The sequence below is a fragment of the Notamacropus eugenii genome, chromosome 4, assembly GCF_028372415.1.
Source record: "Notamacropus eugenii isolate mMacEug1 chromosome 4, mMacEug1.pri_v2, whole genome shotgun sequence".
Lineage (NCBI taxonomy): Eukaryota > Metazoa > Chordata > Mammalia > Diprotodontia > Macropodidae > Notamacropus > Notamacropus eugenii.
This window is the reverse complement of record NC_092875.1, coordinates 385,354,872-385,426,960: the sequence shown is the minus strand read 5'-3', so window position 1 is coordinate 385,426,960 and position 72,089 is coordinate 385,354,872.

Below are 72,089 nucleotides of genomic sequence, written 5' to 3'. Positions count from 1 at the left end.
TTTATATAGAAAAGAAAAAAAAAATAAGTAAATAAATCACGCTGGGAGGGGCCGGTAATGTCTCCTTCTATATAATTTCTTTTCAGTTCTTTTGGAAGCTAAATATAGAGGATTACAGACAAAACTGGACATGTACTCTTTCTCATGTTAGATCTTCAAATCTGTACGATGTGAACAGATAGCAAATCAATTTGTACTCTCTGTAGCAATGTAAGTAGCAATAATGGAATGTTTGTTACTCTCTGGAGTAACACATTGTTAACCTAAAAGCAAAATTGGTAATTTAAAAATCTCTGTCTGCCAAGCCTAGAGGCCTGTATTGGGCTACCCGAGTCTTTCTTACCTGTCCAGGTCTTCGGCTGGCCACGCCGGATGCACGTATGAGAGAAAGGACGTTCCAGAGTCAAACAGGGGTTGAGCTTTATTACAGGGTTTCGGTTACAAGTGCAGGGGGTCTTCTTTCTTAGGACGAAGAGGGGGAGATTTCCTAAGAAGGCTAAGCTTAAGGGATTGGAAGTAGAAGTACAAGCGGGGAGAGAGGGGGAGGGGAGAGAGGAAAGAAAAGAAGCGGAGCCCTACTTTTCTCTTTGGCTCCACACGTGCTAAGAGAGCTTTTAGGCTTCCTCAATCCTACTTAATCTTCAGCCACACAGTTTGCATCTCAATACCGTGCTGTTAGGTAACTAGGTGTGCTCCAATTCGGGACGACCTCGAGGGCAGGGAGACTCCACCCATCAGGTATCTCCGGGGGAGAGGCGGAAATACCCGAGCTAGCCGAGCTAGCTCGGTCTGACCTTCTCGAACCCCCGCTGTTCATGGAGGGCCTCGTAAGACTCTAAGATTTAGAAGTCCCACTTTTACCTGCCCGAGACTGTCCACACGGAATTGAGCTTCCAGTCCCAACATCTGTCCATTCGTTTCCTACTTATACAGAGAAATATTAATATTTTAGTTATTGACAAAGACTGACAATTTGAAATGAAAAGGCTGGGCCCATTCTTTCTATAAAACTTCTTGGACATTCCTTTGAAAATGTGGTAAAAATGCTACTGAACAAAACAGCATTTGTTTTTGTTTTTTGTGAGCTCAGCATCTTTGTAAGGCATTCATACTCAGCTTCGAGAGTGATATTTGAAAACTTATTTTTCTTCTTCCTTTCTTTGAGTTAACTGCTGTAATGCCAAATGTGTGTGTGTGGGGGGGAAAGAATAAACACTTATATAATGATTTTATTATAGATTGTTAAGAATAGACTTGTTATCCACTCATCATTCTCTCTTCATTTTTCCCCTGAGCTGTGCTCTTTTAGAAATACTGTTGAAGGGGGTGATCTGATCTTATGTAAACATGCATTGAACAGCTGAGCAGAAATGTTTATAGACCCAAACAGGAGATTACTCATTGGCACTTCTACAATGCAAAGATATTTTCATGCATAGCCTGTAATTGCAATATTGTATTTTAGTGAAATTGTGTTCAATAAAAAATGAAAACAATTTTGTAGATCTGTAGGAAGACACCATTTGCTAAGTTAAAAAAATCATATCTTATTGGATAATATTCCATTGTATACGATTTCTGCATTCATAGCACAACGTTAGAAAACTGGGGAAATTAGAACTTAAATTCAAATTAATGTAGGAAAAATATAGTTTTAATAATTATTGAGCTCAATATATCATTTTAATTGTTTCTCATTAATTTTTCAACTTTTAAAGAGATAAAATCTCTTTCCTTTTTTGACTCTTTTCTTATATAAATGAAAACAAGATTATTTATGCTGTAATAATGTTTCTAAATTAGTATATAAACAAAATGGGTGATCAATTAACATTTCATAACGATTATTGTGATGACATTGTGATGAGTGTGGTAATAGTAATGGTATTAAAACAAGTAATAAATTGTCTATTGATTCAGTTAAAAAAACATTTATTAAGTGCCCATTATACAATGTCCTGTTAGAGATACTGGTATTACAATGTCAAAAAAAAACAAAACAAAAACCTATCCCTTCCCTCAGGAATCTGACATTCTGCTTGGTTCAAAATTTGTTTATACATAAATCAATATTAGGTATTTACAGGAGAGTGAGAGCATTGATAACTAGAAACTGAGGAAGGATGATGAAATAATTTAAGGAGGAGTTAACAAAAAAATTCGAAATTTGATCAAAATAGAATACTCATAGAGTAAGCTGTGAAAGGAAGGAATTATAGGAAGTTATGAGCCCTTGCAAAACCTGAAAACAAAATAAAAAGAACTTGTTTGGGAAATTGCTAAAAGGACAATTTGGCTCAAATGTAAACTATGAAATAAGACTACAAGGATAGGTAGTTTCCTGGCCACAGTGATCTTACATGAGCTAAGGATTTATTTTTTGAGACAGATAGATCCAGTAGGTTGGTAAGCAAGGTAGTGGAAAGGTCAGAACTGAACTTTAGAGAGATTACTCAGGCAGATGTTTACACAATTAAAGAGAAGATACTGGAAGTGTGCAAGTAATTGTTAGGTCATTGCAATAATTTAAGTCATGGTGTCTAATTTAGGATATGAGAATGTGTTTTTTTTTTTCTTTTAAAGATATAGTTGGATAATATTAATTCAATAAAATGTATTTATTTTGGAATACTATGTATTGCACTATGCACATTTAAAAATAACCATAATTCAGAGGAAAAGTTGATATGTTTCATCAGATTATTAATGTGGTACATGGCACATATGCACATGCTATTTGGAAAGTCTCCAGTGCTCGAAATAAAAGTTCTGCCCATATAAACTTACATAAGGGAGCAAAGAAGATTTGGGACGGGAAGATTTTATTATGTGGAGGTGGAGGAACACAAAGCACAGTGCAGCATGTTCCTGCCTCAGCAGCACTGAGCAGGAAGCCCTGAGGTCATCTGAGGCAGCAGCATCATTGTGCAATCCTGGGCATAACAGCCCGACAGGAGTCCAGTGGAACCAAGTGAGTGAGAGCCTCAGAGACCCAGTTATCTGCAGCAGCTGCTCCTGAGACTATCAGCCAGAAGATTAAATGTCTGTAAGTCACCTACTTCAAATTCCAGGAGCAAAAATGATCGAGTGATCAGGAAATGCTCTCTTGCCCTCCCCTTATTGACACTGAAAGAACCATAAAATATTTCCCTGGAAAAATCCTGGAACAGTAGAATCAGTGTAAGGTGCAAACAGTCTCTTAGCATATGAAACTAGGAAAAATGCTAAGGAGGATTTCTCTTGCTGCAGCAGAGGACTAGGGCTGCCCCATACATCCCCACCTCAGTGAACCAGGAGGAGATCAAGAGGTCCAGAGGGGTGGAGTCTTGCAACCACCAACACCACGACCCCAGACATGTTGCAGCAGCCCAGGAGAAACAGGATGACACTAGGACAGCCAGGAACACCAACTGCTGAGTTTGCCTTTGCTGTACTTCATCTGAGCAGGCTTCCTATGGACAGAACATCCCTCTCCCACACTTAAGAAGCTACCACCAAGACAAATCCGAGGAAACACCAAAAGACTTCACCTGGTCTCTGCTTTGTCAAACCAGCCAAATCAGCACGAGGTTCTTTAGCTTCTAGCTCAGAGAACCAAAGGACACAACACCCAGGGTCTCATCATTACAAGTAATAAGCAAAGTAGGAAAGAAAAGATGATAGAATCTCTCTATGGGGACAAGGACCAAAAGACAAATATCAAAGCTGTAAACATTGAGATTATGCTTCCATCTGGAACATCAGAAAGGACTATGAACTGGTCTCTCAAGCACAAAGAACATGCTTGAGAGAGCTGAAGAAGAATTTTGAAAGTCTAAGTAGAGAAATAGGAGAAAAACTGGTCAATGATTTTAAAAGTATGGAAAAAAAAATTAACTGAAGAGAACAGTTCCTTGAAAAGAAAAATCTGACAAATTGAAAGGGAAGCAGAAAGCCTAACTGGCAAAATTGGACAAATAGAAAAGGAAACACAAAAACTAACTGGAGAAAATAGTTTTTTAAAAAGAATAATTAGACAGATGGAAAAGGGCATGCAAAAGTTAAGTGAAGAAAACTATTTGATAGAAATTAGAATTCAGCAACTAGAAGCCAACTACTCCATGAGACATCAAGAATCAATCAACCAAAATCTAAAGAATGAAAAGATAGAAGAAAATGGAAAATATCTAATAGGAAAAGCAACTGAATTGGAAAAAAGATCCAGGAGAGAAAATCTAAGAAAAACTGATCTACCAGAAAGACATCATGAAAAAAGATCCTAGAAAATATCTTCCAAGAAATCATCAAAGAAAACTGCCCAGAAGGCCTAAATCCAGAGGGTGAAGTAATCATCGAAAGAATGCACCATTCACCTACCGAAAGGGATCACAAACTAAAAACACCTAGGAATATCATTGCCAAATTCCAGTACTATCAAGTGAAGGAGAAAACACTACAGGCAGTCAGAAAGAAAACATTCAAATAATGAGGAGCTACAGTCAGGATCACACAGGACCTTGCAGTTTCTACATTAAAAGATCAAGGAATAGGAATATTCCTTAAGCCAAAGAGCTGGTACTACAGGCAAGGATCAATTACCCAGTAAAGTTAAGCATAATATTTCAGGCAAAGAGTTGGAAATTCAATGAAATAAGGGAATTCCAGATCTTCCTGTTGAAAAGCCCAGAACTCAATAGAAAATTCGATCTTCAAACACAGGTCTCAAGAGAGTCAGAGGAAAAGATAATCTGTTACTGAATATGGGCAAACAGTTTACATCCCTATAAGGGAAGATTATACTTGTTATTCTTGAGAATTGTATATTTATTATGAAATATAAAGGAAATACACATAGATAGAGGGAACAGTAATAAATTGAATGATGTGATGACAAAAATGTGATTTAAGGGTGTGAAGGGATTTTAACAGGAGATGTGAAAAGAAGGAGGCAGAAAATGACAAATTAGATCACAGGAAGATATACAAAATTATATTACCACAGAGGGAAAGAGGGGAGGGACATGAGTATTGTTTGAGAGGTATCCCAAACAAATCTGATTTGTTTCCAGGGGAGAAAAACAAACTTAATTAAGTATATAAATCTAACTAGTTCTATAGGCAGTAGTAGGGGAAGAGGGAAAGAAAGGGGAGGAGAAGTTAAAAGGGAGGGAACAAATAGTAAGGGTAATGGGGATTAAAAAGGAGAGGAGCTGAAAGAAAGAAGGGAAGACTGTGGGAGGTGGTGGTCAAAAATTAAAATTCTCTTGTGGATGGGAAGGGAGAAGGCAGAACTAAAAGTAAAAAAGTGGGAAAGAAGACGGAGGGAAAGACACAGATTGTAATCATAACTGCATGTTAATGGAATGAACTCTCCAATAAAACAGAGATGGATAGCAGAATGGATTAAAAATCATAATACAACGCTCTGTTGTTTACAAGAAACACATTTGAAATGAGGGGATACCTGCAGGTTAAAAGTAAAAAGTTGGAGCAGAATATTCTGTGCTTCATTTGATGTAAAAAAGCCAGGGTAGCAATCTTAATCTCAGAAAAAGTAAGATCCAAAATAGATCTAATCAAAAAAGATAAGGAAGAAAACTAAATCCTGCTAAAAGGCACCATAGACATGAAACAATATCATTGCTACACATATGCTTTAAGTGATATAGCATCAAATCCTTAGAGGTGAAGCTAAGGGAGTTACAGGAAGAAATAGACAGAAAAACTACACTGGTGGGGGACCTCAACTTCCCTCTCTCTGAACTTGATAAATCTATACCCAAAATAAAGAAGAAATAATTTAAGGGGGTGAATAGAACTCTGGATAAGGTAGATGTGACAGACGTTCAGAGAAAATTGAACGCGGATAGAATAGAATATACGTTTTTCTCAGCAGTACATGGCACACATACAAAAACTGAACATGTACTAGGGCATAAAACCTCACAATCCAGTGCAGAAAAGCAGATATTGTCAATGCATCCTTCTGAGACTATAATGCAGTAAAAAATTAGATGTCATAAAAGTCCATAGAAAGATAGACCAAAAATTAATTGGAAGCTAAATAATCTAATCCTAAAGAATGAGTAGGTTAAACAACAAAGCATAGAAACAATCAACAATTTCTTACAAGAGAATGACAATAATGAGACAACCTCCAAATCTTATGGGATACTGTAAAAGCAGTTCTGAGGGGAAGCACTAGTATATCTTTGAGTGCCTACACGAATAAAATAGACAAGGAGGATATCAATGAATTGGGCATGCAGCTGAAAAAGCTAGAAAAAGAACAAATTGAAAATCCTCAGATAAATACCAAATTAGAAATACTGAAAACCAAAGGAGAGATTAATAAAATTGAATATGAGAAAACTATTTAACTAATAAATAAAACTGAGTTGGTTTTATGTAAAAAAACAATAAAATTGATAAAACTTTCATTAATTTGATTAAAATAAAAGAAAGAAGAAAATCAAATTACCAATATGAAAAATGAGAAGGGTGACCTCACCTCCAATGAGGAGGAACATAAAGCAGTAATTAGCAACTTCTTTTCTCTATTTTATGCCCATAAACTCAACAATCTAAAAAAGATGAATAGTTCTTTTAAAAGATGTAAGTGGCTCAGATTAACAGAAGAGGAAGTTGCATACTTAAATAACCTAATTTCAGGAAAAGAAATTAAACAAATCATCAATGAACTCCCTAGGAAAAATCTCCAGGGTCAGATGGGATTCAGAAGTGAATTCTATCAAACCTTTAAGAAACAGTCAATTCCAATATTTTATTGACGATTTTGGAAAATTGGCCAAGAAGGAGTCCTCCCAAACTATTTTTATGACAAAAATACAGTTTTGATGCCTCAACTAAGAATAGCCAAAGCAGAGAAAGAAAATTATATTCTAATTTCTCTAATGAAAATATATGCAAAAATTGTAAAGAAGATTATGGAGCTATGAGATAAGCTATATTCATTTCCAATAAGATCAGTGGTGAAACAAGGATGTCCATTATCACCATTACTATACAATATGATACTAGAAATGTTAGCTGTAGCAATAAGAAAAGAAGAAATTGAAGAAATTTGAAGAGGCAAAGAAGAATCTTAATTATCACTCATTTCAGATGATATGATGATATACTTAGAGAATGCCAGAGATTCTAGTAAGAAAATACTTGAAATAATACACAACTTTAGCAAAGCTGAAGGTTACAAAACAAACCCTCACAAATCTTCTGCATTTCTATATATTACTAACAAAGTCCAACAGCAAGAGAAAGAAAGAGAAACCCCATTTAAAGCTAGCTTAGACACTTAAAATATTTGGGAGTCTACCTGCCAAAACAAATCCATGGAATATATGAGCACAATAACAACATATTTTTTTCCACAAGTAAAATCAGATCTAAGTAAGTGGAAAAACATCAGTTACTCATAGGTAGGCTGAGCTAATACAATAAAAATGAAAATTCTACCTAAATTAATGTACCCGTTCAGTGTCATGCCATTTAAACTATCAGATATTTGTTTTCTAGAACTAGAAAAAAAAATACCAAAATTTATCTAGAAGAACAAAAGGTCCAGAATATCGAAGAAACCAATGAAAACAAATGCTAGGGAAGCTGGCCTAGCTCTACCATATTTCACATTGACTTTTAAAGCAGCAATTGTCAAAATCGCTTGGTACTGACTAAGAAGCACAAGAGTAGACCAGTGGAATTGATTAGCTACTCAAGACACTGTAGTTAATAAATATAGCAATCCACTGTTTGAGACCCCAGCTTCTGGGATAAGTACTCATTGTTCAACAAATATTGTTTGAGAAACTGGATGACAGTGTGGGAGAAAGTAGGCATAGACCAATGCCTGACACTGTACACAAGAATAAAGTCCAAATTGGTACATGATCTAGGTATAAAGACTAATATTATAAATGAAGTATTTGAACAAGGAATAGTGTATTTATCAGATTTGTGAAGGGAAGAATTTTTGACATAAAAAGAGATATTAAGCACTATGAAGTACAAAATGGAAAATTTTGATTACATTAAACTAAAAAGTTTTTGCACAATCAATCCCAATGCAACTAAGATTAAGAGGGAAGCAGAAAACTGGCAAAGAATTTTTGCAACTACTGTTAAAGGCCTCATTTCTAAAATATATAGAGAACTCAGTCAAATGTACAAGAATACAAGTCATTTCCCAACTGAAAAATGGTCAAAGATATGAACAGGCAGATTTCAGGGGAAGAAATTAAATCTATCTCTAGTCATATGAAAAAATGCTCTAAATCACTAATGATTACAGAGATGCAAATCAAAGCAACTCTGAGATACCACATCACATTTATCAGATTGGATAACATGACAAAACAGGAAGATGATAAATGTTGGAAAAGTTTTGGGAGAGTTGATAAACTAATTCATTGTTAGTGGAGCTGTGAGTTGATCCAACCATTCTGGAGAGCAATTTGGAGCTAGAACCAAATGGCTCCAAAATTGTGCATACCCTTTGACCCAGCAATATTCCTTCTAGGACTGTACACCCAAGAAATCATAAAAATGGAAAAGGATCCCACATGTGCAAAAAATTATTTTTTATTTTTTATTTTTATTTTGTAATGTTTAACAATCATTGCCATACAATTGCGATTTTATCCCCCTCCACCTACCCCCCACTACCCCCTTCCCTCCCCACGACTGCATACAATTCTGTATAGATTCTACATATACTTTCCTATTGAGTATATTTTCACTATAGTCATGCTATGTAGTCAGACTAAGATAAATGAAAGAAATCGTATAACAAATCAGAACATGATACACAAACACGTACACATACACAAACATGATCTGCTACATTATGTGAGTGACTTCCATATTTCTCTCTCTGAGTGTGGAAGGCATTTTGCCTTGAGATCCACCATTGGGATTTTTTTTTTTTTGTAAGAAGTTCTTGTGTTATTACAAAAATCTAAGTCTACCAGAAAAAACTCTCACACACTGTGGTCGTTGCTGTGCATAAAGTTCTCCTGGTTCTGCTCCTTTCACTCAGCATCAGGTCATATAAGTCCTTCCAGGCCTCTCTGAAGTCTTCTTCTTCATCATTTCTTATGGCACAATAGTACTCCATTACATTCATATACCATAATTTATTCAGCCATTCCCCAATTGATGGACATCCCCTTGACTTCCAGTTTTTGGCAACTACATAGAGTGTTGCTATAAATATTTTTGTACATGTGGGACCCTTTCCCATTTTTATGATCTCTGGGGGATATAGGCCTAGTAGAGATATTGCTGGGTCAAATGGTATGCACATTTTTGTAGCCCTTTGGGCATAGTTCCAAATTGCTCTCCAGAATGGTTGGATGCGCTCGCAGCTCCACCAACAATGAATTAGTGTTCCAACTCTCCCACATCCTCTCCAGCATTTATCATTTTCTTGTTCTGTCATGTTTGCCAATCTTTTAGGTGTGATTTGATACCTCAGAGTTGTTTTGATTTGCATCTCTCTAACCAATAGTGATTTAGAGCATTTTTTCTTATGATTATAGATATCTTTAATTTCTTCCTCTGAAAATTGCCTGTTCATATCCTTTGACCATTTATCAATTGGGGAATGACTTGGATGATTATACATTTGGGTCAGTTCTCTATATATTCTAGAAATGAGGCCTTTATCCCCGAGCTTAGCTGTAAAAATTCTTTCCCAATTTACTACATCCCTCCGGATTTTGGTTGCATTGGGTTTGGTTGTGCAAAAACTTCTCAGTTTAATGTAATCAAAGTTATCCATTTTGCATTTCATAATGCTTTCTATCTCTCCTTTAGTAAAGAATTCTTCCCTTCTCCATAGATCTGATAAATACACTATTCCTTGCTTCTCCAGTTTATTCATGGTATCAATCTTTATACCTAAATCATGTACACATTTGGACTTTATTCTTGTGTACGGTGTCAGGTATGGGTCTATGCCTAATTTCAGCCACCCTGTTATCCAGTTTTCCCAGCAATTTTAGTCAAACAATGAGTTCTTATCCCAGAAGCTGGGGTCCTTGGGTTTATCAAACAGAAGGTTGCTATATTCCTTGCCTACTGCATCTTGAGTGCCAAGTCTATTCCACTTGTCTACCTCTCTGTTTCTTAGCCAATACCAAGTGGTTTTGATAATTGCTGCTTTATAGTACAGTTTGAGGTCGGGTAGCACTAGGCCACCTTCCCAAGCATTTCTTTTCATTAGTCCCTTTGATATTCTGGACCTTTTGTTTTTACAAATGAATTTTGATATTATTTTATCCAGCTCTAGAAAGTAATTGTCTGATAGTTTAGTTGGTATGGCACTAAATAAGTATATTAATTTGGGTAGAATTGTCATTTTTATTATATTGGCACGGCCTACCCATGAGCAACTAATGTTTTTCCACTTACTTAAATCTGACTTTATTTGTGCAAAAAGTGTCTTGTAATTGTGATCATATAATTCCTGGGTTTTTTTTGGCAGGTAGACTCCTAAGTATTTTATACTGTCTACCCTAGCTTTAAATGGGATTTCTCTTTCTATCTCTTGCTGTTGGACTTTGTTGCTAATATATAGGAATGCAGAAGATTTGTGTGGGTTTATTTTGCAAACCTGCAACTTTGCCAAAGTTGTTTACTAATTCAAGTAATTTTTTACTTGAATCTCTGGGATTCTCTAGGTAAATCATCATATCATCTGCAAAGAGTGATAACTTAGTTTCTTCTTTGGCTATTCTTATTCCTTGAATATCTTTCTCTTGTCTAATTGCTACAGCTAACATTTCTAGTACCATATTGAATAATAGTGGTGATAATGGACAACCTTGTTTCACCCCTGATCTTGTTGGGAATGCATCTAGCTGATCCCCATTGCGTATAATGCTTGCTGAAGGTTTTAGATAGATACTGCTTATTATTTTATGGAAAGTTCCCTTTATTCCTACGTTCTCCAATGTTTTTAGTAGGAATGGATGTTGTATTTTGTCAAAAGCTTTTTCTGCATCTATTGAGATAATCATGTGGTTTTTGTTAGCTTTGTTGTTGATGTGATCGATAATGCTAATAGTTTTCCTAATATTGAACCAGCCCTGTAGTCCTGGTATGAATCCTACCTGATCATAATGTATTAATCTCGTGATAAGATGCTGTATTCGTTTTGCTAAAATCTTATTTAAATTTTTTGCATCTATATTCATTAGGGAAATTGGTCTATGATTTTCTTTCTCTGTTTTGTCTCTTCCTGGTTTGGGTATCAAAACCATATTTGTATCATAGAAAGAATTTGGGAGGACTCCTTCTTCCCCAATTTTCAAAAATAGTGTATGTAGTATTGGAATTAACTGTTCTTTAAATGTTTGATAGAACTCACTTGTGAATCCATCTGGCCCTGGAGATTTTTTCCTAGGGAGTTCATTGATGGCTTGTTCAATTTCTTTTTCTGAGATGGGGTTGTTTAAGTATTCAACTTCCTCTTCTGTTAATCTGGGAAATTTGTATTTTTTAAAATATTCATCCATCTCGTTCAGATTATCGAATTTGTGGGCATAAAGTTGGGCAAAGTAGTTTCTAATTATTCTTTTAATTTCCTCCTCATTGGAGGTGAGTTCACCCCTTTCATTTTTAATATTAGTAATTTGGTTTTCTTCTTTCTTTTTTTTAATCAGATTGACCAAAGGTTTATCAATTTTATTAGTTTTTTCATAAAACCAACTATTGGTTTTATTTATTAATTCAATAGCTTTCTTAATTTCAATTTTATTAATCTCTCCTTTGGTTTTCAGTATTTCTAATTTGGTATTTACTTGGGGATTTACAATTTCTTCTTTTTCTAGCTTTTTCAACTGCAAGCCTAAGTCACTGATCTCCTCTTTCTCTATTTTATTTATGTAAGCATTTAGAGATATAAAACTTCCCCTAATAACTGCTTTTGCAGTATCCCATAAGTTTTGGTATGTTGTCTCACTATTGTCATTCTCTTGAATGAAATTGTTGATTATTTCTATGATTTCTTCTTTAACCTAACCCTTCTTTAGAATTAGATAATTTAGTTTCCAACTGAGTTTTGGTATCTCTTTCCATGGCCTTTGATTACATGTAATTTTTATTGCATTATGATGTGAAAAGGATGCATTGATTATCTCTACCTTTCTGCACTGGATTGTGAGATTTTTATGTCCTAGTACATGGTCAATTTTTGTAAATGTTCCATGTACCGCTGAGAAAAAGGTACATTCCTTTCTATTCCCATTTAATTTTCTCCAAAGATCTATCATATCTACCTTATCCAGAGTTTTATTTACCTCCCAAAAATTTTTATAGAAGCTCTCTTTGTGGTGGTGAAAAAGTGGAAATCAAAGGGCTGACCACAAATTAGGGAATGGTTGAATAATTGTGGTATATGAATGTAATGCAATACTATTTTGCTGTAAAAAATGATGAACAGGAAGACTTTAGAGAGGCCTGGAAAGACTTACCTGAACTGATGCTGAGTGCAAGGAGCAGAACTAGGAGAACTTTGTACACAGCAATAACCGCAGCGTGCAAGGAATTTTTCTGGCAGACTTAGTAATTGATTTCAATACAAGGACTTAAATAATTCAAAATGATCTCTTAAGGCAAAATGCCTTCCCCATCCAGGGAAACAGCTATGAAATTCGATTTCAGAATGAAGGAAATAATTTTCTTTTGTGTTATGTTTTGGTTTGTTTCATGATTTCTCCCATTCTTTTTTTTTCTTCTATGTTACATGACTAAGCCGAAAATGTATTTAATAGAAATGTATGTGTGGAACCTATATAAAACTATATGCCATCTCAGGGAGGGAGGGGGACAGTAGGAGGGAAGAGAGTGAAGGAGAGGAAAATCTAAGATATAAGGAATTGGTTACAGAACACTGAAAACAAACAAAATATTGAAAAAAAGAATGGAATGAATTTCTAATCAATTTTATATAGTGTTTGAGAAGGGAGTAGAGTGAATGATGATGAGTCTTTAATCATCCATGCAAGAAAATCTGAAATTGTTCTTCACAGAAACTGAGAAGTTTGCAGATAGGTTTATTGGTGATATTTTCAAATAGGAAAAGGATAGGACTTCTATTCTACAGTTAGATCCAATTTTAATATTTCTTTCCATCTAATAATGGAGGGAAAATGAATTCCTCCTTCAGAGAAATTATGCCTGGTTTGCTTTGATCAGTATTTTTGATTTTTTTAATATTTATGTGAATAGACCCTATAGAAAGCCTTCAGTTTTAGTTATGAATGTATTTCCCCACATACTTTAGATATATACTAAGAGAATTGTATAAATCTAAAACTTTTTTGAATTACTAAATAAATACATAGTGAAAAAATACATACATAAACGAAAGAAGCAGTGAATGATGGACTAGTTAAGATTTCTATTTTGAGGTTTTGGTGACATAAAAGCCTGGATATTATTTTTTTGCAGTTTTACTCTTTGCTGATCCCACCAGTAGATGTTTGGATCTCTATTGGTTTAAAGTAGTAATATAATTTTCATTACAGAATATAAAATTCACTAACAAGCACTTTCAAGAAAATTCTGAAATTTTAACGAAGAACTGTTATTTTTAACCCATTGAAGAAGCTGCAACAGTTAATGTGCTTTTTATTCTTTCACCATGTCTAACACGATTTGCACACTTAATTCATTATTATGTGACAGATTTGTTTGATTTAAGTCTAAAGTGAACTCACTTCTGGTCCTATCAAGAAGTGGAAGTTAATATGCAAATAAAACTCAGATTTTACCGAATTCAGTCTTTGTAGGAGAAAACAATACTGAGTGACAGATAATATGACAATAACAAAGTGTTCAAATTCTGATATTTATAGGGAAGGGAAATTTGTAACACTTTTAAAATTAAAATATGCCATTAAAATAAGTGATACTAGTGTATAACACAGTGAACACTATTAGAACCATAGCTTTACAACGTAATGAGTAATGGAATGGCAATTCAAATGGATCTCTTAAGATTTCATGTTAGTATCAGCAATATGCTACAGTAAAATAGATAAGCTAAGTTAATAATGTAGATAAGATAGCTTTGAGCACATTTTTATATCAACACATGCACCTACACTGCTAAATTATCTTCTGTGTAATCAATATGCAAGCAGATTGATTTCCATCAGTCACTTTTTTGTCTTTTTCATTATATTTGAATGTACTTTAGATTTAAATGCATAATATGAAAATAAAAAAATACCATGTACACAGCAGAACTATCAATCACTTTAATGAGAACAAAAAATTCAATGATGCCTCTCTTTCCTTTTTAACAAACACATTATGATAGTTTCTACACACATAGTTTAATACATATTATTCTTTGTTTATGGTGTTCTTTATCTGTTCAAAACTTACCTATCCTTTGAAGTTCAATTCAGTTTCCATCTCCTGCATGAATCCATTACGCATGTAGTGAATGAATCTTTTTCTACTTATTTTTTCTTCTTCCTTAAAGTCTCCTAACACATACTCTGCACCATTGAGCATTTAAATATTGTTGCCTCATATTACTTACTACTGCTTCATATATTCAAATGTGTTATCCATCTCTCTCCAGCTATACTCTAAAATATATGAGGGCATGGAACCTATTTTTTATTTAAATTTTGGATAATTTAAAAAAAGTTTTTAATCAAATATGGTAAAATCATATGTGTTCAATAATTATTGGATGATTGAATGACAGATTTGTGCAAAGATAAGTGTCTGCCTCCAAAATAAATTAACTTATATTTGCATCCATTTTGTGATACTTATTGATGACACTCTCATTTGTTAATGACTCATATCCTTGTATTAGTCAAAACTATAACAACCCACTTCAATCTCCCAAATGAAATAGAGTCACAGGAACCTTTCTGAAGCACTAGTCTGAGCAATTCCATATATACTTCTATAATGTCCAAAAAAGGAGATGCAAAAAAAAGGTGAATTTATATTATTTTTTCTATTTTTTTCTGTAAGTCTAGTTCTCAATCCTTATTGTTTTCTGTGATTTTTATTAATTCTCAAGTATAGGTGCTAAGTCTTATTTTCATTACTTACTTGCAGGAGAGATGAAAAGACAATGAGGTGATCATCTGTTCTCACAACTTACTCTGAAAGTGATATCATTCTATGCAAGCTAATATATTGATTAGCCCTCCTAAGAATAGCATCCCCAAAGCATATACACAGCAAAACATGTCACATTGGTTAACACCTGTGGAGTGCCCAAGGATAGCCTGGAAGGATCTTTCCTACAGAATATCTAAAGTGGCTGTTACTTTGACAACAACAGGTAACTCATACCTATTTTCAATGTGTCCTACAGAGCTCCTGTGAAATTCCACTGTGATCAAATATTTTTTTCCTCATCAAATTGATTTCTTGGAAATGTGTTCCTTGGAGAGACTGAAGATGCCTTTCATTAAATAGTACTTTTAATGTTTTAGACGATGTGATCTGTTCACTTTTTTTACATGTCATACGGTATATTAACACTAAGGGTATCAGTTATTATAAAATTATAAAGTAACTCACATTTAGCCACACTAGATGGTTTAAAAGAAAAACACTTTCATCATTACAACCATGGGAGGAATGTAGAGCAAATATTATTATGTCTTTTTTACATATAAAGAAATTACAGCTCAAATAAGTAAAATGATTTATCTAAGTTCATAGAGTGATTAAGCCAGGGTTCAAAATAAATCATCTGATTAAAAATATTAGGTCCTTACCAATTAACTAGTGTCTTATTTGAAGATCTGTCCATTAAAAGTACTATGATGCTCATTTTGCCCTTGTGCTACATACCAATATCCCATCTGTCTTAATATAACTATTCATTAAATAATTATACCATTACTCCTGTTTCCATGTGCATATTATGCTTTTACTTTGTTGACACTATTGGGAAATCTGTATCACTAAATTCCTGGCAAATTTGTATTGGGAATTCATAGAACTTGATATCCTTTATTTTCATTAGGAAGGTAACATGGTATAGTGGACTTCTTTGGAGTCAAAGAATCAGAAATCTAATAGATTTCTTTCTACTAATATGTCCTCAGGAAAATAATTTGACTTCTCTGGGCCTGTTCTCTCATCTGTAAACTGGCAAGATATTACAAGAGGATCTTCAAGGTTCTTTCCAAGTCCAATAATCATCTGATTCTGATAAATAAACCTGATGCTGTGATTTAATATCAAATTTTTGCTAAATATTTGTGAGACATGACAGATAAATTATATTTTAACCTCACATATGCTTCTCTATTACTATCATGGTGATTCAAAGACCAAGAAATGGTTCTTAACAAATAGAACTTTAGGGTTTATAGAGTTTTTTAAGGAGCTTAAAATATGTACCATCAACCCATGTTATGCTGTGTAAAATTGCCAAATTCCCTGAGAAGACGTTAATACCAAAGAAGGTGAAGAAGGAAATTCTCTTATTAAGGTGAAACTATGATGGTGTAGTGGATTGAGAGTCAGTCTGGAAATCAGGAAGAATTTCCCTCTGACTGTGTGTCCTTGGACAAGTCACTTAATTTTTTAGAGTTCTAGGTAGCTTTCTAAGGCTATAAATTTCAAAGAATGCACTGACCTACATTGACAGAGTAAGTTTAATCATCTGATAATTCTCTCTACTAATTAAACCTCATATCAAGTCCTTGTTCCTATCCCTAAGTCTGGGAGAAGAAAACTATAGCAATGGTGTATGCAGAATCATTTGAATACAGGCAAAAGTTAACAGTAGTGCTGTTGGGTTCCCTAGGCAAATAATTCCCATCCTCATTATCACAAGTACCAATGAGATAATGACTGTCATTTCATTTAAATCATACTTATTCAAAATCTGTTCTCTCTTTGTCTCTCTCATTGTGTAAAGAAAATAAACCCTTTTGTTCCTGTCCCAAAATATGCCCAGTGATCAAACCATCATAGAGGAAAAGAAAAACGCGACATATTTTTGCAAATGCACAACTTTCAGGAAGTATCGATGCTGCAATCAAAAATTATTTTTACATTAGTGACATGGCATGACACTCAAAAGGTGAGTCCCTCAGTGGCATAATTGGTATCTCATCTTCTTGGTAGATTTTTGCCCCCCCAAATATAGAAAGAATTCTTGCCTTATAGAAACATGAGCGTCATCATTTGAGGGAAATTTATTACATCATTTTGAAAACTGTTGAGGGATCAGTATTTTTCCCATTATTCTATTGACATGTATCACCTGGGAGGGTGGGTATGCTTGATTATGTAGAAGATGCTGAGGAAATGGACCTAATAATAGCAATAGTGCATAAGTCTTACGTTGAGTAAGGGCCACCGTGTTTATGTAACAGAAATCATTAAAAGGTACAGATACTGAAAGGGAATGAAAGGTTTCAAGTGAGACCTGGTAGGAAACAAATTGTTGCATTGTATTTCTCTCTGCTATTCCTACTTTGCATCGTTTGACTTATTATTATTATTCAAAATATTCTGGATGACTGAGCAGGCAAGCTACCAGATATTTTAGAATTGACATGACTCAGCTATCATAAAAGTCCCTGTCAATGAAGATATAAAGACTGAATGATAGTGGAAGGAGGGAGAAAAAAATTAACTGCTTTTTAACAATTTGGAGTTGGACAAGATTGCAGATAATATGCTTATAAGTCCCTAGGTAATGTTATTACAAAACTCCAAACCACTCATTTAATAGTTCAAAATCAAGCTACTGCTAAGTTGGAGCTTTTCATCTTAAGGACAGGGAAGACAACTTTTCCTTGTTTGGTAGGTACTGGAATAATGGAAGGCCCTCAAGGGCAACAATTGTTATTTTTTAAAATGTATTTTTCCTACTTAGTGTTCAGCTCCATGACTGACAAGTAGTAGGCACTTGAAAAATAAGTGATTACGTAATCATAGTGAATTTAAATTACATATACTTGTACTAAAATAATTGATTTTTGCAGAAGGCCTTAGACTTCTCAGACACACAGTGTCCTATGTTATTCCTTCAGCTAAGCATTCCTTTTTATATAAAATGTGTCTTCACGCTCTTCTACCTTTTATTATATGGTATATTATATCCAATTATATCCTTTCTATAATTCCCTCTTACAGAAGGAAAACTCTAAATCACAAATTTGAAATCTGCATATTTTTAAAAAGGTGACATACCTTTCATAATCAGAGTATTATAGTAATCGTGATAAGAATTCATCTATGTGAGTGTCAATAATCAGCTGCACAAATCATAGTCAGAAGTAAGGCTAGAGCTTTGCAATGAATAGTCTATTATGGACTTTGAGAGAATTAAAATATAGGATAAAAATAGATATAAATCAATAATTTGCTGAGTTATGATCTGCCAGACACTTTGTTAAGTACTGGAGATAAAATAAATTAGGAAGAAAATTCTCAAAAAGCTTACATTTTAATGCGGAAATATTTATGTATACTTTGAAGTACAAATATGTATATATATATATATATATATATATATATACATATATATGTATATATACATACATATATATGTATATATGTATGTATATATATACATATATATATGTATATATACATATATATAAATTCACAGGAACGTGAACTGAAAACCAGGGATGGGGTAGAGGATGGAAACCAATTCAGTGTCATGGTGTAGAATTGTGTGAGAAATGGATTGGAATCCTGATTTCACTGAAGATGAAGCAAATGATACCTTGCACCTGGCTTCTCACAGGTAAAAGTAAAAGACTCACATATCTAAAAGAAAAAAAAAAGGCTTATGAAGCAGAATGCAATCGCAAAATATTGCCATAGTATGGGATAGAATGAGGACACACTGAATATTCAGTAATACAATGCTATGTTTGTACTACCTCAACAAAAATTTTACAGAAAATTTCCCTGATTCCAAGCCATTAGGAAGAGTTATTTTGAGATACTATCATTCTCATACTACATTTTTCCTCATGATGCCTTGACAAATCTTGAATTTAGAAAAAAAAAATCGTTTATACACAGGAAATTAGAGAAATTATTATTTATGTAGTTTAATCCAACTTCTACATCCAGTAAGAACTAGAATAAATAATAAATACTTAGAACGTAAAATTTTCAGCTCACAATGCTCACCATTTGGGATACAAAAGTTTAAAAGGATCGCACTACTGTGCCTTAGTTTACCATCTAACAAGGATGATGGTAAAAAAAAATAGTATAATGTGATTTTTTGTATAATAAGTATATCAGCCAAGTAAAACAGAGAGAATACAAACTAGGGCAATAGAAATAATTTCTAGTTGAGGGAATTAGAGAATGGGAGAAAAGAACTACTGAACTGGGCCAGTAAAAAGTCCAGAGAAAGTATTATGGGTGAAAAACTGATGAGAATGCCAGTGTCATTAAATGTATTATGCATTGAGTAGGACAAAGTATAAAATTATTGAATAGTTAAAAAGGGACGGATTGTGGTAAACTTTAAAAGTCCAATAGATGATATTATATTTACTCTAGATTTTTTTTTTTATTTTAGAGCAACCGGAATTTTTTTAAAAAGATATATGTGGGAGGATAACAGGGCCAAACTTGCCTTTTCAGAAAATCACTTTAGCAGCTAAGTATAAAATAGATTGGAATAGGGAGAAACTTGAAGTAGGGGCACCCACCAGAAAAGTATTGAAGTGGTCTCTATTTGAGGTGATGAGGGCTTGTAACAAGTTGGTTATTGTTCATCCATTCATTCAAAAAACCTTATTAACCACTTATTATGTTTTGGGCACTCTGCTACATGCTTAGGATACAAAAAAGGCAAAAGACAGTCCTTGATGACAGAAAGCTTACAGTCTAATGGGGGAGACAAGATGCAATCTAATATCTATTTTAAAAAACACACAAAACTTCATACTTTATAAATAAGAAATAAGTAGCAAAGGAAAGGCACCAGAATTAAGAGGGCTTGGGGAAGGCTTCTGGTAGAAGGTAGGATTTTAGTGGGACATAAAAGAAACCAAGGTGGTTAGTATTCAGAATAGAGGAGGGAGAATGTTTTAAACATAGGCTATAGTCTTGTGAAATGCCCACAGCTGAGAGGAGTGCCTTCTTTGTTGGAAAGTCTGGAGGCCAGGATTATCAGATCAAAGAATATGTAGGTAAGTATAGGTAGGTAAGTATAAAAAAGAGGAAATAATCAGATTTCCTCCTTAACACCAACCGAAACATCAGTAGGGTGGGAGATAGGAAATTACATGTATTTTCAAATGATTTCACTATTAGTTTTGCTTAGATGCTTTATTTTGTAGTAACATATCTTACAAAATAGAAGTGATTTGTATGTTTGTAATGTAAAAACAAAACACACCCACACAACCTTTCTGAGAGAGATATTTCACTTTATTTTTTTCTCCAAATTTATTAATTTATCTGTTTTCAGTTTTCAACAGTCACTTCCATACTCAAGACAAAAAAAAAAAAATCAGTAAATTGACCACCACAACAAACGCAAGAAAACAGGAGAGAATAGATAAAAGGAAATAAGAATCACTAAATGAAACCAGAAGAAAAGTTCCAAAGAAATCTCAGTATTGAAAAAATTTTTAAAAAGTCAGAAAAATAACACTGAAAATAATTGAATAGAAAAAGGTGTTAAGGAAAGATAATCCAGAAATATTGCTCAATCTAAATAACATAACCAATTTAAAAATATACTCCACTATGTATTATGAGTGAAAACTGTATAAGTCTTGAAAGCAACCCCACTATGAAGATAGAAGTGACTCAGTGGTTATCTCTGGAGAGAAAGCTCAAAATGAAAATTCTCAAGAATGCTGCAGTTAATTTTCAGAGGTTATAAATCAAAGACAAAAATAATATAAGTATTCAAAATGAAAAAGTTCAAATACTAAGGAGCCATAGAAAGGATCACAAAGTATTTGACAGCTCTCACTTCAAAGGATAAGATGGCTAGAAATCTGATACTCAAAAAGGCAATAGCAAAACATTGAAACAAAAATTAAAGTATTGGACAATATTAAGTAAAATATTACAGGGGGAATGCAACTTTAATGAAACAGGATTTTTGAAGAAAAGGACAGAATTGAGAACTCATTTGAAAGGGAAACATAGATGTAAGGAGTGACAGAGGATTACAATGGCAAAGAAAGGAGGAAGATGGAAAAAGAAATTGCTATTACATAAAAGGGATGAATAAGAAGAAAATTATTTAAAGAATAAATATCATATGGTAAGCATGAATGCCATAAGATTTTCTCTCCTCTGAACCCAAGAAAAGAAACTATGACAAAATTATCTTCCTCAACTCTAACACCTCATTAAATCTCATAAAAGATTTCAGTATAGTAATCCATTAAACTCATGAGAGAAATAGGAGGGGACCAGAACTAGGAAATCAATATTATTTTGTTTTGTGTTGTTTTTTGTTGACTTTTCCCGTTTTAAAAAATTTTAGTCATTCAAAACAAAGCAGTTTATCCTTGTTTCATCCTTGATGATTGTTCATTTTTGTTTGCCTTTCTATGCTTCATTAACTCCTGTGCAAGAACTTCAAAGTTTCTGCACATCTGGTCCTTTCATTGAGAATAGAGATCTCATACGTCAGTAAAAGCCTACTTTCCCTTTGTAGTATTATATAAGTCTCAGTTTTACTCTGTATTCTCGTCATATAATTTTATCTTTTGACTTTGAGAATATCATATAAAATATCTTCCCTCTTTGAAAAAAGTATTTGCTGTAAAATGGTATGTTATATTGTCTATATACCTTCGGTACTTAAATTCTTTCTTTCTGGATATTTGGAATAGTTTTTTTTTTTTTTCAAATGAGAAGCTCTGGATTTTGGATAGGGTATTTCTTGAAGTACTCATGTTGGTGTTTCATTAAGAAGTGACATATTTTATAAATTATAATGAAACAAAACTTACATTCAATAAACGATCTGGAGAAATGCATTTATAAAAAAAATAACCTAAATTACATAATTCTAAAATCCAAATGGATCAAATTAAATTTATAAAATGATACAAAATCAATGATATCAAAGAAAATCCCAAGAATGAAACAATCTACCATAGCATATGGGATGCAGCTAAAGTGCTTCATCAGAGCCTTCTCCAGGCATCCTGATGAATATCTGGTCCCTGGACCCAGATGGGCTCAGGAGGAGAAAGTGAGGTTGGTTACCTTGCACAGTCATCCCTCACTCAAAACAAAGTAAAGTGAAAGTCATGTCATCATTTCTATGATTTAAAAAACTAACGACCAACACACACACACACATACACATACACACAGACACACACACACAAAGTACTTCATCAGGAACAGAAAGAAAGAAAGAAATAATTATCTCCGAAACTTTAACGGATGAAAGAAAAACAAAGAAAAAACTCGTTGAATTGGGCATATAACTGCACTTACTATTTGACTCATTAATACACTAATAGGTTGATACTCCAATGATAAGAGAAACTAAAATGAGTATATGTACAACATATGTATAGCAATGCTTTTCATAGTACCCAGACTGAAAACTAAGGGGATACCTGCGAACTGTGGTTTGACTAAACACATTTATTTGTATAAATATAATGGAGGTGTTCCATGGCAAGAGGCAACATGAATCATTTCTTTTATTTTAATTTCTTTATTTAACTTTACATTCATTTTCACAAAATTTTGGGATGCAAATGTTCTCCCAATTTCTCCCCTCCGCCCTCCCCAAAACACCAGGCATTCTAATTGCCCCTATCACTGATCTGCTGTCTCTTCTAATATCCCTCCCTTCCCCTGTCCCCAACTTCTCTTTTGTCCTGTAGGGCCAGATAACTTTCTATACCCCATTACCTGTATTTTTTATTTCCTAGTAGCAAGAACAATACTCCACAGTTGCTCCTAAAACTTTGAGTTCCAACTTCTCTTCATCCCTCCCTCCCCACCTCTTTCCTTTGGGAAGGCAAGCAATTCAATATAGGCCATATCTGTGTAGTTTTGCAAATGACTTCCATAATAGTCATGTTGTGTAAGATTAACTATTTTTCCCTCCATCCTATCCTGCGCCCCATTGCTTCTATTCTCTCTTTTGATCCTGTCCCTCCCCAAGAGTGTTGACTTCAAATTGCTCCTTCCTCCCATTGCCCTCACTTCTATCATCCCGCCCACTCTGCTTATCCCCTTCTACCCCACTTTCCTGTAGTGTAAGATAGGTTTTCATACCAAAATGAGTGTGCATTTTATTCCTTCCTTTAATCAAATGTGAAGAGAGTAAACTTCATGTTTTTCTCTCACCCCTCCTCTTTTTCCCTCCACTAAAAAGTCTTTTTCTTGCCTCTTTTATGAGAGGTAATTTGCCCCATTCTATTTCTCCCTTTCTCCTCCCAACATATGTCTCTCTCACCACTTCCCTTATGATTCTCTTTGCTGTTTACCTTTTCATGCTTCTCTTTATTCTTGTGCTTGAAGGTCAAATTTTCTTTTCAGCTTTGGTCTTTTCATCAAGAATGTTTGAAAGTCCTCTATTTCATTGAAAGACTATTTTCCCCCTGAATTATTATACTCAGTTTTGCTGGGTAGGTGATTCTTGGTTTTAGTCCTAGTTCCTTTAACTTCTGGAATATCATATTCCACGCCCTTTGATCCCTTAATGTAGAAGCTGCTAGATCTTGTGTTATCCTGATTGTATTTCCACAACACTTGAATTGTCTTTTTTTTTTTCTAGCTGCTTGCAATATTTTCTCCTTGACCAGGGAACTCTGGAATTTGGCCACAATGTTCTTAGGAGTTTCTCTTTTTGGATCTCTTTCAGGCAGTGATTGGTGGATTCCTTGAATACTTATTTTGCCCTCTGGTTCTAGAATCTCAGGGCAGTTTTCCTTGATAATTTCATGAAAGATGATGTCTAGGCTCTTTATATGATCATGGCTTTCAGGTAGTCCCATAAATTTTAAATTGTCTCTCCTGGATCTATTTTCCAGGTCAGTTGTTTTTCCAATGAGATATTTCACATTATCTTCCATTTTTTTTATTCTTTTGGTTTTGTTTTGTGGTTTCTTGGTTTCTCATAAAGTCATTAGCCTCCTTCTGTTCCATTCTAATTTTGAAAGAACTATATTCTTCAGTGAGCTTTTGAACCTCCTTTTCCATTTGGCTAATTCTGATTTTTAGAGCATTCTTCTCCTCATTGGCTTTTTGAGCCTTTTTTGCCAATTGAGTTAGCCTATTTTTCAAGGTGTTACTTTCTTCAGCATTTTTTGGGTCTCCTTTAGCAGGGTGTTTACTTGTTTTTCATGCTTTCCTTGCATGTCTCTCATTTGTCTTCCCAGTTTTTCCTCCACCTCTCTAACTTGATTTTCAAAATCCTTTTTGAGCTCTTCCAAGGCCTGAACCCATGGAATATTTATTTTGGATATCTCAGATACAGAAGCCTTGACTTTTATGTCTCTACCTGATGGTAAGCATTGTTCTTCCTTATCCAAAAGGATGGGAGGAGATATCTGTTCAATAAGAAAGTAACCTTCTATGGTCTTAATTTTTTCCCTTTTCTGGGCATTTTCCCAGCCAGTTACTTGACTTCTGAGTTTCCTCTCCACACCCACCTCACCTCCAGATCCACCCAGCTAGTGCTTGGGGACTGAGATTCAAAAGCTGCTTGCCAGCCTCAATACTTTTGGCGTGGGCAGGGCTTCTGTTCAGTGTGAGATTAAGTTCAGGTGCTCAGGTGAGGGCAGGGCAGCCACACGGGGCTCAGTTCCCTCAGGGGGTTCATGTGGAGACCTTCAACAATGGATCCGAGCTCCTGCCTGCTTTTGGAGCCCCTGCCTGCTGCTACCTCTGCTGCTGCCTCCTGAGGGGGCCTGAGTTATGGAGACATGATGCTCCTCTCTCCACAAGCCAAAAATACCCTCTCACTGACCTTTGGTGCCTGTGGGTGGAGGGATCTGCGTGGCCCCTGGAGATTCTGTCCCTGAAGCCTGCTCTGATCTGCTCCTCTCGGTGCCACCCTGCCAAGGCAGGGCTGGGCTCTGCTCTGGGCCTGGTGTGTGACAGACCTTAGGTATCAATTCTTCAGGTCTCTCTGGACCAGAAATCTCCTCCACTCCGTTGTTCTGTGACTTCCGCTGCTCCAGAATTTGTTGCGAGTTCTTCTTTACAGGTGTTTTATGGGCTGTAGGTTAGAAGCTAGCATATGTGCATCTTTCTACTCCACCATCTTGGCTCCTCCAACATGGATCACTTCAAAGAAAAGTGGGAAGACTTTTATTATCTAGTGCAGTTCGAAGTGAGAATAGCTATTTTTTGGGATCAATGACAACACTATAAGGATAAAACATATTGAAACAGTTAGAAATTTGATAAACCACAATTCTAGAAGATGAAGATCAATCAAGACTCCTAGTTTCTGCCATTAGGTGATGTACTTGCAATTCAGAATGAGACATATATCTTTACAGACAGATATTTTTTCTACTCTACACATATTTGTTATATGGGAAAAAATAAAAATATTTGTTTTACTTAGAGATGGCAAACTACTAGAATAATAACCTGTCCTTTCCCAAGGAAATTTTCTGGATAGACAAGTTTCTGAATAGTATTCCACATCACAAATATATACTTAATCATTCAAAATCTCCATTGGAACTATAATTCTGCAGGAAGCAGGTGGAAGGTGATAGAATAGTCACTTTTAATTAAGCTTCTTCCCTCTTTAATAGTGATTTCATTCAACAATGGAAAATGAACTACTTGCAAGTTAATGTAGAACAAGGAATCTTGAAAAAAATAGAACAGGACTACAAAAAGAATGCTCTCCTTTGTACCCCTGCCTTAAATGGGAATAATTTTTGTCTCCCAAGACAAATTTCTAACTCTTTATAACATGAATAACAGAGATGGATTCTGTCAACAAGTTTAAAAGAATTTGTTGTGGTTTATGAACATTTACTGTGATGAAGTTTAGCATGTTCACTTTAATTTGTAGAAAGACATGTGTCTGTAGTTTCTTATTTGGTCTAGTATCATTCTAAATCAGCTGGCTTTGGAATTAAACCAAGTTTTTTTTATCGATCCCTTTATAATGGGTACTTTCCTTCAATCGATACGAAGCTCAGAGATTTATAAAAAGTTAATTTGAGCACAGAATTAAAAAAATAATTATAACAATAACTGTGATCTAATAAAACTCATGAAGGTGGTGATGATACAAAATAAGCTTCAGAAAAGGATCAGAAAAATATTGAGATTTTTTTTGTGGAAAATGACAAAAAAAATTATTTTAAACTTACTTTTGATGATCTTTTATGTTAATGTTCAAAAAGTAGAGATGATGATTAGTTTTATTTTTTTTCTAGATGATCAACGTTAAAAGGTGAACATTTTCTGTGCCACTCTTTCTTCTCAATAAAGAGAGGCACAGCGGTTCATTTAATGATATAAATCTGCTGTTGGAATTTGGACTTTCAATCAAAGGTTACTCATCAGTAGGAAGGGTGTTTCCCACCTGGTGTGAACATGTCTAGGTATCATACTCTGAGTAAGTATAGTTTGCTAGAAAATTATTCCCCTTTTTTCATGGTATTTAATATAAATATCACAACAATATTTTTCTTTCCTTTGTTTCCAACCCTCTCTAAAACCACAACTTATGCATTATAAAGTTATGAAATTCTGTATGGAATTATGCTATTTTTACAGGTAAATGTTGTCAAAAAAATCTGTAATAAAGAAAAGTACAGACGGAAGGTCCAAAAATTATCAATTTATAACTAATGGTATCAGCTGCCAAGAAAAAGAGATTAGGAATTCCTCAGGAGTCAAAGATTAATTAGATAGAGCAGTTTTTTATGCATGCATAAAGTGCAAGAGAGCAAACCAAGCCTAGACTGTGAGTATTCTACAACAGAAAGGGGAGGGTGGGCAAATATTTGGCTTACCCTTGGTAACTTGCAAAATGTGATCTCCAAAATACATGACAATTAGAAAAGCTGGCATTTAGCAGACATCATGTTGCTAGAAAAGATATCTGACAAATTCCTTACATTCACTTTCCATAACTCTTTTTCCCTCACAGGAAAGGCAGGAGGAGGCTGAAGCTCAGAGGAATAGAGAACTGAAACTCTAATAATCACTACTACTAGGGCCTATATAGGTGAACCTATTCTTAAGTACTTTTATTTCAATGACTAGCTACATCTTTTAACATTAATCAACCAATAATCTAATTTTGACATTCATTTTATTCTATTCAGCTATGTCTCAATTGAATATGTGTATACACACATATATCTATATCTATATATCTGCATATCTACATATGTATCTATCTATCTATATCAATATCTATACCTATCTATCTATATATGTATATATGGTGAACTATAGAAAATGAAGTTAGGAACGCACAGCTGAACCTTCAGAGAATTAAAGTACTACATGTCTATGGCTGTTTTTCATTCAAATATTTTACCTTATATAAACCCTGCTATTAATTTTAAAAAGAATGCATAAAGGCCTGTCTTACAAAATGAACCCTTCATATAATTCATTCTTTATCTCATAAAAGAAATAAACCTTTAAAGTAACCCAATAGACCATTTTTTTTTAATTTCGTGAGTCATTTGTATTAGAGAGACAGTGGTGCGCTCATACATAAATTCTTTCTCAAAACTGTGTGCTCCATTTAATTTTAAAAAATGTGTTCATTTTCATTAACTATTATCTATCTTAAGTCAAAGCTGATTCCAATATCCAGCAGAATGGTATGATCATATTAGCATAATGAAAGAATTTTTTAATATCAATCTCCCACAGACTAAATACCCTATCAACCCTAAGACCTTATAGAACTTATGTGTAATTCAAATGGCAATTTAAAATGAATCTTCACTGTAGTACTACTATCCTTACATATATTATTTGATCTAAAGTGATTAAGTGGGTTAATCTCTCACCTCTATTATAATGAAAAAATGAGACATAATTACAGACTTGTCCTTATCATTGGAATTTTCTGTGACCCAGTAATGTCTGTTCTGTTCCTTGGTTCCGTTTGATTTCAGGTATGAGTAACGACTAAAAATCTAATCAGTCAATCATACAGAAAGGTTCATCATGAACATCAGGCATAATTGCCAGTCTCAGATATTCCTAGGTAGAAAAATAGTGTGTGTGTTTTTGTTCGTTCTTTGTTGTCAAAAAAGACCATGCCATCAGAGAAATAATGACATGACTTGCACTTGGCTTTGTTTTGAGTGAGGGAGGGCTGTGCAGGTCACCAAACTCACTTCTCCTCCAGAGTCATCTGAATTTAGCGACCAGATATTCATCAGGATGACTGGAGATGACCCAGGATGAGGCAATTGGGATTAAGTGACTTGCCCAAGGTCACACAGCTAGTGAGCGTCAAGAGGTCTGAGATGAGATTTGAACTCAGGTCCTCCTGACTCTTGCACTGGTGCTCTATCCACTGCACCATGTAGCTGCCCCAGGCAGGGAAATATCTTGTTTGCCAAGATGAGGAAACCAAGTCAAGAAAATGCTACATTCACAGTTCATTCTGTCAACTTTTCCAGAGACAGACATCTACCTGTAGCAGTCTTCAGCTTATAAGAGTACATGACAGTTCCCTTGAATGATATCATAGTGACCTTATGAGAGGGAAACACTTATATCTGAAAACAAAACTTAGCTTGGATGCAGACTAAAGTTCCAAGAAATGTTTCCTCCACTAGTCAAATTTCATTAACTACAGCTTAAGGCTAGGATACTATTAATTTGTCCATGTCTTAATAAGTATAAAGGGCGTAGGGTGAGTTGAGTGATGACTAGTACTTGTTGTGTGAGGGTCATCAACCCGTTTTAGGGGCTGATTTCCACCTTTGATGTCCATCTGTTCCATCTAACTCTCACCTGTCACTCCAAGAAACTATGGAATGAGCAGTGGACTCACTCTGGTAAACCATTTTATCAGAGAGGTTAAATCATGGTGAGGGTAACCAAAGGGTGTCAAACCTGTTGACAGCTCCTGTGAGTTGAGGAGGGTAATGATTTCCCTTGATGAAAGCGATAGATGAGAAAAATTTGTTTCAACAGCCAGGAAGGCAGCTGAAACAGGAGCTATGAAGTGCTGGAGGTTGCAACTTTAGCCATCACCAGTCATCTTGACTCTTTCCTATCATTCAACTATGATGACTCTGAAGAAGGGAGTGAGGGTGATGACTTCATGCAGCTTTGTCTCACTTAAATCCAATTTACCCATGAATCAAAAGGCATTCCCCATACATTTTGTAATTTTTATATGTCTCAACATCCTGTGGTAACAGGCAAGTGATGAAGCAGCAGATGCAGATTCACTGGGAAATGTATTCTTGACCCTATGCATAGGACATCAAGGCTATAGGGTTGTCTTCTCACTGGAAGCAGCAGTGGGATTCAGGAACCCTGTGGGTACCTAAGCAATCTTTTGAGTATTGCATTGCTCACCTCCTGATGTGGGGAAGAGGCTAAGAAAGAAGACATAAAAAAGGCTCTTTCCCAATCCTAATCTGATTGCTTTGGCAAGTAAGAATTGCACCCTGTCATTGAAACACATGCAAAAATATACCAAAAAATCTGCAAAGATAATTCCACTAACTACTGGTATACAGAACGTACACGTGCTTATAAACAACAGAAAATTCAGTAGACCTGAAAGACAGACAGCTTTTGTTGCAAGAAAACTCACCAGGTATTGCATTCAAATAGCTGCTCTATGTTAAACAAGGATGACAAATGAATGTCAGCTTACTGAGATCAGAACTGGATACACGTATATCTGAAGCGACGACAATGAAGGGGAACATCATGAAGTTGGGGTAGGCTTTGCAATCAAAACTGATCTAGTCAACAACCTTCTATGCCTACCAAAAGGATGAAATGATAAGCTCATAACATTGTGATTGCCACTTTCAGGAAAATATCATACCAACATCATCAGTACATCTTTTCTCAACATAGTGACCCCTGGTGTCAAAGAAAAAAAAATCATGAAGACCTGCAGAACCTTATCATCAGTGTGCTAAAGGAGGACAAGCTTATAATTCTGAGTGACTTTAATGCTGAACTCAGACTGGCAGATTAGGCAGGGAATCCTAGGGAGGAATGGAGTTGGAGACAGCGACAACAATGGTCACTACTGAAGACTTGTATATCTCATTACCTTCTCATAAACAACACTTTTTTCCATTTACCTGAATACAATAACTTTGTGTTTGCACCCTCACAGCAAACATTGGCATTTAATAGATTATATGATTGTAAAGAAAAGAGACAGATAGGATATGAGAGTGATAAAGTCAATGTGTACAACAAAGTGCTAGATTGATCACAGACATCCTCTCCAAGCTACATATTCTCATTCAATAAAAACATAGACCCCAAAGCAAAATGACTACTGAAAGAAATAATTTCAACAGGTTAATGCAGTTCTCTGAGAGGGAGAAGTCTGTTGCTAACTTAGAGGGAAAGTTGAGCAAACAAAAATTTGGCAACATTGGAGCAGAAAAAGAGTGAAAAACTTTCAGAAATTTGGTGTATATCACTGCATTTTCTCATCTGGATCAGAATACACACAGACATCAGGACTGGTTTAATGAAAATGATGGAAAAATTTTCAAGCTGCTAATTGAAAAATGAAAACTTCTCAGGGTTTACCAGCTAATTTTGGACTAACACCAAGAAAGTACAGATGTCCATCAGCCACCACTACAACATCTATATGTGGAACCATATCACATATCATATCCATATCTCCATATCAAATGGAGAAGATATTTTCAGGGATATACACATTGATAATGAAGTTGATGCACACATTGCAAGAGCTACCTCAGTGTTTGGGAGGCTACAAAGGAAAGTATGGAAGAAAAGAGTTATTAGACCAACTACTTAACAGAAGGTCTACAAAGCCATTAAGCCAACCTCATTGTTTTATGCTCTGAATCCTGGACAGTATACCAGCTCTGTGCTAGGAAACTGAATTGCTTACATTGGAATTGTCTTAGGAAGATTCTGAAGATCCCCTGGCAGGATAAGATAAAAGACATCAAGTTTATTTCTGAAAAAAGCCAAGCTTTCAAACTGGATCTACTTCAGAGAGTGCAACTCCGATGGACTGGCCACATTATTCAAATACAAAATGTACTCATGACAAAAAGAGTATTTTTTTGTATAACTCACATATGACAAGTGGTTACATGGTGATCAGAAGTCATACAAACATACTCTCAAGGTCTCTCTTAAAAATTTAGATTTGATTATGTAACGTGGGAGAAACTGGCACAAGATCACCCAGCATGATATGCCCTCATCAGAGAAGGTGCTATGCTCTATGATCAAAGCAGAATGAAAGTAATTCAAAGGAAATTTGAGATGCTCAGATTTAGAAAATCCTCCCCAAGTGTTCACATGAACTTTTTGTGCTCTACCTGTGATATAGCATTTTGAGCTCGTATTGGTCTGATTGACCACAGCTGCACACAGTGTAACTTAAATCTAGCATAGTGATGTAGGTTTGGTCCTCTTCAAGAATGAAGGGTAGCAACCAGTAAGTATAATATATTCTATATTTCATATATGAATTATTATATTCTGGACTTTTACTCATATACAGTGAACACCATTTCATGCATGTGATGAATGGTCGGTTTGGAAAATATAGCTTTTCTTCATACAATTAAGAGATACAATTTCATCATTTTGCAAATGACCTTAAGTGAAACTCACTCTTTATTTAATATTAAAATGTAAAATTTTCTACTTTGGTTTGGAGTGGTCCTAGTTCCTTAGACTGCAGCATTATACAGTTTCTCAACATGCTGGCAGAAAGGCTGGCTAGACATTATGACCCCACCTGAGTAGGATGCTCCAAGGAACTTTCACAGACAAGGATTTCTTAAAGGAACATTTTCTTTTCTCCCAACAGTGAGTCAGTATTATTATTTTCTAAATTAAAATAAAGTGCAACCTACTAAATATTTAACAATTTTCAACTGTATTGTGACATTGTTTTAAGAGTTCAATTCTTAATACCATCTAGATAAAGAGGGAAATGACCTTTTAGAAATAAATATGAAGACACATGATGTCATATATTTAAAATGCATTACCTATCAGGCAATATTAATTTAGTCAAATGCATTTCAAAATTATCTTACATAGAAAATAATTTTTCTTATCATCCCTGGATTTTTTATACTAGTCATGTCTTAGTGAAGTATGAAGTAATCACACTCAACAAAGATTTATATAATTCTTACTATATTCCAAGCTTTTTCTGAGTTTGTAAAGCTTCACTTAAAGAGTTTCAGAGTCATGCCTTCTATAAGACTTTAAAATGCTTAGGCTTTTTTTTTATTTTTCAGTTGTAATTTGAATTTCTGCAATGTATCAGAAAATTTGTTAATTCGCAATGCCAGTTCAAAAAATAATTAGGAAAATTTTGTCTAATTGAATGCTTATAAAAGATTGAATATTGTGGTGCTTATCCTTTATGCAAGCTCTGCACTGTATTAAACACTTTGAAATTATGTACTTCTCCTAACAACTCTGGAAAGAGAATGTAAATATTTCATCTCAGTGTAAATAAGACTACATTATATTTTAATTTCAGAACAAAAATATCAGTCAAATCTAGTCTTAATTTATAATTACTAATGACGATATTTAAATACTATTTTTTCAAGGGTCTTCCTTTTTCAGTTAACTCATACCTAAAACATTCTCTATAATACTCCCAATTTCCCATAACTGTCTCTTTATTTCTTTGAAACAGCCAAAGAGTCAAATTAGTGCCCCCACCCAATTTAATTCTACCAGTGTAACTTTGGGAGGGCAGATAAATGACACATCACACCCAGAGGCTTTTTGCTTGCACCTCAAGCATGAAAAGCAATTTAATATTTTCTTTGACAAAAGGTCTTTTCTGTAACTCTTAAAACCAGATCAAAGAAGCAATATTTTTTCTAACAACCAGTTAGTTGATATTTATTTGTCAAACTTTCAGTTAACCATTCCAAGTCTTATGAAATTTCTTTTTGTTATATTTTATTGATTGGAGAAAGGAGATATGAAGTACTCGTCAAAAAGGTATTTCTCTAAAAATTACTCAAATCTTTTTTAATGTAGTTCAATGGGATTCAAACCCTTCCTTAAATCTCCTGTTTCAAAACAACGAAACCCTTTACTTTCAACATTCCATTTACAGTGTCAGTGCAAAGAGATTTCAGTTTTCCTTTAATTCTCTACCCATTCTTCTCTCATCCCTATTTGATTAAAATTCCTTCCTTCTTTTCTTTTTATATCCCTCCAGCACATTAAAGCCTTTCAAATCTCTTCCATCCATATTCTAAACTGATGCTTCTCTGATTTTGTCTTTCTTGCTTAATTCCTCTAGTTCTTCTATAAATCATATCTAAAACTATCTATAGAATTAAATGTAATTCTAGTGAATTCTCCTTCACAGTTTACTGAAAGTTTTTATTATACAAAAACAGTTAATTACAGAACTGTGACATTCTGGGAATTCTTAAAGGCTTAGAAATGCATAGTTCATTTCAATTTCTTTGAAGACTTGGGAAATTAGAATTGGTTACAATTACATAGTTTTTATAAGTGATAGTCAAATAAACTCAAATACAATTCACTCAGCACAATTATAAAATTAAAAGTATCTCCTATTTTCTCATTGAAAAGTGTCACAAATTTCAGTCAGGAAGCAGGGTGACTGGAGAAGTTATCGACCCCCTTTTCAAAGTTGAATTATTTTGTTCTAGAGAAGCATTCATCCACCCATTTCACAAAGGAGTCGACTTGGAAATGACTATGGAATCATCCAGGCCCCAATTCTACTTTCGTAATTTGTATTCTATTGTATACAAGCAACTTTCATTTTGATCTTGCCAATTGTAAGCACTTTTCCTTTAACTGAGAATTACCCCAGTTCTTAATTATTTCCTCCTTTTGTGAGGTTTGTATTGTTTTCCAATATTATATATTAAATTGTTGTGTCTAATTAAGCAGTTATAATTCTTACGGTTATCTTTCATCAAAGAGAAGTTAATTTTCTAATAATTTTAATTTAGCAGAAATTTTAATCATACTAATTTAAATTTTGGATCCAACTTAATTAAATATGACTTTGTAATCATTAATGTTAATGATTTAAAACCTCAATTTTCACAAGGACCACTAATGACTAGAATTTTAAATTTCAGGGGTCATTGTTGTACATTATCTTAGGGTTTATTTTTTTCTTAATTTTCAGACTGAAAAGTGTTGGTGAGATAAAAACGGTTGGGTGTAACTGTATGCTTCACATTGGCTCAAATAAAAAAAAACAACTAAATTAAATGAAATAGTAGTTCTTTTTTACCAATTCTTTGACATTTAAGGAGACTAATATATTCTTACCTAATGACTTTATACCACTTTTTCTAATTCTTTGATAATAAAGCAGATTATTATGCTTCTTGATATGTAAGAAAATTTCTTTTATATTCAATTGCATTAGAAAGATCCTTAGATATGTATTGTAATAATTTATTGATTTCAAGTATCTGTTTTCATAAAAACACAATTTGTATTTAATATATTAATTTGAAGCAACAGAAACTATGCTACCAAAAAACAGAAATTGTAATTTTCTGAAGGGCTCTAAGTATATATTTTTTCACTATTTCTTTTCAAGTGAACTCAAAGGCCAGATACATTTCCTTCATTTTCGTATCCTAACTTATCATAGCTTTCACAGAAAATATCAAATTTTCATTGTTTTCAAATTTCTTCTTGATCTTAAAACAAGATTTGTCTTTCTGGGAGGACTTAGAAAATTACCTTCAGTCATCATCCTAACAGGGTTTTGTAGGTATCTTTAGCCTGGTTGTTTAAAAAGAACAGACAACAGAAGGATAAACAAGTTTCAATTTCATTTATTTGGTTTCTTTTGTATACAGAAAACTAAAAAGCTTTTGTTTCACCTTGTAATAAAAAGATCAAATTTTCTTTTGATCATTAATCAATCAATAATCTAAAATTCACATCAGAAATCTGGAATCAAGGCTACATATAAAGAAAATATGAATTTACCATTCTTCATTTGATTACAGATATCATCGAACATATTCATGGGGGAGAGTAGAACACATGATGTAAAGGAGTAGAATCATGGAATAGGGAGGAGAATACTGAAATTCTCTATCATTCTTACAGCTCCTTGATTATTTGTGGTATATACACTCATGGAAACATGTGTTTTTGGGGAGGGGGGAAAGGGCCTACATGTACAAAGCACAGCTCCTCCTGTGATGGCAAAACATTGAAAATTACGGGGATGCCCACAAATTTTTGAATGTCTTAATGAGTTGCGGTACATGACTGTAATGCAGTACTATTGCACGAAAACAATTTTATTTCTTTTGATCTATTTCATCTTTCACAACTGTAACTTCTGGAAATATGTTTAACATGATTATAAATATATAACCTATGTCAAATTAATTGCCATTAAGAAGAGGGGAGGAGAGGGAAGAAAAATTTGGAGCTAAATTATCGTAAAAATGAATGCTAAAATTTATCTTTACAAATAATTGGAAAAAATGAAATACTATTAAAGTTTTTAAAAGGAATGATTTTTTTATGGTTGGCTATTTATTGAGTGTATAGAATTAGTCTAATTTTAGTATTCAAAGAGTTTATCATTTTGCTTGTTCTGATTTCCAGATTTGGTTATTTTCTGCATCAGTGGCACAAGAACTACATCTAGAAGGGAAGGCCCAGAAAGCACAGGACACTTAGAGTGGCATGGATCTCACCTTACTTCCTCTGAGACAGTAACTAGCAAAGATTTTTCTCTTTTTTTCTTTTTTTTTCTTTTTTTAATTAAATTTATTTATTTAACTTTTAACATTCATTTTCACAAAATTTTGGGTTACAAATTTTCTCCACTTTTGTCCCCTCCCCCCCTCAAACACCAAGCATTCTAATTGCCCCTATGACCAATCTGCTCTCTCTTCTATCATCCCTCTCTGCCCTTGTCTCTGTCTTCTCTTTTGTCCTGTAGGGCCAGATAGCTTTCTATACCCCTTTACCTGTATTTCTTATTTCCTAGTGGCAAGAACATTACTCGACAGTTGATCCTAACACTTTGAGTTCCAACTTCTTTAACTCCCTCCCTCTTCACCCCTTCCCTTTGGAAGGCAAGCAATTCAATATAAGCCAAATCTGTGTAGTTTTGCAAATGACTTCCATAATAGTTGTGTTGTATAGGACTAACTATATTTCCCTCCATCCTATCCTGTCCCCCATTACTTCTATTCTCTTTTGATCCTATCCCTCCCCATGAGTGTCGACCTCGAATTTCACTCTCCTCCCCATGCCCTCCCTTCTATCATCCCCCCCACCCTGCTTGTCCCCTTATCCCCCACTTTCCTGTATTGTGAGATAGGTTTTCATACCAAAATGAGTGTGCATTTTATCTTTCCTTCAGTGGAATGTGATGAGAGTAGACTTCATGTTTTTCTCTCACCTCCCCTCTTTATCCCTCCACTAATGAGTCTTTTGCTTGCCTCTTTTATGAGAGATAATTTGCCCCATTCCATTTCTCCCTTTCTCCTCCCAATATCTTTCTCTCTCACTGCTTGATTTCATTTTTTTTAAGATATGATCCCATCCTCTTCAATTCACTCTGTGCACTCTGTCTCTATGTATGTGTGCGTGTGTGCATGTGTGTGTGTGTGTGTAATCCCACCCAGCACCCAGATACTGAAATGTTTCAAGAGTTACAAATATTGTCTTTCCATGTAGGAATGTAAACAGTTTAACTTTAGTCAGTCCCTTATGACTTCTCTTTGCTGCTCTCCTTTTCATGCTTCTCTTCATTCTTGTGTTTGAAAGTCAAATTTTCTTTTCAGCTCTGGTTTTTCATCAAGAATGCTTGAAAATCCTCTATTTCATTGAAAGACCAATATTTCCCCTGAAGTACTATATTCAGTTTTGCTGGGTAGGTGATTGGTTTTAGTCCTAGTTCCTTTGACTTCTGGAATATCTTGTTCCATGCCCTTTGATCCCTTAACGTAGAGGCTGCTAGATCTTGTGTTATCCTTATTGTATTTTCACAATACTTGAATTGTTTCTTTCTAGCTGTTTGCAATATTTTCTCCTTGACCTGGGAACTCTAGAATTTGGCCACAATGTTCCTAGGAGTTTTTCTTTTTGGATCTCTTTCAGGCGGTGTTCTGTGGATTCCTTGAATATTTATTTTGCCCTCTGGTTCTAGAATCTCAGGGAAGTTTTCCTTGATAATTTCATGAAAGATGATGTCTAGGCTCTTCTTTTGATCATGGCTTTCAGGTAGTCCCATAATTTTTGAATTGTCTCTCCTGGATCAATTTTCCTGGTCAGTTGTTTTTCCAATGAAATATTTCACATTATCTTCCGTTTTTCCATTCTTCTCGCTTTGTTCTGTGATTTCTTGCTTTCTCATAAAGTCATTCGCCTCCATCTGTGCCATTTTAATTTTGAAAGAACTATTTTCTTCAGTGAGCTTTTGAATCTCCTTTTCCATTTGGCTAATTCTGCTTTTGAAATCATTCTTCTCCTCATTGGCTTTTTGAACCTCTTTTTCCAATTGAGTTAGGCTAGTTTTCAAGGTGTTATTTTCTTCAACATTTTTTTGGGTCTTCTTTAGCAGGGAGCTTATCTGCTGTTCATGCTTTGACTTCATGTCTCTCATTTCTCTTCCCAGCTTTTCCTCTACCTCTCTAACTTGATTTTCAAGATTCTTTTTGAACTCTTTCATGGCCTGAGCCCATTGGGTGGGCTGGGACACAGAAGCCTTGATTTCTGTGTCTTTGCCTGATGGTAAGCATTGTTCTTCCTCATCAGAAAGGACGGAAGGAAATGCCTGTTCACCAAGAAAGTAACCTTCTATAGTCTTATTTTTTTCCTTTTTCTGGGCATTTTCCCAGCCAGAGACTTGACCTCTGAATATTTTCCTCATACCCACCTCGCCTCCTGATCCTCCCAGCCAGCATTTGGGGCCTGAGATTCAAATGCTGCTTCCAGCCTTAGGGCTTTGGGGGGGAGCAGGGCTGCTATTTAGTGTGAGATTAAGTTCAGGTGCTGAGGTTGGGGCAGGGCCGCCTCTCAGGCTCAGTTCCCTCAGGGGGCTTATGCACATACCTTCCACAATAGATCCAGGCTCCTGCCCCCTTGGGGATCCCTGGTTTGCAGCCACCTCTCACCTTCTACCTCCAGTGGGGGGCCTGAGTTATGGGGGCACCCCACTCCCCTCTCCACCCACCAAAGAGACTCTCTCACCGACCCCCATCACCTGTGGGTGGAGGGCCTTGTGTGGCTCCTGGAGATCCTGTCCCTGAAGCCTGCTCAGATCTGTACCTCTCGGTGCCACGACCGTGGCAGGGCTGCACTCAGCTCTCAGTCCCAGCGCTCAGTCCGCAGTGCGAAGGACCCCCTGCAAGAGGTTTGCAGGTCTCTCCTGAACAGAAATCTCCCTCGCTCCAATGTTCAGTGGCCTCTGGGTGCAGAATTCGCCGTGAGTTACTTTCCTGTCGCCATTCTATGGGTTGTGGGTTAGGAGCTACGTGTATGTGCGTCTTTCTACTCCGCCATCTTGGCTCCGCCCCCGAGAGAAGTCCTAGCAAAAATTTTTCAATGGACAGTTATAATAAATTTCAAGGAACTCACTCAAGGCAATATACATGCATTTATTACAAAGTTAGTGTTATGCTTTTACCAGCTCAACAAATATACATATTTGCAAGACAAAACTTCACAATTCCAACATTTCAGATGTTATTGCTGGAATTGCCAAACATTTAATTTGTTTCTGAAGCTTAACGAAAGGGGTAACTGTTTAAACTACTCTCACCTTAGTGTTCTGCTTCTCATGTTTTATTATTTCCTCTATTTTTTTTTTATCAGTGGCTACTTCCTAATATTTCAAACAAATCAGTTGGATAAGAATTTTGAGAGTACTATCCTTCTCTAACTCATCTATTTCTGTTATGCTGTTTTCTTTTAGGTTTACCATATGGTTTTATGCATACCTTTAGTGCCCTTTGATAATTCAATTGAATAGTCACAGAAATGAGAAAGTTGAAGGAGTAGAGTAATATACTTATGGGTCATTATCCCATTGTATAAAATAATCTTTCAATGTCTTCCAGAGGCACCAGGTTATTTGCATGCAGTGGGTGGAACTGAACTGTACTTTTTTCAACTGGTACCTGAAGGACTGTGGTTGTGAGTGCCAGGGGAGTTGTTAATTTACAACTATACGAACAGCTTACATACAACTCAGAAAGGAGAACAGGGGAGCTTGCCATAAAAAAGAGGACTTAGAAGGTGGGGTATTTGGATATAAATATAGATTTATTTGCATTGTGGGAAAGTCCAGTGTCTATTTACCTCAAGAAGGAGATGAGATTTTCCTTCCCAATATCTCATTGTTTGATAATGTGTCTTTAGATTTAGTGAAATATCGCCTTGGAGACAAGTCAAACTCTCCCAAGTAAACTCAATGTCCATTTTGGAAACCACAGATTTAAGGCATGTTTTACAGCAAAAGGAGATAGACTGACCATGCATGGAAACTGAGCACCCGATAGTTTGAAATATGCTAAGCGTATGTTAAATATTTCTTTTTAAATCTAGGGAAAAGACTACATCAAGTTTGATTGACCTTCTATGAAGGTTTCTCTAAATACAAGAATAATGAGAAAATAGAAGAATGTTATTGTCTGTTTTGGTAGAGAGAATGTCCCCACTGAGGAGATCATGGATCTATTTAATTGTTGAAATAATTACCTCACTAATTTAAGAGGGAAAAGCACCACCATCATAGGAACACATTGTAAGACACTGAAGACTAATTTGTACGCCATTTGTGTAGAAAAAAATCGATATTTGTAGCATACATATTTTAATAGTCATAAGAATTGCATTTCAATTGTTCTGTTATCTTGTAGATTACTTTGTCACCAATATATTTTCTTCCCAAAATATTTCTTTCTTTTGACTGATGTTTCCTTTTCCTTTTTTCTTATTTATTTTTACTTCATTTATTTAAATTATAACATTAATTTAAAAAAAAATTTTGTGTTCCAAATGTTCTCCCCATTTCTCCCCTCCGCCCTCCTCAAAACGCTGGGCATTCTAATTGCCCCTATCACCGTTCTGCCCTCTCTTCTAACATCCCTCCGTTCCCTTGTCCCCATCTTCTCTTTTGTCCTGTAGGGCCACATAACTTTCTATACCCCATTACCTGTATTTCTTATTTCCTAGTAATGAGAACAATACTCGAAAGTTGTTCCTAAAACGTTGACTTCCAACTTCTCTTCATCCCTCCCTCCCCACCCATTCCCCTTGGGAAGAAAGCAATTCAATATAGGCCATATCTCTATAGTTTTGCAAATGACTTCCATAATAGCCATATTGTGTAATACTAACTATATTTCCCTCCATCCTATCCTGCCCCCTATTGCTTCTGTTCTCTCTTTGGATGCTGTCCCTCCCCAAGAGCGTTGACCTCAAATTGCTTCCTCCTGTTACTGCCCTCCCCTCCATCATCCCCCCCTACCCCTCCTATCCCCTTCTCCCTCACTTTCATATCAAAATGATTGTGCATTTTATTCCTTCCTTTAGTCGAATGTGATGAGAGTAAGCTTCATGTTTTTCTTTCACCTTCTCTCTTTTTCCCTCCACTGAAAAGTCTTTTTTTTTGCCTCTTTTATGAGGGATAATTTGCCCCATTCCATTTCTCCCTTTCTCCTCCCAATATATTTCTCACACTGCTTGACTTAGTTTTTTAAGATACGATCCCATCCTATTCAACTCACTGTGTGTGTGTGTGTGTGTGTGTGTGTGTGTGTGTGTGTGTGTAATCCTACCAACTGCCCAGATACTGAAAAGTTTCAAGAGTTACAAATATTGTCTTTCCATGTAGGAATGTAAACATTTCAACTTTAGTAAGTACCTTATAACTTCTCTTTGCTGTTTACCTTTTCACTCTTCTCTTCATTCATGTGTTTGAAGGCCAAATTTTCTTTTCAGCTCTGGTCTTTTCATCAAGAATGCTTGAAAGTCCTTGATTTCATTGAAAGACCATTTTTTCCCCTGAAGTATTATATTTAGTTTTGCTGGGTAGGTGATTCTTCTTTTTAGTTCTAGTTCCTTTGACTTCTGGAATATCATATTCCATGTCCTTCAATCCCTTAATGTAGAAGCTGCTAGATCTTGTGTTATCCTGATTGTATTTTCACAATACTTGAATTGTTTCTTTCTAGCTGCTTGCAATATTTGACCAGGGAACTCTGGAATTTGGCCACAGTGTTCCTAGGAGTTTCTCTTTTTGGATCTCTTTCCAGTGGTGATCGGTGGGTTCTTTCAATAATTTTTTTGCCCTCTGGTTCTAGAATCTCAGGGCAGTTTTCCTTGATAATTTCATGAAAGATGATGTCTAGGCTCTTTTTTTGATCATGGCTTTCAGGTAGTCCCATAATTTTTAAATCGTCTCTCCTGGATATATTTTCCAGGTCAGTTGTTTTTCTAATGAGATATTTCACATTATCTTCCATTTTTTCATGCTTTTGGTTTTGTTTTGTGATTTCTTGGTTTCTGATAAAGTCCTTAGCCTCCATCTGTTCCATTCTAATTTTGAAAGAACTCTTTTCTTCAGTGAGCTTTTGTACTTTCTTTTCCATTTGGTTAATTCTGCTTTTGAAAGCATTCTTCTCTTCATTGGCTTTTTGAACCTCTTTTGCCAATTGAGTTAACCTATTTTTCAGGTGTTATTTTCTTCAGCATTTTTTGGGGTCTCCTTTAGCAAGGTGTTGACCTGCTTTTCATGCTTTGCTTGCAGCTCTCACATTTCTCTTCCCAGTTTATCCTCCACCTCTCCAACTTGATTTTCAAAATTCTTTTTGAGCTCTTCCATGGTCTGAGCCCACTGAATATTTATTTTTGGTGTTTGAGATACAGATGCCTTGACTTTTATGTCTTTCCCTGATGGTAAGCATTGTTCTTCCTCATCTGAAAGGATGGGAGGAGATATCTGTTCACCAAGAAAGTAGCCTTCTATGGTCTTACTTTTTTTCCCCTTTTTTGGACATTTTCCCAACCAGTTACTGGACTTTTGGGTCCTTTGTCAAGTGTAGGGTATACTCTGGGAATCTGTGAGATCTCATTTCCTCCAAGGCGGCACGATCAAGTATGTACTGGTCTGGATGCAGAGAGGGATTTTTGTGTCCAGAATCTTAGCAGATACCTCTCCACAGCCTCTTGGCCTCCAGTTTCCAAGTCAGCACTGGGGGCTGATTTTCAGATAAGTTGGATGGGCAGGACCGCCATTTAGTGTGAGACAAAGACCAGCTCTCCCAGGGTCTCCACCCAGGGCTGAGGTAAGACTAAGCTCTTCAGTGCCCCCAGGGATTTTTACGCTCCAACAATGGAGCCTCTGTTTGGGCTACTCTGCAGGGTCTGTGGCCGCTGCCTTCTGCTGGAGCTATGGGAAAGCCCTTTTCCCTTTCTGGTCTGCTGATTAAACCCTGTCATTGACCTTTGGGGCCTGTGGGCCAAGGAATCTGAGACCCCGCTACTGTAAGTGGAGAGTCTGTCCCCGAGGTGTCCTCCTCCCAGAGTCTCGTCGCGCCAAGCTGCTGCTTGGCCAAGGGGGGGGTGGGGGGGGGTTCTGTGCTTGGCTCTGTATCCAGCACAACCAACATTTCCTTGGATCTTTCAGGTCACTGTGGGCTGGAAATCTCCTCCACTCTGTTGTTCTCCACTCTTGCTGTTCCAAAATTTGGTGAGAGTCCCTCTCTACAGGTATTTTATGGACTGTGGGGAGGACCGTGAGTAAGTGTGTCTCTCTAGTCAGCCATCTTGGCTCTGCCCCACCTTGACTGATGTTTAAGTTATATTTTCTTTGCTGAAATCATGTGCAATAAAGGAAACATTGAGTTAATGATTATGTTAATCATGCATCAGTATTTCCTGAGGACATTACATTCCACAAATTCTAGACTATGTTTTCTATTGAAAAGTGAACATTCTGAATCTGAATGATTATTATTTACCCAATGTTTTTAATAATAAATTTATATAAAAAATTTCTGCTAATTAATATATTTTGAACTTCCGTTTACATGATTCCATAATTATAGCTGCTTAAAATTATTTATGGCGACAAATATTCCTTGTTAGATAGATCTTACATTACAACATGTTGTAGGAAAGTTTGTTAAGGTGTTTCTGTACACATGGTCACACCTGAAAAGTAGCTATCTTACATTAATGCAATTTTATTAAACTTCTATGAGTGGCATAAATGAAAAATCAAAATTATTTCCAAATCAGGGTGTGTTTGTTTTTGTTTTTTTTTTTTTACTTCTGAAAAATGTAAGCACAGATTTGAGGTAAGAATTTAAGCACATCTTCTTGAAATGATTAGTTTTGCAGCTTATAAAACTATCTGGAAGAGGTAGGATTTTACAGGGGATAGACTAATTCCCAAAGTTGTTGCAAAGCTAAAATGAGGCAATGTTTGTAAAGTGCTTTCCAATTCTTTTTTTTTTTTTTTTTTTTAGCTTTTAACATTCATTTTCACAAAATTTTGGGCTACAAATTTTCTCCCCTCCCCCCCAAACGCCAAGCATTCTAATTGCCCCTCTGACCAATCTGCTCTCTCTTCTATCATCCCTCTCTGCCCTTGTCTCTGTCTTCTCTTTTGTCCTGTAGGGCCAGATAGCTTTCTATACCCCTTTACCTGTATTTCTTATTTCCTAGTGGTAAGAACATTACAGTTGATCCTAACACTTTGAGTTCCAACTTCTTTAGCTCCCTCCCTCTCCACCCCTTCCCTTTGGAAGGCAAGCAATTCAATATAGGCCAAATATGTGTAGTTTTGCAAATGACTTCCATAATAGTTGTGTTGTATAGGACTAACTATATTTCCCTCCATCCTATCCTGTCCCCCATTACTTCTATTCTCTTTTGATCCTATCCCTCCCCATGAGTGTTGACCTCAAATTACACACTCCTCCCCATGCCCTCGCTTCTATCATCCCCCCCCACTCTGCTTATCCCCTTATCCTCCACTTTCCTGTATTGTAAGATAGGTTTTCATACCAAAATGAGTAGGCATTTTATTCTTTCCTTTAGTGGAATGTGATGAGAGTAGACTTCATGTTTTTCTCTCACCTCCCCTCTTTATCCCTCCACTAATGAGTCTTTTGCTTGCCTCTTTTATGAGAGATAATTTGCCCCATTCAATTCTCCCTTTCTCCTCCCAATATCTTTCTCTCTCACTGCTTGATTTCATTTTTTTTAAGATATGATCCCATCCTCTTCAATTCACTCTGTGCACTCTGTCTCTATGTGTGTGTGCGTGTGTGCATGTGTGTGTGTGTAATCCCACCCAGTACCCAGATACTGAAATGTTTCAAGAGTTACAAATATTGTCTTTCCATGTAGGAATGTAAACAGTTCAACTTTAGTAAGTCCCTTATGACTTCTCTTTGCTGTTCACCTTTTCATGGTTCTCTTCATTCTTGTGTTTGGAAGTCAAATTTTCTTTTCAGCTCTGGTTTTTTCATCAAGAATGCTTGAAAATCCTCTATTTCATTGAAAGACCAATTTTTCCCCTGAAGTATTATACTCAGTTTTGCTGGGTAGGTGATTCTTGGTTTTAGTCCTAGTTCCTTTGACTTCTGGAATATCCTATTCCATGCCCTTCGATCCCTTAATGTAGAAGCTGCTAGATCTTGTGTTATCCTGATTGTATTTCCACAATACTTGAATTGTTTCTTTCTAGCTGCTTGCAATATTTTCTCTTTCACCTGGGAGTTCTGGAATTTGGCCACAATGTTCCTAGGAGTTTCTCTTTTTGGATCTCTTTCATGCGGTGTTCTGTGGATTCCTTGAATATTTATTTTGCCCTCTGGTTCTAGAAAGTGCTTTCCAATTCTTAAGGGATTATATAAATGCGACTTATTATTACTTCAGAATGCAGGACTCATGGTCAGGAAATTAATGTTTAAATCGCATATCTGTCATTTACTAATTTTATGGCTTAAGGCAAATCATATAAGCTATGGCCCTCACTTGCCTTGTCTTTAAGATCCCAGGGTTGTATTTTATTGCTTATTAGTTACCTTCCTACACTAGATCTATGACTCAGTAGAAGTTTTTGATAGATGCCATCTGGTCTCCCAAGAATCATGATCAATTATGTGTATTACATTTTAATTCAGAAGCAGGAAATCAGTGTTCATGGACTGTGTTAAAGTGGTTTGGTTATTGGAACTGAGAAACTTTATTCTACAAAAGAAATTCTTGGGATACATAATAAGTGTTCATTTATTTGATGAGCTATTATATAGGAAAAAAAATGGACTTGTTTTTAATTCCAGAAGGTAGAAATAAAAGGAGTGGTTGGGAGTCGAAAAATACACTCAGATCAATTTGATTTAAGGAAAACTTTTTGTCATTCAAAAATATACAAAAGTGGAAAGGGTTCTTTCTGAAGTAAATAGACTATATTTCAAAGGTACTTTTCAAGTGGGAGAAGCAAAAACATAATTGAGGAAGTGAATTTCCTTTAAGGTATTGCTTTGATTTGTTGACTTGTGAAGGCTAAGACGTGGTTTATCATAGAAAATTAGATAAATTAGAAAGAGATTCACAGAAAACTGCATAATCAAAGTAATAAACAAATATAGATGATAATGTCTACGCTCTTTTTTTTTTTTATCATGGCTTTCAGGTGACAAATAAATTTTTAAATTATCTCTCCTGGGTCTATTTCCTAGATCAGTGATTTTCCAATGAGATATTTCACATTGCCTTCTATTTTTTCATTCCTTGGTTTTGTTTTATAATTGCTTGGTTTCTCACAAAGTCATTAGCTTCCATTTTCTCCATTCTAATTTTTAAAGAACTATTTTCTTCAGTGAGATTTTTAACCTCCTTTTCCATTTAATTAATTCTGCTTTTGAAAGCATTCTTTTCTCTATCCACTTTTTGGACCTCTTTTGCAATTCGGTTACTCTATTTCGAAAGGTGTTATTTTCTTCAGCACTTTTTTGGGTCTCCTTTGGCAAGCTATTGACTCACTTTTCATGATATTCTAGTACCCCTCTCATTCCTCTTCCCAATTTTTCCTCCTCCTCTCTTGCTTGATTTTCAACATACTTTTTGAGCTCTTCCACGGTCTGAGACCTTTCTCTATTTTCATACAGGTTTTGTATGTAGCAGCCTTGACTTTAATGCCTTCCTCTGATGGTATACTTTGCTCTCCCTCATCCAAAAGAATGGAAGAAAATATCTTTTCACTAAGAAAGTAACCTTCCATAGTCTTATTTTTTTCTGTTTTGAGGGCATTTTTCTAGCCAGTTACTTGACTTTTGAGTCCTTTGTCAAGTGCAGGATGTACTCTAGGGACCTGTAAGTTCTCACATTCTCCATGGTGGAAAAATCAAGGGAGAGGAGTTTTTTCCTCTCCTGGCCTATGCTAGGAGCAGCCACTAGCACTCTTATCTGCTCATGATCTGTAAGTAGAATTCCCTCTCCAGAGCTCTACCAGCTCCACTACACCAGTATTCCTCCTCACCTCAAGACTGCCACTCAAAACTGAGATTCAAATCAACTTCTCAATTCCCCCAGGGACTTTAGGCTGAGGACTCCAAAAGTGGATGCTGCTGCACCCCTGGGACCATGACTGGGATCAGGCCACCCTCCCCTCTCACTCAGGTGAAAGAGCTTTCTTACTGACATTTGAAGGTATCTTTGGTGTTTGTGGGTTGAGAAATCTGAGACACACAGCTACTACCCATGATTCCAGGCCCTGAAACCTAATCCAGTCCTGTCCCTGCCATGCCTTGCAGCCAAGACTAGGACTTGCTCTACTCTGACCCTGGTGCCATAGACTATTCTTGTCTACCTTACAGCCTATCTAGGGTTGGAAGTCTGTTTTAATCTGTTGTTTTGTGACTTTTGCTCCTCTAGAATTTGTTTAAAGACATTTTTAAATACAGTTAATGGGATATGGGGGAGTAGTTAGAGCAGATTCATCTTTCTGCTCTGACATCTTTACTCTGCCCCCTAAAATTAACAGTTTTTTGGCAGCAAATTGAAAGTGAAAGTGAAAGAGAAAATTGTGTGGAGGGAGTCACCTAGTTTGGGAGAATCAGTAACTGCAAGGATGGTGGTTCCTTCAATAATGGGGGAGTTTGGGGGAGGGGAAGATTTGGAAAAGATGACTTAGTTATAGGATGTGTTGAATCTAAGATACCTATAAGATAACCTATTTTAAATGTAAAATGAGTAGTTGGAGATTCAAAAGTGGAAGCCAAGAAGGAGTTCAGGCCTTGACAAGCAGATTAGAGAATCCTAATCATAAATTCTAAATATAAAGTGAAGCATATTTTTGACTATTTTAGTTTCATTTTTGGTCTGTGTTTTCTTTTGCAACATGGTTAATGTAGAAATGGTTCAAATAACTTCACATACATAACTATTTTCAAGCCAATTGCCTTCTCAAGTTCCTGGCAGTGGCAGGAAGGAAGGAAGGAAGGAATTTGTAAAATAAAAAAGAAAATACTTGTTTTTTCATACAATTGGGAATGTTAATAAAATGTATTTTAAAAAGAGGATCATTATCATACTGATAGTAATTGAATGCACTGATCCTAATAAGCTCAATATGTGAAATAGAATAGAACAGAAAATAGAATTGAGCCTTCTAAGATATCTATGGTTAGAATGCATGATCCGAATGAAGATAGCCAAAGGAGTTAGAGAAATAATTAGAAAGTTTTGAAGAGAACCAGGACAAAATTGTGTCAAGAAAATTTAGAGAGGATACTGCCAAAGAAAAAAGGCACAAGTAAGAAAATTAATAAAAAAGGAAGGAAATTAAGAAGGAAGGAAAGAAAAAAAGCAAAAAAAGTCATAGAAAGGGAGGAAGGAAGGGAGGGATAAAGAAAGAAAGAAAGAAAGAAAGAAAGAAAGAAAGAAAGAAAGAAAGAAAGAAAGAAAGAAAGAAAGAAAGAAAGAAAGGAAGGAAGGAAGGAAGGAAGGAAGGAAGGAAGGAAGGAAGGAAGGAAGGAAGAAAGAAAGAAAGAAAGAAACAAAGAAAGAAAGAAAAAAAGAAAGGAAGGAAGGAAGGAAGGAAGGAAGGAGGAAAGAAAGGAAGGAAGGAAGGAAGGAAGGAAGGAAGGAAGGAAGGAAGAAAGAAAGAAAGAAAGAAAGAAAGAAAGAAAGAAAGAAAGAAAGAAAGAAAGAAAGAAAGAAAGAAAGGAAGGAAGGAAGGAAGGAAGGAAGGAAGGAAGAAGGAAGAAAAAGAAAGGAAGGAAGGAAGGAAGAAAAATGAAAGAAAAGAAAAAAACATTTGTTAAGGACTTAATGCTTGACAGGCATGATTCTAAGTACAATGCAAAAGTTATTTCATTGCACCTTTGCAATGTCTTGGAGGTAGATGTTAATCTTACCATCATTTTATACTTGAAGAAACTGAGGCAGACTGAGATTAATGACTTTTTAGGGTAACATAATAACTGTCCTTCTGATTTAAAAATTTCATTTCCTTACTTCAAGGGAGCTTGGGGACATAGTAGCTACAGTGCCAGCTTTTGGATCAGATAGACTCATCTTTCCAAGTTCAAATCTACTCTCAGGCAATTACTAGTTGTGTGACCCTACATAAGTCACTTAACCTTGTTTGATTCATTTTTCTCATCTTTAAAATGAGCTGAAGAAGGAAATCGCAAATCACTCTAGTATCTGGGCAAAGAAAATCCTAAACATAGTCGCAAGGAGGCAGACATAGCTGAAATATGGCTGAGCAACAACAAATTTCTTTACTCCAAGCCCAGTGTTCTATTAACATTGCCACTTAGCTACCAATATCCAGAAGGATGAAAACTGAGAAAAAGTCATTAGCTGTAGCAATTAAAGAATCACGGTGACTGGAGACAGAATATTCAATGAATGATGAGATGATGAGGTCAAAGCTATCTATCAGAAATTAAAACAAAAAGAGAGGAAAGAATATGGATATATCTACCAGAACCTGAGGCCCCAGCACACTAAGTCAATAACCAGGCCTCTAGATCCCAGCCCGAAAAGAATGGGGCATTGTCTCTTGTGCCTCAGAAATAGATATCAAATTTAAAAATCATGAAAAGTCTCTCTGCCTCACTCTTAATAAAAGGACTTGTTCTATAAAACTTAGATTCAGTCAAAAGGCCACACCCAAAGACCAAGAAAGCCACGTATTGCCTTGATGCTACAGGTTCCCCATCCCTTGTATTTAGCCCATAGTCCACTGCCAGGCCTAGAGGCCTGTGGGCTACCCGAGTCTTCTTACCTCACCTCTCGAGGTCTTCGGCTGGCCAAGCCAGATGCTCGTATGAGAGAAAGGACGTTCCAGAGTCGAACAAGGGTTGAGCTTTATTCAGGGTTCTGGTTACAAGTGCAGGGGAATTCTTCCTTAGGAGGGAGTGAAGAATCTCCCAATGAGGCAAAGATCTTACAATAAGAGATTGGAAGCAGAAGTGTAAGTGGGGAGAGAGGGGGAAGGAAGAGTGGAGAGAGGAAAAGCGGAGCCTTCTGTCCTCACACGTGGCCCCTCCGCCCAAGCGAGCTTTCAGGCTTTCCTGACTCCAATTAAGCTCTCCAGCCGCATAGTTTGCATCTGAATACCGTGCCTGTTAGGTAACAATGGGCGTGCCCAGATCCGGGACAATCTCGAGGGCGGGGAGAGCTCTCTCCCATCACGTTTCTCACGGGAAGAGGCGGAAATACACGAGATAGCTCGGTTCACCTCGATTCCCAGTCGTTTCCTGGGGGGCCTCGTGAGAACTCTAAGAATTAGAAGTTCCCACCTTTACCTGCCCGAGACTGTCCACATGGAATTGAGCTTCCAACCCCAGCAGTCTACTAATCTATCAAATTAATATTCCTGAAACCCTGGTATCAGAATGTGTTTCACTATTCTTAAAAGCTGTTATTGACTTCTTATATCTTTATGATCAAAGTAAAAAGAAAAAAAACAACAACATCTATTTGACTTTAAAAGTTCTTAACAACTGTTCCCCTCCTCTCCTCCTCTCCCCCATTTCTAGTCTTCTGACTTCTCCCAGTTCCCCAATATTCTGGATTCCAGTGACAATCACTTCTTTGCTATGTCTTGACTAAAATTCTCCATATGTCAGATGGGATAAATTTGCTCGCTGTCTCTTATGGATGGGGACTTCCCTGTAATTATCTTTGTTTCCTGGTTTCCTTCATATCCCAGTTAAACTCAGATTTGTAAGAAGTTTTCATAAGCCTAGTGCCTTCTCTTAGTTGACTATCTGTAACACATTCATATATATATATATATATATATATATATATATATATATATATATATATATATATATATATATATATATATAATATGTATATTTATATACATATTTACACATATACATGTATATATATGGGCATGTGAATGTATATATGTACATATGCATACATACATACATATATAGCTGTGTCCATCCATCCACATATATACATACATATATATATACACACAAATACATACACATATGTATGTGTATATATATATATATATATATATGTATATATATATATATATATATATATATATATATATATACACACACATATATATGAACACACAGTGCTTAGCATGGAGTAGGGCTAAATAAATGTTTGTAAAACTATTAACATGCCCCTCCAACCAACTTTTTAAGAAGTATGATAAGCAATTTGAGCATAAATAACACTCATGAAGTCATTACAAAAATATTGTCATTGATCAAGTGCCATTAGGACACTGTAAAATGACCCTTGCATTCCAAAACTGGTAGGAATAAGTTGTGTTTATTGTTGTTGCTGTTGTTGTGATGTTGGTGGTAGTTTGGTTTTCCTGGCATTTTGCATAAGTTATGGTGCAGTTATTACCTTGAAAGTCCCAATCAAAGTCCCTTCACACCTTTTATTATCAACCTCTCTTTTTGTATTACAAATTCTCTTGCTAATAACTTCTTTCTAAATTGCCAACAGTTTTTACACCTCGTTACCTACTCCTCTTGAAGTATTTTTGATGCTTTCTTTTAACTATGTATCTGTTTATTCAATTTGTGATACTTCTTTAAAAGTATTAGAGTATTCTATTCAAAAGAGGGGAAAAGGACATGGTAAAAGTGGGGATACTTAGTACTGAATGTTAAGAGCTACTTATGGAAGGGTGGAGCCAAGATGGTGGAGTAGAAAGATGGACCTGTTGTAGCTATCTTTCCATAGCCCGTAAAATACCTGTAAAAATTATTCTAAATAAATTATATAGCAACAAAAGCCACAAAAAGACAGAGTGAAACGGATTTCCAACCCAACTCAGACTGGAAGGCTCACAAGAAAGTTCTATCTCACGTGACTCAGAGTGGAGTTCAGCCCACAGGTTACAGTCTGGAAGGTTGAAAGGAATGGTCCATCTCGTGTCACAGAGTGGAGCAGAGCCCACAGAATGCAGACCAGCCTTGACTATGTGACAGGGACAGAACTGGCACAGGCTTCAGGGCATGGAAACATAGGAAGTAGTTTCGGTTTCCATATTTCCCAACCCAAAAATGCCAAAGACAACTTCAAAGTTCAGTGAGAAATCTCTTTCACCTGGGTGAGAAAGGAACAGAGTTGTATTCTAGCCTCAGGCCTAGGCAGCAGCGGGCTCCATTTTAGGAGCCATTGACATAAAGACTCTGGGTAATTGAGCCATTAATCTGGGTCTCAGCCTTGAGTAGTAGTCCTGTGGTGAAGAGGAGCACTGACTTGGTGGCACTGGTGGAGGTTCTGGACAGTGAATTCTACTCACAGACCCTGGGCAGAAAAACTTGTTCCACCCAGAGCAGAACACAGGCCAGGAGAGGAACAAAGTCCTCTACATTTATTGGGCCACGTTGAAGGAACTGAGAACTTATAGGTCTCCAGAATATATCTTCCATTTGACAAAGGATTCAAACATCAAGTAACTGGATGGGAAAATGTCCAAAAAAGGGGAAAAATGAGACTCTAAAAGCTTACTTTCTTGGTGAACAGGTATTTTCTTTCATCTTTTCCTATGAGGAAGAACGATTTATACCATCAGAGGAAGAAATAAAAGTTAAGGCTGATGCATCCAAAACCTCCAAAAATATGCAATGACCTGAGGCCATGGAAGAACCCAAGAGGAATTCTAAAAATCAATTAAGAAAGGTGGAGGAAAAATTGGGAAGAGAAATGACAGCAATGCAAGAAAACCATGAAAAGTGAGCCAACAGTCTGCTAAAAGAGACACATAGAATACTGAAGGAAATAACACCTTTAAAGATAGACTAACCCAAATGGCATAAGAGGTCTAACTAGCAAATGAGGAGAATGCATTAAAAATCAGAATTTACCAAATGGAAAATGAGGTTCAAAAACTTACTGAAGAATTGAGTTTTTTTAAAAATTAGAATGGAGTAGTTGGAAGTTAATGACTTTATGAGAAACTAAGAAATTACAAAAGAAAACCAAAATAACTGAAAAATGTAAGGGGCACTGACCACCACGCCATCTGGGACACCACATTGATGGACATCAGGTAAACTGAATCCGGAGCAAGGAAGGGTGAACAAGATGGCACTGGAAGGTACAGCCCCACCCCTGGTTTGTGTTTGTTACTGTAGTTCTGGCTTGTGTTCATTACTATAGTTTCTGGTTTGTTTGTGTGTGTTACCATGGTTCATTGGGCTGGCTAACAGAGACTATATAATCAGAGTGCTTGCTTGAACAAATTAGAGTTGCTTCATGACCCGCTCTCCCTCCTCATTCTTTTACTTGCAAGCTCCAAAGGAGGATGAGCAGCCTGCTGGTCAGGAATAAGACTTGCTGCTCTCAGTGTGCTATGCCACTACCATAACAGAAAACAAAATGAAGACATTGTGAAATATCTCATTGGAAAATCAACTGACCTGGAACATAAACCCAGGAGAGACAATTTAAAAAATTATGGGGCTACTTGAAAGGCATGATAAAAAAAGAGCCTAGACATCATCTTTCAAGAAATTGTCAAGGAAAATTGCCCTGATATTGTACAACTAGAGGGCAAAACAAATATTGAAAGAATCTACAGTTCACCTCCTTAAAGAGATCCCAAAAGGAAAACTCATATGAATATTGTAACCAAATTCCAGAGTTCCCAGGTCAAGGAGAAAATATTGCAGCCAGCCAGAGAAAACAATTTGAGTATTGTGGAAATACAATTGGGATAACACAAGATCTAGCAGCTTCTGTATTAAGGGATCAAAGGCCTTGGAATAAGATTCCACAATTGAAAGGAACTGGGATTAAAACCAAGAGTCAGCTACCCATGAAAAGTGAGTATAAGACTTCAGGGGAAAAATGGTCATTCAATGAAATATTGTACTTTCAAGCATTCTTGGTGAAAATAACAGAGCTAAATTGAAAATTTGACTTTCAAGCACTAGAACCAAGAGAAGCCTGAAAAGACAAACAGGAAAGAGAAATCATATGAGATTTACTAAAGTGGAACTATTTACATCCCTATGTGGAAAGATAATATTTGTAACTCGACATTTTTCTCATTATTTGAGTAATTGGAAGGATTAAGTACATATATGTATATAGACAGAGGGCATAGGGTAAGTTGAATAGGAAGTGATGATATCTAAAAAACAAAATTAAGTAGTGAGAGGAATATATTCGGAAGAGAAAGGAAAAAATGAAATGGGGCAAATTATCTCTCATTAAAGAGGCAAGAACAAGCTTTTCCAATGGAGGCAAAAAGGGGATAAGGTGAGAGGGAAAAAATGAAGCTTGCTCTCTTTACTTTTGGCTTAAGGAGGGAATAACATGCATACACAATTTGGTATGGAAATCTGTCTTACACTACAGGAAAGTAGGAGAGAAGGGGATAAGGGAGGTGTGTGTGGAATGACAGCAGGGAAAGCAAATGGCAGCAGGGAGTAATTAGAAGCAAACACTTCTGATGAAGGACAAAGTCAAAAGAGAGAGTAGAATAAATGGGAGGCAGGATAGAATGGAGGGAAATTTAGTGTTTCGCAACATTACTATTATGGAAGTCTTTTGTATGACTACACATGTATGGCCTGTATTTAATTGCTTGCATTCTCACTGGGGATATGAGGGGGGAAGGGAGAGAAGTTGGAACTCAAAGTTTTAGTAATGAATATTTAGAATTGTTTTTGCATGCACCTGGGAAACGGGAAATACAAATAATGGGGTATAGAAATCTATCTTGGTTTACAATAAAAGTGAGAAGATGGGGATAATGGAAGGGTGAGGTGTGATAGAAGGGAGATGAGGGAAGGGGTAATCAAAATGCACGATGTCTTGGAGTGGAGGGAAGGGAGATATGTTGAGAAAATTTGGAACTCAAATCCTTATGAAAATGAATGTTGAAAATTAAAAATAAATAAATTAAAATTTCAAAAAAGATCTACTTAATGAAAAAATTCACACTTCACAGTGAGAAAACATAATGGAGTACATTTCTGTGACATATTAGAAAACAAAACTATTGCCTTTAGAATTTATCGAAGTGGTGTTAGGAGACTTCATTTACCCACACAACTGTAGGAATTATTGTTCTCTGTTGCAAGGATAATTTCAACACTTCCTTGACAATGGCGATAATAATCATATATTTAAGAAACAGAAGACTGAAGGGAGAGATCTCTATTTATGCCAAAAGGAGAGAACTATTTGTTGGGGTAAAAGTCATAATGACATTGATGCAAATTTATTTATCTTTTGGTAGTGTACTTTCCAGGGATATACATATTCATAATGAGGTTGATGCATGTATTGCCCGAGCTTGCCCAGTTTTTGGGAGGCTCTAAAGGAAAGTATGGGAGAGAAGAGATATTAGACTGACTACCAAACTGAAGGTCTACAGAACTGTTGTGCTGACTTCATTGTTGTATGCCTGTGAAACACGGCAGTACACCAGCACTGTGCAAGCAAACGGAATCATTTCCACTTGATTTGTCTTAGGAAGATTCTGAAGATCACTAGGCAGGGTAAGGTACTGGACAGTGAGATCCTTACTTGAACTAAATGGTTAAGTATTCAAACTGTGCTTCAGAGACTGCAACTGTGCTGGACTAGCCATGTTGTTTGAATGCTAAATGTATGCTTGCCAAAAAGACTATTTTATGGAGTATTCACACAGGTCAAGTGATCAAATGGTAGTCAGAAAGAGTGATACTACACTCTCAAGGTCTCTTCCAAGAATTTTGGAATTGATTGGGTGACTTGTGAGACACTGGCACAGGACTACTCAGAACGGTGTACCCACATGAGAGAAAGTGTTGTGCTCTATGAGCAAAGCAGAATTGAAACAGCTCAAAGGAAACGCAGGATGTGAAAATTTTGAGTATCCACACCAAATATTCACATGAAGTATTTATGCCTGATCTGTGGTAGAGCATACTGTGCTCATATTGGTTTGATCAGTCACAGTAGGACACAATGAAATTTGATTCATCAAATTGATGTCATTTTGTCCTACTTCAAGAATGAAGGACAACCAAACACTCTATTTGAAAGAGGCAGGGTGATATACAGATTACATTTTAGCAAGGAAGATCACACTTGAAAAGGCAAAGAAAAGGTTATGGTATGATCTCAGCGCCTAAAAATGTGCAGCTGTAGTTAGCTTGAGAAAATTGGAATGCTTTTCAAAAAGCTTAGAAACATTTCTATTTGGGAAGAAGTTATCCAATGCGCTACATGGCAATGCATGGGGAACTCATCAATCAAGTTAGGTTTCAAAAGTTCTACTAGAGATAAACAATAAGACTGATTAAATAGTAAGCTCAATAATCAAGATTTATTCAGTTCTTGCTATGTGTCAGTTTCTGTACCCAGTACTTATACTATAAACATGGCAGCATATATACACACATATGTACATATACATGTACACATGTGTGCATAATTTATGTGTGGAAATGCATATATAAAATAAAATAAAGAACAAATGCAAATATATACATACACATGCATGCATGCATGCATGTGTATGTATGTATGTATGTAGCTAAATTCCAAGTAGTTTACACAAGAGGAAATTATTGCTTGCTGGATTAGTAAAGATGTCATATAGAAGGTGTTATATGAGCTGCATATTGCAAGAAGACTGGTTGTGTGGGCCAGAGGTGAGGAAGATCATTCAAAGTAATGAGAATGGCCAGTTCATTAAGATACAGAGAAATCTTGGCTGAGCGACTGAAGATGGAGTATTGTGAGTGGAGATCAGCAGAGGCATGACTTCATGACAGATAACAGGAGAAGAAATATTCAAGAATTCTGAAGAACTATGTTGGGTATATAAAATACTGCACAAACCCTATGGGCCCTGGATCACTCCCAAAGGGAAGAAAACTGGAGGCAGAAAATGCTTGTCAAAATCAAGTCATTTTCATTAAGCAGGTATAACATGATCATGTGGAACAGGCAGATGAATGCTGAAACAGGTCATTTCTGGGGAAAGCAGGAATTAGTTTACATGATTTTCAGACAAAGGAAGGTAGGAAATAAACTGATCTCTGGAGGGAAGAGGGCATGCTATGGATAGAAAGTGCCAAGTATGAAGGGTAAAAAGTTTCAGGAACAGGGGCAGTAGCTTCGTGGTACAAGCGTTATGACTCAGACAGTCCAAGGCTCAAGTAAAGAAAACAGGATGAGAAGGATGTTTAGAAAGTCCTGAGCAAGGTCATGAGACTGCAGCTTCTGCTTAAGGTTGCAGCTGAGTTCCTCAAGGTTGGTTCTGCTGTTTCTGTCGGTTACACACATCTTTAAATTTATCTACAATTCACTCACAAAATATCACTGGTATATCAAGAAGTTTTGAGCTTCAGATTCTTTCTGGTTAGTTCTTTTTTGTGCTAGACTAAAGGATAAAAATTGGAAGATCACTGTAATACTAAACAAGGAGAGAGATTATTTCATTCTGAAATAAAGTGACAAAGAGAGCAGGGAGAAGGAGTTTAATGGATTAGATCTTGTGAGAGCAGCAAAATTGAGGTATTACAATTCATTTTGTATTTGAGAGAGAGGAAGTCACAAGTCAAAAAAAAAAGCAGTCTAATAATACTCTTTTGGTCTCTTAGAAGGACCACATAGAAGCAGACAACTCAAAATCAATGCCAAGGAAACTATATGGTAGATAAATACATTCCTTTGCACTTTTAGCATGGAATTTCTTTTTTTGTCCTTGATAACTGAAAAGAAAGATTACTGATAGTAACTCTGCATATAGATAGATAGATAGATAGATAGATAGATAGATAGATAGATAGATAGATAGATAGATAGATAAAAGTGCCTTCAGGATCTAAGATCCAAAATATTTCAACTCATTAAGACCACAAAGGTATTGTTATATTATTTTATTATATGTCTTAAATTTCACTTGATTCCACCAGATTTTGCCCTATATTTTTTAATTGCTAGATTATTTACATCATTAGAGTATTTCAGAGCAAAAGAGTAATTTATTTGTTCTTTATCCTTTTAAATGTCTTTTCTAAGCGTTCAGTCCATCTTTTCCTAGTTCTTCCTTTAACTTGATTTAAAAACACATTAAAAAGTACTTAGGTTGCTTTTTATTTGGGGGGGGGGGAGCTAGCAATTATTTTAGGTTTCAGTTTCCATGATAATCGTCTTAAAGGGTCTTTGCTGGTTGTTTCTAGTCTTCTTTGCTTATACATACTTCTATGTTTTCTATGTGATCGTTAAATCTGAATGTGTGTGTGCCTATGTATGCATCTTTGTGTATGTAATACCTTTGGGAGCAAAAAATAAACTTCAGAAATGACCTGTTTATTTTTCCCCAAACTATAGTTAGCTGTAATTGTGACTCATATTTTATTGTAATTATTCATCAGTGCAGGACCCAAGCAGTACTCGACATCATATTTTGCCATTTTTCACCTGATTTCACAAAAATTATTTGAAGAGTATATATATATATATATATATATATATATATATATATACAATTCACTAGGAAAGAAGATCTCTGAAAGACTTAATATTGCCAGAGTAGTTGCTCAGTTTTTCAATTCATTTTCTCATATTCAGCATTAATCAATTCATATCAATGCTATATCATATTTTCATGTTAGTTTTTATGAAATCACTGCTGTTTGACATCTGACTGTGCATATGTGTGTGTATGTGTGTGTGTGTATATAATTACAAAAGTTTAACTTGTACTCAGCTCTTTGATCATTAAATAAATGCAGAATGCTCAAAAATATTTGTGCTATTTCAATTTTAATAGTTTAAAATGATTCTAAGATTCTTCAAACATCTTATGTATTCACATCAGATTTAGGATTTTGCATAATGGATTTCTACCTCCTTGTGAAGGAGTGTCACTTTTCTCTGAATATCTCTTTGTTTTTCCCTAAATGCGCTCTTTGTTTTCCAAATGTATATAGGGTTTCATGGTTCATTGTATTAGGTCTTACTGGTACTTTTTAAGACTATAATTCACAACTGATTATTCAATTTTATTTTTGTTCATCTTTTTATATTTTGCATATTGGTATATGCATATCTTAGTCCTTAAGGATAGCTATTTCTTAGCCTTTTTCCTATTAATTTTTCTTATGCATTTCTAAGTAGATCAGCCTTAAAAAAATTTCCCCTACACACCAAGTATTTGTATGAATTATGGCTTTATATTTATTTTAATCTGAGCATTTTTTTTGTCTTGAGTCCAAATTTCTGTTTATAACTCATCTAATCAATTCCTTAAGACTCTTATCAAATTATTTGTTTTATTCATTAGGTACACATCTTTCTTTGAAAGAAACTTAGTTTTTTTTTTCTTTCTTAGGTAAAATTAAAGAAAAAATCTCAGTTCTACATTTTATTTACACTTTTTATGATAATTATGATCACCCTACTTTTCTATTTCCCTTACTCCACAAAAACATGAATCTCAAATACATGAAATGATAAAAACTCACCTTTTCCTGCAAACTAATTTCTGATATTTAATACAGAGTCAGAAGTTAGTGGAATAAATTTCCTATTATCATTTGGCAATAATATTCATCCATGAATGAATATAATCCTCCTTTCAATAAAGATAGTAATAGTTCTTGTTTCAAGATTTTTTGGGGGGGGATTTATTTTTTTATTAATTAATTTATTTAACATTTAGCACTCATTTTAACAAAATTTTGGGTTCCAAATTTTCTCCCCTTTTGTCCCCTCCCCCCCCAAACACCAAGCATTCTAATTGCCCCTGTGACCAATCTGCTCTCTCTTCTATCATCCCTCTCTGCCCTTGTCTCCATCTTCTCTTTTGTCCTGTAGGGCTAGATAACTTTCCATACCCCTTTACCTGTATTTCTTATTTCCTAGTGGCAAGAACATTACTCGACAGTTGTTCCTAACACTCTGAGTTCCAACTTCTTTACCTCCCTCCCTCACCACCCCTTCCCTTTGGAAGGCAAGCAATTCAATATAGGCCAAATCTGTGGAGTTTTGCAAATAACTTCCATAATAGTTGTGTTGTATAAGACCAACTATATTTCCCTCCATCCTATCCCATCCCCCATTACTTCTATTCTCTTTTGATCCTGTCCCTCCCCATGAGTGTCGACCTCAAATTGCTCCCTCCTCCCCATGTCCCCCCATTCATCATCCCCCCCACTCTGCTTATCCCCTTATCCCTCACTTTCCTGTATTGTAAGAAAGATTTTCATACCAAAATGAGTGTGCATTTTATTCCTTCCTTTAGTGGAATGTGATGAGAGTAAGCTTCATGTTTTTCTCTCACCTCCTCTCTTTATCCCTCCACTAATGAGTCTTTTGCTTGCCTCTTTTATGAGAGATAATTTGCCCCATTCCATTTCTCCCTTTTTCCTCCCAATATATTTCTCTCTCACTACTTGATTTCATTTTTTTAAGATATGATCCCATCCTCTTCAGTTCCCTCTGTGCACTCTGTCTCTATGTGTGTGTGTGTGTGTCAGTGTGTGTGTGCATGTGTGTGTGTGTAATCCCACCCAGTACCCAAATACTGAAAAGTTTCAAGAGTTAGAAATATTGTCCTTCCATGTAGGAATGTAAACACTTCAACTTTAGTAAGTCCCTTATGACTTCTCTTGCTGTTCACCTTTTCATGCCTGTCTTCATTCTTGTGTTTGGAAGTCAAATTTTCTTTTCAGCTCTGGTCTTTTCATCAAGAATGCTTGAAAGTCCTCTATTTCATTGAAAGGCCAATTTTTCCCCTGAAGTATTATACTCAGTTTTGCTGGATAGGTGATTCTTGGTTTTAGTCCTAGTTCCTTTGACTTCTGGAATATCCTATTCCACACCCTTTGATCCCTTAATGTAGAAGCTGCTAGATCTTGTGTTATCCTGATTGTATTTCCACAACACTTGAATTGTTTCTTTCTAGCTGCTTGCAATATTTTCTCCTTGACCTGGGAACTCTGGAATTTGGCCACAATGTTCCTAGGAGTTTCTCTTCTTGGATCTCTTTCAGGCGGTGTTCTGTGGATTCCTTGAATACTTATTTTGCCCTCTGGTTCTAGAATCTCAGGGCAGTTTTCCTTGATAATTTCATGAAAGATGATGTCTAGGCTCTTTTTTTGATCATGACTGTCAGGTAGTCCCATAATTTTTAAATTGTCTCTTCTGGATCTATTTTCCAGGTCAATTGTTTTTCCGATGAGATATTTCATATTATCTTCCATTTTTTCATTCTTTTGGTTTTGTTTTGTGATTTCTTGGTTTCTCATAAAGTCATTAGCCTCCATCTGTTCCATTCTAATTTTGAAAGAACTATTTTCTTCAGTGAGCTTTTGAATCTCCTTTTCCATTTGGCTAATTTTGCTTTTGAAAGCATTCTTCTCCTCATTGGCTTTTTGAACCTCTTTTTCCAATTGAGTTAGCCTATTTTTCAAGGTGTTATTTTCTTCAGCGTTTTTTTGGGTCTCCTTTAGCAGGGTGCTGACCTGCTGTTCATGCTTTGACTGCATGTCTTTCATTTCTCTTCCCAGTTTTACCTCCACCTCTCTAACTTGATTTTCAAAATCCTTTTTGAGCTCTTCCATGGCCTGAACCCATTGAGTGGGCTGGGATATAGAAGCCTTGACTTCTGTGTCTTTGCCTAATGGTAAGCATTGTTCTTCCTCATCAGAAAGGAAGGAAGGAAATGCCTGATCACCAAGAAAGTAACCTTCTATAGTCTTCTTTCTTTTCCCTTTTCTGGGCATTTTCCCAGCCAGTGACTTGACCTCTGAATATTCTCCTCACACCCACCTTGCCTCCTGATCCTCCCAGCCAATGCTTGCAGTCTGAGATTCAAATGCTGCTTTCAGCCTCAGGGCTTTTGGTGGGGGCAGGGCTGCTATTCAGTGTGAGATTAAGTTTAGGTGCTCAGGTCAGGGCAGGGCCACCTCACAGGCTCCATTCCCTCAGGTGGTTTATGCAGAGACCTTCAACAATGGATCCAGGCTCCTGCCTGCTTTGGGATCCCCTGTCTGCTCCCACCTCCGCTTCTGCCTCCTGAGGAGTCCTGAGTTATGGGGGCACCCCACTGCCCTCTCGACCCACCAAAGAGACCCTCTCACTGACCCCCATCACCTGTGGTTGGAGGGACCCGCGCGGCTGATGGAGACTCCATCCTGAAGCCTGCTTGCATCTTCTCCTCTCGGTGCCGTGGCCGTGGCAGGGCTGTACTTGGCTCCCAGGCCGCGGCACAAAGGACCTTTTGCGAGAGGTTTGCAGGTCCCTCTGGAACAGAAATCTCCTTTGTTCCAATGTTCTGTGGCCTCTGGTCCTGCAGAATTTGCAGTGAGTTGCTATTTACAGATGTTCTATGGGTGGTGGGTTCGGAGCTATGTGTATGTGCGTCTTTCTACTCCGCCATCTTGGCTCCACCCCATTGTTTCAAGATTTTGAGAAACTTTCTGACCATCTTAGACATACAACCCTAACCTTAAAAAGCTCTATACCTCCAAAGTAGATATACCAATTCTCTACTATACCAAAGTAACTCTTTATCAATGTCACATATGACTACCGTACCTTGCCAATAAGATCCCTTTACAGCTGATAACTGTTGATATTTTTATTATTCTATGGACCACAGGACAAGAATTCTTGTTTTTCAGAAGTTCTATCATGTCATCCATTTCAATCCTTTCATATAGCTGAGTTAGACAGGTGTTTTATTTTTCCTTCTCCACTGTCATTTTTCTACCTATTCAATTTTTGAAGCTGATAGTTTCCCTGAACCTTATAAGAATCTTTCCGTCCTTTTTTAAATTTCTTTTAGAATTTTCTTGTTGAAATTTTTTTCTGTTTTATTACTAATCATAACTTTCCCAGATATCCTTACTCCTCCTTCTCTTCTTCCCCTCTCACAGTGTCATCCTATAAGGCAAATAGTATTTTACAAAGAGAAAAAAAATCACAATGATTGATTAATGCAATTGAAAAATTCAATGACCATGGTAGAGTGAGGTAATGACTTTGTGTAGCTCTGCCTCACTTATATCCAATTCACAACTCAAGTGAAGAAATTACTCCTGTGATTCTGTTGGTCCTGTTAAAGAAGAAAGGATGAATAACATCAGAAGCAAAGGTTCTTCATGAAGTCTCTACACAAACAGAAGGATTTTCTTAGCAGGTGTTGTGACTCAAAACATCACATATTTCTTCCTTATACATTTGCTTCACTACTGTAATGTTATAAGTTTAACCTTACATCTTCCATAGATGCTGTCTGTATTTGAGGGAACGAGTGAACTAGGTTTTTTTGAGCTAAATATCTACTATTACTTCTGTTGTTTTGATACTATTATATAGAAACAGAGTTGATTGTTGAAGATTATTTTCTAGCCTGTTACTTTCCTGAAGCTATTGTCTTAATTAGTATCTTTGTTGAGCCATTACCATTTTCCAAATAAACCATTATATCACAAGCAAACAGGGATAGCGTTATCTCATCTTTATCTCCCTTTATCCTTTAATTTTCTTCTCTGGTCTTATTGCTATTCCTAGCAGTTACAGAAGTATATCATGTAATACTAGGCAGAATAAACATCCTTGCTTCACTGTTTGTATGTATGTATAAGATATTATGGTAGCTCTTGATTTTAGATAAGTTAGTTCAGTTTGGGGAATATTTCTTTTTCCTTCTCAGACATTCAGGTAGATTTTTGTCTTTCCTTCCTTTTTAGCTAGTCCTATTTGTTAGTGTTTATTGTTAATATTATTAATCCTATACTTAGTATGTTTGTTAAGGATGAGATAGTATTAAATTGTCAAAAAGATTTTTTCCTACACTTATGGATTATTTTAATTTTTATATAATTAATTACACTGATTATTTTCCTTATGGTGAACCATTCTTGTGTTTACCTTGTAAATCTCAAATGGAAAAAAGACATGATTTCCTGAATAAAAATTTGTGATGTATTTGATAGGATTTTGTTTAAAATTTCTGAGTTAATATTCATTAATGATATTGGTTTATAGATTTATATATATATATATTATTTTTCCCAAATATGACTAAAATTATCTCATAAAATCAGTAGGATTCTTTCTCTGTTTCTGAAAGTAATTTGTGAAGTATAAGTATAAAATATTCTTTAAACATTTGGTAGAGTTCTGATGTGAATCCATCAGGACAAAGAATTCCACCACCAGTACCACCACTACCTATTCAATTTTTGAATAGTTTCTTTATAACAAGATGTATTTTATTTTCTGAAATCAGGCTATTTCAAGTTTCTATGGTCATTTGATAGCTTGGGTCTTATTTTAATAAAATATTTCTCTCTTTTGTTTTCCCTATTTTTGTTCTCAATATATAATTGAGATTAATGTGTTCTGATTATTTTTTATTTTGGTTTTAATGTGATTTCACCTAGTTCATGTTACGTTTTGTTGATTTTATTTTCTGCTGTCTTCTTTTTAACTTGATTAGCTAGCAGTTTATTAAGTATATTAATCTTTTAAAATTGTCTTTCAAATCTTTCATTTCTATAGTTTTTCAATTTATCTATTTCCTTAATTTTTGAAATCTCATCTCGTGTGTTTATTTTAGCATCATTCATTTGTTTATTCTCTTTTTAAAAATATGGTCAATTAATCTTCTTTCCCTGTTTTGACAATATACAATTGTAACGATATAGATGTAGATATAGATATATCTATGTATATATGTGTATGCATGCACACATACACACATATAAGTAGGTACACATACATACACATATATGTGTGTATATTTTACTGAGAACTGTTTTAGGTACATAACGGGAAATTTGATATGTTCCTCATTATCATTTGCTTTTACACAGTTAATAATTGTTCCTATAATTCATTCTTTAAACCAACTGTTGTTTAGTATTTCGTTTTAAATTCTCTAATTGAGTCTGTATATATTTTTGTGATTTCAGATCTAATTTCTATTTTTATTGCATTATAGTTAGTAAGAGACATATTGTTTCTGTCTCTTTTACATTTGTTTGCCAAATATTTTTTGTCATACTTCTGTGTCAATTTTTTAAAGTTTTATGTGTTATGAAAAAGTTATATTCTCTTCTTTTAATCTTCGTTTAGAAGGTAACATAAGTCTCTTAACTTTGGGTCTTTCAGAATTTTGTTCAGTTCCATATTTCCACTTTTGTTTTTGTTTTTCTTTCTATTTAGCTGATCCAAAACTTATAGAAGTGTGTCGATAACTCCTGTCACTATTGTCTTGCTGTCTCTTTTTTTGAAGTTCAGATTATGTTTCCTTTATGAATTTGAATACTAAGACAGTTTGAGTGTATATATGTACTCATAATATTGGTTTGTTTTCTATGGTTCCTTTCATCATGATATAACTTCTTTGTTTATCCATTTGTTCTTTAATTTACCTTTTTATTTTTTAATAGCATCTGGACACCTCCTGCTTTCTGAAATAACTTGATACCTAGTAAATCTTTTCCCATCACTTCAATTTTATTTTGTGAATATCTATATTTTTCTTCTTAAATATGTTTTTTTCTAAGCAAAGGACTGTAGAGTTTTGTTTTCTTATCCAATCAATCGTTCTTTTATATAAAAAAGGAGTTGAATGGTTTCATGTATTCTCATTTAACATTATAAGAATTAGGTTAATATTTTCTTCTATCTCTAATTTTTATTTATGATTTTATGTCATGTTTTCTGCTGTGAACATAATAATATAATCCTTTATTTCTTTACTTTACTTTTTTCTTTAAACTAGCAATGTTTCCACTCAATCTCTTGTTTTTACCAATGATTCTGTCTTTTCATTTGCTGCACTTTCATTTAAGGTTCTATTTATATGATCCTCTCTCTGGATCTAATATTATTATGTATTTATTCTCTCTTTTTCCTTCTTATTCAGGTAGATTTCCCTCTTCTCCTCCATTTCCTCTAGTCCTTTTATTAGTGTTTTTTTTTTAATTTACATTTTATTTATTCCCCCTTTGGAAAAAAATAATTTCTTTCACTATCTTCATTATGTATTTAATTTTTTTTAAATATTAGAACCCTGTTCTCTGATTTATGTACTCTACATTCATTTAGTTTCTCTTTTTTCTGTATTCTACACACAGTCAAACCAATGTACATTCTAACTTCTGTTCTCTAGGCACTATCTGCCACTGGGTTATAGAGGTTGCCTCATGGATTCTCCTCTTGCTTTCTCTTCACTCTAAGGACAATGCTAATTATTGCATATATCAAAGAGAACACTGCCCAGTACTAAGTCACCTCCTTTACCCCTACACATACTCATTTATATCTGATCTTGTTGATCTTCTTTCTACATTTCCCTAGAAACATCCTTCTTTGGTTCTGTTCTCTACCACTCCTCCAGGTTCCATTTACCTCAGAGATTCCAATTTCATCTGCTCCCATGTGTAGTACTATTTTCAGCCACCGAATCTATCAGGCATCTAATGTAAGTTTGTAATCTTTCACCCATGAGGGTATTCATCAGGAAAATCCCTCCAAACTCCAAAATAATGTCTTTTATATCTTTTCCTATTTGAATCCTTACCTCTGTTCATTACCTACTCCCATGAAAGCTCTCTGCTTTCTGAGGCCATAGAGGTCACCTTTCCCTCATTGCTCCCTGTTGATGTGACCCCCTAAACACCACACCCTATTGTCTATTGTCTATTTTCTTCCTCTTTCATATACCCTTCCATTTAAAATATATATATGTATATATACATATATATGTATGTATGTATGTATGCATGTATAGTTACACACACACACATACAAAATACCTGTAAACACAGTGTTACCATATTGTATCCATAATGCCCCTAGCTCCTGTCTCACTGTGTAATATCTTACCTCTCTCCCTCTCTCCCTCTCTCCCTCTCTCTCTCTCTCTCTCTCTCTCTCTCTCTCTCTCTCTCTCTCTCTCTCTCTCTCTCTCCTCTCTCTCTCTCTCTCTCTCTCTCTCTCTCTCTCTCTCTCTCTCTCTCTCTCTCCCTCCCTCTCTCCCTCCCTCCCTCCCTTCCTCCCTCCTTCCCTCTCTTTTTCATTTTACTGCTGTTATAATCCTTGCTTGCTGCACTTATTCCCTCTTCCTGAATTTCTATTGTTTGGACCATTCAACAGGTCAATCATTTTATTTCTGTTTTTTCTTTCTAAAAGAATTTCAAACTCTTTTTAAAAATTATTATTAATGTTCACCTTTTGTTCAGTATGGTTTGGCATAGAATTATAGGGTAGGTCAACCTGAGCAGCCTCCTGAACTCCAAAAAGTTCTTAGAAAAATATTATTCCATCCTTTCTTCATTATTCTTGTAGGTTCAGAATAGTCTCATATTATTTGAATGATTTGTTTCCCTTGTATTTGAATTTTTCCTATGCCTTACAGAATTTGTGATTTCTCTACTGAATTTTAAAATTTAACCACTATTTGTTTGGAAGTATACAAGTCTGTATTCCACCCTGCTTGGTAAGGATATAGAGAGTGAGCATATATTATTTTAATATTATTTTCTTTGCTTCACTTCATATAGGTCGAGCATTTATTTGTATTTTCATTCCTAATGTATTTTTTTGCCAGTCTAACAATCACTAGTACCGAACTGACATTAATATAATCAAAACTGGACCTAGCTAGATTCTATACTGTCACAGCCCCCACACATACACAGTAGTCTATTATGGTGACCTCTCCTATTATTTCTATTCCTTAATTCTGTATCCATGACCAGTAGTTCAGAGTTTTGCATATCTGGTTTTACATGGTTGTCCACTCTATATCCAGACTCTGCTATTAATACTGGATTGTGTCTCCTGTGAGGCTTTGACTTCTGCAGGATTATAGACATGTTGCTGTCTATCACAGCCAAAGCAAATTTTCATAGCCTATTTCTCAGACATTCTTGGGCACTGAAAAGTGAAAGCGGTTCCTATGATGTGGAGGTGGGTTTAACTGTAAACCTCTGATATATCCTTTGGTTTGCTGGTACAGTTTTTCCATTTGTAGCTACGAATGTTGGAGAGGGTTGTTGAGTCATTTCAGGGTCAGTAAAGGATTCTTCTATTTTTAAACTTTATTTTGACTTCCAGATATCCTAGGCTATGGAGTCAATTGAAGTTGCTTAATCTTTGGGGCATAACTATTGTTTTGTAGAGGTTCAAGAGATCATGGAGATCAGTCCTTCATTTGTTGCTCATCCGACTCAGAAAGACTTCATTAATTTATTTTTTCCTGACTGGTAATCCTTTATTCTTTTTACATTATCAGAGATCCAGATTGAGAGACATATATAGATACAGTTGATATGGATATAGTTCCTAATATAGATACTAAAGGCCTGGATTTGACATTAGATGATAGACAGAGAGACAGACAGACAGACAGTCAGACAGACAGACAGACAGAGAGACAGACAGACAGACAGACAGACAGACAGACAGACAGACAGACAGATAGATAGATAGATAGATAGATAGATAGATAGATAGATAGATAGATAGATAGATAGATAGATAGATAGATAGATAGATGTTGGCACTGATAATGATAATGACAGATAGAGACATAGATATAGATACTTGTTTTTAAGGAGGATTTTTTTTTATCCTTTTAGAGTTTAGTTTTTCAGGATACATGGCCATAGGAATGTCTAGTTTCCAGGTGTTATATAATAACTCCCAGAGTAGCCTCAAGCATTCTAGATGGTAGTTCCCAGATACATAGTGACACACAGTACTAATGAGGCTGCACCATGAGATAAGGGGTGAATAATATTTACTATGCTTGCACAAAATTACAATATTGCTAAAATTAACCTGTGAGCTTAATGTTGTCAAGAAGACATTTTATCTGTCACCCTATAAAGTATATAGGCACTGGTCAGTGAATGGGGAAAAACCATGGGGAACTCATAGGGTAATCTGTGTGTACCTCAACTGGATCCCATTGAGGCTTGAAGGGATTTAGTGAAGAGTACAAGTGGAGTCTATCTTGATTGATCCCATTGAGACATAGGGTTATTTGCCCCCCTGCCTCTCGCCATACCTTGTGAGAACGGTGATTAGCAAATGCTCTTAGAACTGGTTCTCCCAGCAACCATTTGAGAAGACTAGACTAGAATAAAGCTGATTATTGGTCCCTCCAAAACTGTCTGCCTGTCTGGCCAGATCAAGGGTGAACCGGTTAGAGACTGGTGTCCCCAAACCCCAATGCCTCCCATGTGTTATCTGTGAAGCAATATTTTACAAGGAAGACTTAGGATTCACTTTCTGGTTCCTTCAGAAAGTGGACATATAAATGTTTCACCACCCTGCAAGTGCATGTTGTAGAAAGGTTGCAGATTGAGAGAGCAGAGTGAATTTCCTTACGTAGGAGCTCTCTAAACCAATGAAATTACAAGCCTAGTGCCAATGATTTGTAGAAGTAATTTAAGAATATATCTTGATTTCCATTTAATCTAAGCTCCTTGAGCATAGTTACTTCTTCACTTTTCCAATCCTTTGCCATGTGTCATTGATTTTATATCTTTCTCGTTCTTACTGAAGAATCCAACTTCAATTATTCCTTTTATTTCTCTAAAATTTAAATCGTTCCTCTTTAATCTTTGTTTTCTTAATGCCTTCAAACATGCCCTTCGTTTGAAAAACAACAAAATCTTCACTTTTCATTAGAAACTACCATTCCCTTATATTATCATGTTATTGTTCTTATTGTTTTGCTGGCCAAATTCCTAGAAGTTTCCTAGTTTTTCCTAGTTTCTACACTTAATTCTTCCATCTCCATCTGTCATTAAAGTCCTTAATGCATTGCAGTGTGGTATCTTAGGGAATTTTCAATATTCTAAAAAAATATTGGTAGTGGTTTTCAAAGATTGGTTCAAAGATAACATATGTTACCTGTGTTCCTGCAGCAAGTTGCTCATTCTTTTAGGGTTGCAATTTACGGACTGTCGTGTGAAAGAGCTGGATTCGACAACTATTTTTATTTTTAATAGTTTATTTTCCCCAAATCCATGGAAAAGCAATGTTTAACACTAATTTAAAAAATGACTTTCAAATTCCCTACCTTCCTCTTTCCCCTATTGCGTCTGTGAGATGTAAAGTAGTTTTATATAGGTTACATATGTGCAATCATACACAGCATATTTCTATATTAGTCACATCATGAAGAAAAACAGAACAAAATAGCAACAAAAGTGAAACATAATATATTCCTATTTACTTTTAGAATCTAGCAGTTTTTTTTTTTTCCTACGGAGGTGGATATTATTTTTTATCATGAATCCTTTGGAATTTTCTTGGACTATTATATTGTTGAGAACAGAAAGTAATTCACAGTTGAACATGATATAATGTTGCTATTACTGTTTAAAAAGTTCTCCTGGCACTGCTCACTTCATTGCGCTTCTCACTCTATCAGTGAGGATGAAATTTTCTGTTGACCTTCCAAGTTGTCTTGGGATGGAAAATTCATTTACACCATCCTTTTACTGGTTTTGTCATTCCATAATTCATTCTGAGGCATTATTTAGGAGACCTCAGGCAACATCCTGCCTTACTTTACCATCTTTGCTTCACCTCATCCTTCAATTACTGCTAAAGTCCCTTTGGAACTTTAAATTTCTTAAGTTAAGACCAATGCTTATTACAATTCAAAACACTTCAATTTCCAAATCTAATGATACTTAGGCTTCTCAATAAGTCTGTTGCATTTGATATTATTTACCACCTTTTCCTTCCAGCTTCTCTCTCTTCTCAATACTTTTTTTTGGCACTATTCACATTTTGTTTCTCCTAACTGTTCATTTATACTCGATCTCCTTTTGCTGATTTTTCTTTCCCATCATCACCTAAACTTTGTTTAGGTTCTCCTCAAGGTTCCCCACTAGACCCTCTTCTCTTCTCCCTCTTTCTGTGCTCTATTTAAGACTTCATTAGCTTAATTCCCATGAATTTCAGTCCTATATCCCACTTTCTAATGGGAATTTTATAACGTATTCCTGTAGACATCTCAAACTCAAAATGTTTAAAAGTTATCTCCTAATCCCAATCCCCCCAAAACTTCCCTCTTCCAAATTTTCCTCTTTCTGACAAAAGAACTTACATCATTAAAATGTTGAAAATTTACAACACAAGTGTATCCTCAATATTTCACCGACTTTCTTATCCCTTCTTTTTTGTTTCCCAACATAATTTTTTGACACACTAAGATATTTGTTTCCAGATAAAAACCTCAGGATTGCCTCTTGGTGCACAATTCCAATCATATTCACACACGTAATCCCTTTGCCAATGGGTCAGAGTCCCATGTATATTTATCTTTTGACATCCTCTTTAGATTACTATCTATATTTAGTCAAATAAATAGAACAATCCTGCACATTTGAGGAAACACAGATTTATACAAACTCATTAAATATTACCCAAATTCTTCCTTATGTATCGTTATCCAAATAAATAACAAATGACTTCGTGGAGCAATAACCATTATGAGAGTAAGATACATGAAAGAAGAAATGCTAGAAATGATATCAAGAAAAATCTATGAGCATAGTTTTCATTACACATTGTGAAATATGAAATGTGAAAAAATAAATAAAAAATATATTTTAAAATGCAGTCCTATGACACAAGTTACTTTAAAATCTGTTTTGCTTTTAGAAATCTATGCCTCTTTCAATTTATTTAATTGGAATTAAGTATCCTATTATGAAAGCAATTTACTTTGAATTAGGATTTTTGAATGTCAAGAATGAAAAGAGTCTCCCAAATGGGCTGACAAGTTATTAAAAGCAGGATGTCTCAAGAGATTAGTCCACACAGTGCTGCAATACAGAACGTCATAGGGTTTGCCTTCTTAAAAAAAGTAACCTAAAATGAAGCTGGATTTATTCTTTTGCTTTTTAAATAAGAAAAAGTTTTAAAAAATAATAATTGACATTACATAAGAAAATCACCTCACTTTCTAACTTAAAGTTGAAAAAAAAAAACTTTCAACATTAAAAGTACAGCAAAATAGAAATGTATTCACGTAACTATTCCAATCAATATAAAATTGACCATGTTAATTCTTCTAAATGAGAAAATATAGTATAGCTGCCATCAGTTGTGTATGTTATGTTGTGTTTCTCTTCTAGCCCTCGAATTTTAATTGTACATCACCTGTTCCTTAGCGAAATTACACTAAGATTCTATGTCATGTTTGATTACCAATCATCACACATGTCTTCAGATAAAGCTGGATATTATGATTACCATAATCCAGCTTGCTTTAGAGTACTCACGTTGCAAGTTCAGGACTTTAGCTAAAATATAACTTGAATTTGAATGTAGAAATGATTGAATTGTGCAAGTGAATAATGTCCCCTTATGTTATACCCAATTCATTACTGTTAGATTGTCACAGAAAGATCTCCCAATCCAAGAAT